The 72,089-nt window shown below is 43.4% G+C and overlaps 1 protein-coding gene across 1 annotated transcript; it reads left to right on the forward strand.

Annotated features, from left to right (window-relative positions):
- Nucleotides 1–3,978: 3,978 nt before the first annotated feature.
- On the forward strand, nt 3,979–51,285 carry DNAJC8 (DnaJ heat shock protein family (Hsp40) member C8). The gene is made up of 9 exons (XM_083173413.1): nt 3,979–4,314; nt 8,223–8,324; nt 15,506–15,562; nt 17,205–17,271; nt 18,427–18,521; nt 22,957–23,028; nt 39,159–39,250; nt 41,739–41,814; nt 50,454–51,285. Exons 1-9 carry the CDS (start codon nt 4,246–4,248, stop codon nt 50,574–50,576), a joined length of 753 nt encoding a protein of 250 aa, XP_083029539.1. The 5' UTR covers nt 3,979–4,245; the 3' UTR covers nt 50,577–51,285.
- The last annotated feature ends 20,804 nt before the right edge of the window (nt 51,286–72,089 follow it).

Here is a 72,089-nt window from a genome sequence, read left to right on the forward strand (position 1 = left end):
AGAAAGTTTCACATCTACCGCAACAGGAAAGGAGTATAAAATTGATCATTTTGTTACATGCAGCAGCAGCAGCAACGTTATCTATTTAATCCAGTGTGCATGTAACAAACAGTACGTAGGGAGAACAAGTCGGCAGTTCAAGATTAGATTAAGAGAACACCTAAACAACATCAGAAAAGGGGTGGAGACACACTGTATGTCGGCCCATTTTAAACAAGTGCATGAATGTTCATTTTATAAAATTGTGAGTTTTAAAATAATAGACTCAGTGAAGGGAAATTGGAGAAGAGAGGACAAAAAAAGTGATTTGGCCCGCGCAGAAATGCGATGGATCTACGAGTTAGATACATTGCACCCAAACGGGCTAAATGGGGAGTTCGAAATAAAGTGGTTTCTATAACGTATCCCCAATACCTCACTCCAGATAAAACCCATGCCGACTTTGTATTCTAACTGCATTCCAAATAGAAATATCCCCATCTTGTTTTATATATTTGATTTATGTATCTGGTTTTATATATTTTATGTGTAAGAATTTTTCATGCTTTTTTATATGTGTATACAACTTTAAGAAAGCCGGGCAACATGTATGAGAAAGAACGAAAAAGTGGGTATACTCGAGATGGGGTACTCAGAGTAGGAATAGGCGCCCTGTGGGGTGTGTTGCTAAGCTGCTCCTGCTTGAGGGGTGTTAGCCCTCTGGGGTTATGGAATAGGAAAAAAAGGTGGTGGAGCGCTAAAAAATGGATCAATTGGATAGTACAAATTTAATAATATATAGGTTAAAATAACAACTGGAATGACATAGATATTAAAAAACAATATAATGTAAAATGACAATATAATAGGACAAGGAGGTGATACTTATGTCTCTGAAATGCTGCCGTGTGTGTCCCTGGAGTAGGAGGGTTTGGAATCCCTGGAGAGTGCCCAATATAGATGGTATTTGCACTGGGCCGTCCTGGATTGTGCAAAATGAACGCTGGAGGAAGATCTTGTTCCCAATGGGGGAGTCCTCACTAGAGTGCGTTGGTTACTGATGGTTTGTTGTGGTCGATATCACGCTGGAGGATGATCGAATTCCTTGTTTGTGGAAAGGTCCTCACAATGATGCGGATTATAGAACCACAGGTGTATGGTAGAAATGACTCCCCAATGGAGGGGGATATTGAGGGCAATCCGGACAGGGTGACAATGAAAGGGATAATTTCCAGAATTTGGCAGGGAGTATGGCAGCATAAACAGAGATCCTTCCCAGTCCAAGTTTAAAAGTAGCAAGTGCTGCCTAACATGTTTCGTCGTGATGTCACGACTTTATCAAAGGTATGCATTGCAAATGTATGAGAAAGAACATGAAGCCCAGGAACAGGCAAACCAGAACTCTCAGGGAGGATAAATAATCAGGAGCTACACTCTCCAGCTGCATCTTGAGAAAGACCCAAGAGGTTGAAACTAGTAGATGAGCAGCTGGAAATTGAAGCTTACAGAAAAGTAAAAAGCCGCCAGACACAAGGGAGCAGTACCGGGGTATATACAATCGTACCCCGAGAGGCTCACATACATTCAAGTGAAGCCTGGGAGAGGTATCCAGATAACATCGGAGCCCCACAGCATACATTTAAAGATCAGCGTCCCGGTGATCCTGCCAGACTGCGAGCGCAGGCAGGTGCTGGCTGGTGAAAGGAACGCAGGCTGTGTGTTCTTTTTGCTCTAAGGATTACCTGTCCCTATCTCCTACACACGAGGGAATACTTTATCCAAACACAGGGAAAACCCGAAGGGTCACCACAGTGGCAGTGTGGTGCCTGAAGGGAAGAGTACCAGTGACGGAGCAGCATTTCATCCTGCTAAAGAAATCCCACTGAGAAACATCTAAGTCAGGCATGCCCAAACTGTGGCCCTCCAGCTGTTGTGAAACTACACATCCCAGCATGCCTTGCCATAGTTTTAGCATTCCCTAATAACAAAACTGTGGCAAGGCATGATGGGACTTGCAGTTTCACAACAGCTGGAGGGCCATAGTTTGGACATGCCTGATCTAAAGGCCCCCATACACTAGCCGATTTTGGTCAGATTTCAGCCAGATCAGTCGGATCTGGCCGAAATCGGACCAAAATCGTCTAGTTTTGATGTTCCCTCAGATCCGATGCGCGGTCCCGTGCGCATCGGATCTGCGTCGGGTGGTCGGACCTGCTGCACGTCCGACCACCCGACTTGGGACCTAGTGGGGCGGTGGAGGGAGCAGGGGGGGCTGGGGACGCTGCGGGGGACACGTCTGTGTCCCCCGCTGCTGGGGACAGCGTCTGTGCGGCGAGAAGGTAGAGGGAGCAGGGGGGGCTGGAGACGCTGCGGGGGACACGTCTGTGTCCCCCGCTGCTGGGGACAGCGTCTGTGCGGCGATAAGGTAGAGGGAGCAGGGGGGGCTGGAGACGCTGCGGGCGGGGGACACAGGCTGCATAGAGCCGGGCAGGGGGAGCCGGCCGGGAGCTGTCAGTAATGAATAAAAAAAAAGCCCATACAATGAATGGGCGGCCTGTGATTGGCTGAGCGCTCTCTCAGCCAGTCAGCAATTGGCTGAGAGAGCGCTCAGCAGCCAATCACAGGCTGCCCATTCATTGTATGGGCTTTTTTTTTTATTCATTACTGACAGCTCCCGGCCGGCTCCCCCTGCCCGGCTCTATGCAGCCTGTGTCCCCCGCAGCGTCTCCAGCCCCCCCTGCTCCCTCTACCTTATCGCCGCACAGACGCTGTCCCCAGCAGCGGGGGACACAGACGTGTCCCCCGCAGCGTCTCCAGCCCCCCCTGCTCCCTCTACCTTATCGCCGCACAGACGCTGTGTCCCCAGCAGCGGGGGACACAGATGTGTCCCCCGCAGCGTCCCCAGCCCCCCTGCTCCCACCTCTTAGCCCCCACCCCCCCTGCTCCCCGGGTTTTTTACATGTGATAAATCGAGACGATTTATCACATGTAAAAAATGGCACATCAAGTGCCAATCTAATCAAGCTCCCCCGGGGAGCAGCCGGGGAAGCTCAGGGGGAAGTCGGGGGCGACTTGTCCTAAGGACAAGTCGCCCTAGTGTATGGGGGCCTTTAGTGGTAGGATATTCTAGGATATCCCGAGAGGTGTGGTGAGCCTATTTTAAAACTTTTTTCTGCAAGGAACGAGACTGTATACTGTGTTTTATATTTTGTATTTTTTGCAATTTTTTATTCATATCTTTGGGAAAAGTTTTTTACTTATTTCTTTGGCAAAAGTTTTTTTGCATATATATTGGCTTCATAAATAAAAGTTTTTTTAAGTAAAAGAAGAAAAAACTTCTGGAATAATCTGTTATTTTTGAAAACCTGCGAACCCCATATAAGAATTGCACATTAACCCAGCGCTGCAGATAATCCCTGTTTCTGCATAGAAAGGGATGGATGTGTTTACAGGATAGGTGTATAGTAGGTGGTGGTGTTATGGAGGAATATAAACATATGGTCATCTTTTGACCATAGGTCAGGGTTGCCGACTTTCTATTCTCCTCTCCGGGAGAAGCCCGGAGAGGAGAGTTTCAGTAGCCGCTCAGGGGGCGGGGCTTAAGCATGAAATCACTTAGCCCCGCCCCATGCTGGTAAATCAGCGAATTCAGGGATCGCCGTGGAGGGGGCGGGGCTAAAATGACGCGATTGTGTCATTTTAGCCTGGCCCCCTCCTCTGAGACCCGAGGATTGCAGCATTTTAATGCCGCGATCCGGGGGACAGCGGGGGTCCCCCCTGAATCCGGGAGGGTTGCCCACCCTTCCGGGGGGCCGGGAGGAGGACCCGATTTTCGGGAGACTCCCGGAAATTCCGGGAGGGTCGGCAACCCTGCCATAGGTATCAACGTTTCACCGTTGTTTTTGAATCATCAATGGTTTATGACTGACGTTGCACGCTTTTGCCATCAATAGGAGATAGCTCTCACATAACATACTGTAATAGTTGGTGACCATCGATGGCCACTATCACACTTGCATCATAGATGGCAATTATCGATTTGTGAGACGGGGATGGCTATCAAATCGGTGTTAAACTGTCTAGGATGCTCTGTGAGGGTGAAACACGCCTAGTAGGCAGCATATTAAAGAGTGAGGGCTCACACTTGAAGAAACTTCCAGGAGTGAAGTGGTTACTTGAGCACGTGACGTCAATACGTAGCGGGCCCGCACACAGTACGCGTTTGGTCACGTGTTAACGTAAGTGCGAGCTGCGCTCGGCGGCAAGATGGCGGCTCCCGGGGCTGAAGGACCGTCTGGAGCGGTGGATGACGCCTTCTCAACGTACTACACTGAGGTGACGCATTTGTGATGTTGGGCAGGAGCTCACCAGGGGGTAGCGCGCCGATACGATGGGAGTGTGTGGTCAGCAGCAACACTGAGGGTCTTTTTCGGGCACTATCTTGTCCCCGGATACGTAGCTACTACAGTGTATTGGTTCCCTGCCTCTGTGCCACCGGCTGCAGCGACCATGTGCAAGTAGTGTGCAGCGCGGAGGGCATTTGAGATCGACTGGCCGGGCTGGGATTGTGACAGCTCTGCACCAGCCTTGGCGCTCTGCAGGCTGAGGAAGGTTGTGGTGCTTACGGTGCGCTACAGGAGTTTGGGCATTTAGATTAACCTGTGCAAGTGCAGGGATGCCCTATTGGCTGTCACCTAGACCACTCTCACATCCTCTGCAGCTGTTATTCGCCTTTATTTAGAGTTAATGAAGTTACAGCCACAGACGTCAGATTGATTATAGTAAATTAATAAAAGAATAGTGTCCGGTAGTATATGTGCTGGCCTCCCTAAGGGGAGTTGTATAAAACCTCCTAAAGAGATCAAGTTTTCCTAAAGCAAACAGTGGGTAGCCATTAGTTTATAGCAATTGGTAATTATCTACATTTGGAGATAGAGTCTGAGGTGAAACACCTTTGATCACATAAGCTTGTATATTTGAACCGGAGTAGGAAAACATAACAGCCTTAACAGTGCTGTTAAAAAAAAATTTGGAACTCCTGCCTTAATGTTTTTTTCTAACCTCTTAATTGATGTTTTTCTTACTTGAGGCTCCTATCTCACCAGCAGCACTCAGGGACCCAATAAATGTTTATACGTGGTGAAACATTTTAATGTATGTTTACGTTAATTAAAATGTTTCACCACGTATAATCGTTACTTGGGTCCATGAATGCCACCGGTGAGATAGGAGATATATTGCTAATGTAACAGCATTTCTGGAAGGCACCTGGGCAAGTTACCCCAGTTTGGGGCCACGGAGTGCCGTGCATCTGCTAAACTCTGCTGCACATTTTAGCTCTGCTTGTTACCCTCAAATGCTCCTTGATAAAGGTCCATATGTAGGACCGAAACGTTGGGGCTTTATTGTTATGGTAACATACTTGGATATCTGCATTGGAAATAAAGTCTTTGTTTGATTTTATCAAAGTGGTTGTTCGGTTTTGAAGTGGCGAGTGCACATATCTCTCCCTAGGTTTTCGATGATGGCTGGACCCGCCCCCTTTCATGACGGTGGCAGCCCAGGCACGCCCCCCTGCCCGAAGCCAAACCTAGAGTGAACACTAAAATGATTGATGATCTAGGTAGATTAGCGGAATGGTCAAGAGCATGGGTTTAATGGCAAATCATGCACTTGGGTCTCAAAAATCAAAAGACTAAATATAGTATAAATGGCAATATAATGGAAACTACTGAGGAGGAGAGGGATCTAGGTGTCACTTTCAGGTGACTTAAAGGAAGGTAGGCAATGTAATAAAGCAACAAAGAAGGCAAGTCAGAGGTTTGGTTGCATAGGAAGAGGAATCTGCAGTAGAAAGATGCCACTGTATAGTCATTGGTACAACCTCATTTAGGGCCTTATGCTGATTGACTGTGATGTCAGCTGGTATAACCAGCAGATGAACGACTTTCCCGGCTTTGATGCGTGAGCACGCAGCAGCGATCACCGCTCATCGCCGGGGCATACACACTGGGCGGCTTTGAGCTGAAAGCCGCTCAAACTCGGTGTTTTGAGCGACTTTCAGCTCAAAGTCTTCCAGTGTGTATGGGCCTTAAGATTCAGAGGACATTTGAGGGAAAATTACTTAACATAAAGGATAGTGGATAAGTGGAATGGCCTCCCATCAGAGGTGGTAGAGGCATATACAGTAGCGCAATTTAAACATGCTTGGGATAGGCATATTGATATCCTTAGAAAGCAATAAGAATATGGTTTGAGGTAACATGTTTAAAAAGGGGCAGACTAGATGGGCCAAGTGGTTCTGATCTGCCATCAAATTCTATGATTCTGTGTAAAAACATTGATAAAAAAAAAGATATTGGAAACCTATTTTGTACAAGAATATATGAATTTTGAACAGTTTATAATATTAGTGGCTGCAAATGCACAGTAGTATATTCCTTTAATTAACAATTAATAACATACTTTAAAAGCCAACTAAAGTCAATCACAGTGTATTTGTATATATCACAAGTGAAAAGTGTTTGTAAAATGTGTGTTTCCTGGAAAAAAAAAAATTGATACACCATATCTATATACATAAACTGGCCGATTCAGTTGCTGGCAGAAAAGGTACCACTGTGAGGGGTTTTGCTATTCAATTGCAGCAATGAAAATGGTGATGAGTCTCTCGCACCTGTATTCTTGCACCTCCAGAGCAAGTCTAATTTCAAAAATCATTGGGGCTTCCTCTGGGACTCCGAATCTCCCCCCTGAAGACTTATTGATTGGAATCAATTAGCTTATTAATCACCTTCTAAAGCAGGCATGGGGAACCTTTGGCCCTCCAGCTGTTGTTGTACTACCCTGCTACAGTTTTGCTATTTGGCCATGCTAAAAGTGTTGCATAGGATGCATAGTTCAACATCTGGAGGGTCAAAGGTTCCCTGTTCTAAAGTGATGTTTTCTGAAAATGTGGGGAGTATGTAGTGTGTGTATGGCCGAGTTGTACTAAGCCTTGAAAAGTGATAAAAATTAGTGTTAAACAACCAGCAAATCAGCTCCTACCTGTCATTTTTCAAACCCAGCCTCTGATGTGGCAGATACGAGCTGAGAGGCTGGTGGTTTATCGCTCTCCATTTTATCACTTTTCAAGCTTAGTACATCTGACCCTATATGAGAGATTTTGTGTGTGTGCAAGCATGACTGGGTCATCCTCAGTGTGTATGATTACCCCCTCCCTCACCCATGTAGTGTATCCCACTCCAGAACCTGCCATCTCCCAGTAGCCCATCCCCAGTGGAGGGAGACCACTGGAGATCCCAGAAAAAGAATACATTTTTATTTATGTATAGTGGCAGATGCTCAATTTAGTGGCAACTACGGTGCATGACAGGATGGGGTAATACTGAGTAATAGAAAAACACATGGTTTTTTCCAAGTACACTGAATGATATCGGTTACTAGATTTAACACTATATTGTAATATAATTCAGAGATCTTAGTTACATATGTATGCACAAATGTATGAATACCATATATACTCGAGTATAAGCCTACTTTTTCAGAACATTTTTTATGCTGAAAAAGCCCCCCTCGGCTTATACTCGAGTGAGGGTCCCACCTGAGGCAATACGTTTTCCCAGGTTTTTGTTGTAAAATTAGGTGCCTCAGCTTATATTGGGGTTGACTTATACTCGAGTATATACGGTAGGTTCCCAAGCTGCCATCAATGCATCTGTGTATTGGGGTATTTCTATATCTAGGTGAGGGGTGTGGCACCCCAATAAATCTGCACAAGCCAGAAAGCACAAAGCAGCGCACCAGGGAAAAGTCTAAAGTGTTAATAAATATTAGTGTTAAGAAGCCAGAGCTATACACAGAAAATGATCCAACAAAAAATATTAAAATATTAAAGAAGGTTAATGAAAAGATTAGTGTTACATGGGATTTTTATTTAGTCATTCATTTTACACACTGCATGGATTTCAGCCCTTTTGTGGGGGAATACCATGGGTATCGGGAGGGCGCATACCTGTGGTAATCCAAAATTGGGCTGATGTTACGCAATAATTGTAACCTATCTGCCAATTCAATCATCCCCCAAGTAGACTATTGCATAGGAAAGTTGCAATCAACATGCAGGTTTATTAAATGTAATGGGGTTCTCTTTTCTGAAAGATAATTCTGTTTTGTACATTTGAAACTAAGAACTTTTGCAGGATATATTTTTATCATAATGTTTGCTGTTTTTGTATGCACAGGTTAAACAGATTGAGAAGAGGGACTCTGTTCTTACGCCAAAGCAGCAAATTGAGAGGTTGACGAGACCTGGAGCCTCCTATTTCAACTTGAATCCTTATGAGGTACACTAAAAATGTGTGTATGCAAGAGTGGATATCTCTATATCTGACTGCGAGGGTCCAAATATACACAGTTAAATACAGAAGTAAATTTCGGTATTTATTGTTCTTTCGTCATCAGGGTAACCCTGTTGACGATATTACAATAAATATCAAATCGTTGGCATTGGCGGCACTAACCATAATGAACTAAGCAGAGAAAGATTTGTCTGGTCAGTTTGGTTCATAGGTTTGTCAGGTCGGTTCCTGCAGCCCATAGGTAAAATCTTCCACCCACCCGTACAGAAGAAATGCCCCTTGCAAGATTGAGAGATCCCATATCCATACACACTTCCTGAACCATCAAAAGGATATTGCAGTCTATGCAAATGTGAGTAGCTCTGTGACTTCCACTAATGTGCAAATGGGACAGGCTGATTGAGGTCAGCGCTAAGACCTTGCAGACCCTCCCTTAAAACGTTTGGGTAAGCATGCGTTTTTTTTCTTCTTGACACTACAAGAAAACAGCAGGTTGCAACCCACAAATGCCAGGTTCCTGTCAGGCTACTTCCGGCTGCTTTTTTTTTTTTTTTTTTATTCAGTTATTTTTTATCAATTTTCAAGAAACAAAGTGCCCAAGCAGGCAGACACATCGATACATGAACATTTTGCATCAAGAAAAATATATAATACAACATAGGTAGCAAAGAGTACATTTCAAGGACCACATTTCCTGCGGAATAGGTGTCCAATATTTTGAGACCGGAATGCGCATGATGTCTTATCTTAATAGGATATTTAGAATTACTTAGCATAAATTCCCAACAAAATAGCCATATAACAAGTAGAATCAAATGTCAAAATAGGTTATTAGTATCGACGTGTCAAACAAAAAACAAAATACCTCCCTATAAGCCCCAAAGCAACCCTACCACAAAACCCCCACCCTGTACAACCCACCCCCAACTTTAGGCGTACCTGGATCCCAGAAAAATTCCTACCCCTCCAACTACTATAGATTATAGGAGAAGGCAAATTAGTGACCTTATCTATGGTAGCTAATCTATGCCAAAACAAAGAGCTAACCTACCTCTGCCGTCTTACCCAACCACCCAGCTACGCACTAACCTTTCCAAGATTTCCAGGAGTGTCCCATCCATCCAGAGATATGGAAAATGATGTATGAAGTGGGTGAAAAAGGATTGTCATAGCTGTAATACCATCACCAGATCCGTATAACGGAGTTTCGGAGTGGCCTTATTAGCCGGTGCAGTAGCAGTAACAAGAGTAGTTTTGTGAAGTGACTATTTGCCAGGATGGATCCAAATAATCCATTGATGTAGACGGTATAGGAATCACAGAAGCAGGGTTGGAAGGCACAATCTCCAATTCTCCAAGTATAACAAGTATCCTCTGTGTAGAGGCTTTTAATGGCTTCAAGTATTTGGTGCATATAGCCAGACATCACTGGTAACTTCCTAAAATCAACAGAGTCCCAGTATGGTAAGTAAAGGAGCAGGAGGCTGGGCTAGTGTGGGCAGGAGGTGGGTGGTGTCGCATTTTTATATATATATATATATGTGCCAGCAGTCCAGGATGGCCACGCCCTCTCCCCTACCACAGCGCCGCACAGATGGTCTATACACCCAACCCCCCCCCCAAAAAAAAAAAAAAAACGGCTGGGCTGTACTGAGGCCAGGTGTCAGGATGTGGTGGATCCCTGTAGAAGAGGGAGTCGGCAGCTCAGGGAGCCAACAGAATGAAGGGCAGGGCAGAGTGGAAACCCGGGAGCTCCGACGGTCGGCGCCTCTTGAAGCGGGAGCAGCTGCAATATGGCGCTGGCGCCCGACCCTCTCCCCGAAGTAGCGCTGCGGCAGGCTGGATTTCACAGCAGCGGGTGGCTCTGTCTTGCCTCCGAGGTATCCGGAGTGCGCCAGGAGTCCTGCGGCGGTCAGGCTGTGATTAGACACAGGATGGTTACAGTGGGGAGCAGCGTGTGAGAGCGTCTACTCAGATGTCTGCCACGCCCCCCCCCCCCCCCCCCCGGCTGCTTTGTTTTTACGTTCCGTACTCCTTTTTTTTTTTTTTAATCTGTTTATTCAAATTTTCATTGCTTAACACAAAATAGTGAACAAATTGTGTCCATGCAATATCAAACAATTTGGACAAGCGATTGTAACATATCCTCTTACAAATCTTTGTATCTTACTTTTAATAATAAACATTTAACAAGGAAGGATTATGTCTGAATTGCTCTGTGACTGTAAACACCACAATTAGTACTTGTTACCAGCCATGGTTTGATAGACACATTTTAACTGTGTCATTACACCTGACCTTTAGTATTCCTATATCAATTGAACATGAATTACATGGAACAACAGAAGACCCAGACACGACAAGACATGACAATACATGGGAAAACACCTAGGAAAGTACCAGTGGGGGGGGGGGGGGGGGGGGGGTAGGAAGGAATAATATTGTTAGTAAGAATTGTTGGAGGTTGGGAAGCCGTACTCCTTTTTACTTGCTATTCACCCATGTGCAAGCATGATGCCTGATGATATGTATGCACAGTCATTCGATAATCACTCAATTTGCAAGTTTGCTGTATAGTGGTCCATGCTGAATTAGGCCCTATATATCATTTTAGGAGTTCCTTTTCTATCATACTTTAGTACTCTTACTATCTATACACACACCTAGGCAGTGAACTTAACATACATTATTAAATAAATAATGGGGTTTTGGTTCATGGGTTGAGCTGCCTTCAAACTTTGAACCAATTGTCACGGGACCCCCATTTCTACTAATGGTGTGTACACACGGTGAGATTCCCTTGCTATTCAACTTCAGATTCGAGTGCTATGCGATCTTTGCTAACTCTGTACTATTTGCATACAGTTCATACTATCTACATTCGATTTGCACCATATAGTCATTGCTGCCCTGTCTATCTGGGTTTCAATTTGTGCTGTCACGGGAGAGCGCATCGGGATCGCAAGGTAAAAGCCTGTGCGATCTGCATGCAATCCCGGTGAGATTTTGACAAATATATAGTCAAAATCTCATGCTGATTGTACCATAAGTCCTACACCCAAAGTCTTAAGAACCTGACAACTGCTGCCACATTATTACCAAACTGAATATCTGCTTGTTACCTGATTTAGAGCTTACCTGCTAATGAAGTCATGGCTTGTAACGGTGAGACAGTCCGCAACAGAGCTCCTAAATTACCGCTAAGGAAGCAGATGTCGCAGGTTTAAGATAAATGAGCTTACATCATGGTAAAAGCTGTGATCACAGAATGGTTAATTAAAAAATTAACCCAAATATACACACCGGATTCCAGGGTGTAGTGGCGTATAAAGTGGCAAAACTCATCTAAAGCAGGGCATCCCCATGGGTGGCTGTGCTGATGTCATAGCATTATATGCTGATGACATGTTACTCTTCTTGAAAGATGTGGGTCCCTCCTTAACTGCAATGCTTGAAACAGTCATTTATTTGGCACCTTCTCGGGACTATCCAGTATTTTTCCTTTAACGAGGAGTATTCCTGCTAGCTTACCCACTGCATCTTTGCTCCAATGGACCCTCCGGTTTAAATACTTGGGAATTTGGATCGTACCAGATATCAAAGACTATGTAAATCAAAACATAGACCCAGTTACAGCAAATCTCCAGAAGAGAATTCATGTTTGAAAGAAGCTTCCCCTTACTGTGACTCGCAGAATTAACCTCCTTTAAAATAGTAGTGCAGCCCAAGTATCTATATCTTCTGCAGCATTCACCTACCTACAGTATATTCCAAGAAAAGTTTTTACTAAGATTAATAGCATATTCTCTTCTCTGGCCTTATGAACTCTAATGTGAGCTAAGTGTGATTGAGGTCTGAGCCTATCTGATTTACGTATGTACTATCTAGCTCAGTGGTAGCCAACCCTAGCCCTCGAGAGCTACCAACAGTTCACATTTTCCAGACAACCTAGCTGCTGCACAGCTGCACTCATTAATCACTGACACATTTTAAAAGATCCACAGATGGAGCTAATTAGCTCACTTGTGATTCTGTGAGGAGACCTGCAAAACATGCACTGTTGGTAGCTCTCGAGGACTAGGGTTGGCTACCCCAGGTCTAGCTGCTCAGTTAATGCACATAGCCAACTGGGTTCAGGGACAGGATAGCCCATTCGTTTTCAGTTGTTTTTTTTGTTGAAAGGGTAGGTCCTTCGTTGTCACCGCAGCATTTTCTCTTAAAAGGGTGTCTCACATGGGGGCCTCCCACCTACACTTAGGCAAACCCTGACTGTGGAAACAATCCCATTCCTATTTTACATGGAAAGACATTGACGATGATACCCCTCTGTGGTTAATACTACATTCAAGGAATTATTGCCTTTATCTGAGGACAACATCTGGTTAAAGGCGAGACTTACTTCAGTTGCACAGCTGTATACAGAAAATACCCTTAAGTCCTTTCGACAGTTGTGAGATTAGTTCTATGTCTCTAATAAAGCTTTTTTTTAATATTTCCAGTTACGCCATGCAATACAATCACAGTTTCGTCCTCCCCGATTAAAAAAAAAAAATGTCCTGAACCTAGGTCAGACTTAGCAGGTCTTCAACATATATGCTACGCTTAACTCAAGTATATCCTCTCATACTCTAGATCAGGGATGGGGAACCTCAGGCCCTGGGGCTGTATGCGGCCCCCCGTAGCCAGTCTGAGTGGCCCGGCCACCCGACAGGTGGCATTGCTGGGAGTCAAGTACAGGGGAATTCTTGCGAGAGGTTGTTATTTCTCACAAGATTCCTCTTAATCAACAGAAGCCAGAGCCACCGGAGCGTGGGACGGCTGCAGCAGGACAATTTGTAAGAAATTTTACATATGGCCCCTGAAGGATTTTTTTCCCCCCATACAAACGGCCCTTGGCACAAAGGCTCCGGGCGTATCGAACGCCGGTGATTCTTAATAGGGCAGGTCTGAGACTAGATACTAACTGCCCTAGATGTGGAGCATGCGATGCAGAATTGTGGCACATGCTGTGGGTGTGACCCACAGTATTTGCTTTTTGGAGGGAGGTATGGGCTGAAGTGGTTTTGATGGAGCCTACCCTCCCACCTTTGTCGTCTGCCATTTGTATGTTCGGGCTTGACAATGAAAAAAAAACATTCCCTTACAGTATATAAATATGCCATGTGCCTCACTACATTAGCTAAAGTTATTATAGCATGCAACTGGTTTGCTGTAACATCCCCTAATACAGGGCCAGAAAAAAAATAGTGACAGTGTGCGACAAAGTAACACAATAATGCCTATTACACATGTCACATACCTAGTGTTCCCGCTGGGCTGTTTTAGCGGGGCTCTGTGCCCGGAAAAATGCGCCCTGCCCCTCTAGCAGCATCCCGCTAAAACAGCCTGGTGTCTGCCCGACACCGCATGGGGAAGCCCCCTTTGATGCTGGTGGCTGGGCCCGCCCCCTCTGATGAGGGCGTGGCCCGGGCATGCCCCTTTTGTGACGTCGGCAGCCCGGGACCGCCCACAGCTGTGACATCGGTGGGCCTGGTCCACCCCCCGGTGCTCTGCCCGCACAAAATCCTAGAGGGAACACTACATACCCATTACATATACCCGCATGCCATAATACCCATTACGCCACACACTAGAAAATCGTTTGGTATACTATACCACACACAATAATGCCCATTACATATACCACACACACCGTAATGCCCATTACACGGTAAACCAAACATATAATACCACACGCCGTAATTCCCATGGCATATGCCACAGTGCTATTTACCTACATGCACACTGCTATGGGTTTCTGGCTTGATGCCAGGCAGGGGCAGACTGAGAAAAAAATGACAGGGGGAGCCTCTGGTCTCGCTGCCTAAGCAGCGGGTCCTCATGGCTGGTTATACTATCAGCACTTACAACAGCCTTGGGTGCCCCTATTAAAACAGACACATAAGCAGATGGCCCCGCGGTGGGTTATAATGTTCAATACAACAGCCAGCATAGTGGCAGCCTGGTGCACAGCTCTCCCGGCTGCCACTGTATCAGAGCAAGTCAGCAGCGCCCCTATTTCAAAACTCAAGCACGGAGCTGCATTGGTAGCTCCTGATTAGCTCGTGAGCCGCCTTGACTTAGGTAATAGGTGTGCTGCGGACCTGCTCTGATGCAGCGGCAGCTGGGAGAGTTGTGCACCGGGCTGCCTCCCTGCTGGCTGTTATATTGAACATAATAACCCACCTCGGCACCATCTGTTTGTGTCCGAAACGGGCACGCAAGGCTGCTGTAAGTGCTGATAGGATAACCAGCCACGAGGACCCACTGCTTACCCTGCCTCTCCCTGTGCATCTCCCAGCAGCCGGGAGAGTTGTGAACTGCTCTGCCCGCTTCTGTCAAGCCATCACTCTGCCCGGGGGTTCTGCTTCCTGACAAATGTGGTCACCAGGAAGCAGAATCCGTTCGCCATGGCGACCTGGTCCCCGGGTTTTCTCGAGCCCTGCCCTAATATCCATCACTGGCGAGCCCTGGTCAATGAAGTATTGGGGCATGAGAAATTTTTTTTATCACTCACAATGTACCCTCATACAATACCATGCCAAATAGGATAGGTGGAATAGTTCAATTTTAGCAACTAGCCCTTCCACATAGTGATCTTATTAGGCTTCTTTATTTCACAGTTGTGTTAACCCCTATACCGACATGCTCTTGTCAATGTCATTACTGCACCCCTTTAACTATTGTGTTGTTTGTGTACTCTTGTTGTGATTACGAAGCGTACTTACATTGTAAAGAACACAATGCAACTGTATTTATACATGTTTTCGCTCTTTATTATTGCTGTACACAATGTATGTAGATTAGAGATACCTGCCATTGTTATTTGCCAATATAATCAATAAAAAAATTACACAATTAAAACTCATCTAAAGCACTTTTTATATATATTTGAGCACATTACTATTAGCCTCCTCAGGAGGCTGCATGTGGAAATGTAGATACCCGTGGCTTTCATGCTCATTCGGTGATAACCATTTCAATAACTGGTCAATCATGAATAAGCACCATATAAAAAAATCAACTCACTGCAAATCTTTTATGTTCTGTAAAGTGTTATGGTATTTAAAAAAAAAAAAAATTCTATTCATAGTTTGTGTGTTATCTTGTTTGTTTGTATTTTTTAGGTTTTGCAACTTGATCCAGAGGCTACAGATGAGGAAATAAAGAAAAGGTTTAGACAGGTAACTTAATTGCTGTAATTAGGTAAATTTTTTTGCATATTATTGAAAACCAAGCATTGCCGTGAAAATAAATCAAATATATTTTTATGAAAGTAAGTACTGAAGCTGGTATATTGGATAATATTGTAATGAGCAGTGTAAAACAATTTAAGTAGTGTTCCCGCTAGGCTGTTTTAGCGGGGCGCTGCGCCCTGCCCGATTTTCTAAAGGGCAAAATGCGCCCTGCCCCTCCAGCAGCGCCCCGCTAAAAGAGCCTGCTGCCTGACTAATGTTGTGCCCGGGGAAGCTCCAGGCACCGCAATCACGGCGGCGCGAGGCTTCCCCGGCAGCTCACGGACTTCGGCGGGGCCAGGTCCGCCCCCTTGTAGGACGGAGGAAGCCCGGGCACGCCCGCTTTGGTGACGCGGCGGCCCGGGCATGCCTCCTTTGATGCGGCGGCCTGGGCACGCCTACAACGATGAGGTTGGCGGGCCCGGTCCGCCCCCATCCCATACAGCGGCGCCCTTCCCCAAAAAATTCCTAGGGGGAACACTATTAAGGTAGTCTTTAATGAGGTTAAAGGCCCCCCATATACTGAGCCGATTTGGTCCGATTTTGGGCAGTTGCGAAAATTACATGTGACTTGTTGCATGTAACTCCTGGGGAGCTGCGGGCGGGGGGAAGCAGAGATCCAGGCTGCAGGAGATACAAAAAAAACCATACACATGAATGGGCAGCAATTCATTTGGATAGGATGCTCAGCATCCCTTGACTCCAGTTTCTCAATCTATCCAACAGCACTTGTGAGTCTCTACATTGCTTGCTGGTTTCCAATAATCTACTCAAGGGATGATCCTTGGTTATTTCAGATTGGGCCATTGTAACCTTGGATACAAGTGTCGAGTTTTTGGGTTACCAATGGGGATTCCAGATGCCTGATCATCATCAGTCCCAATGAGCCTAAATGGTACACTAGTTCCAAAGGGCCAAAAACAAGATGGCTGAATATAGCTATTCTTCATAGAATTAGTATGTTGTTACTAAAAATTGGCCTGGATTAAAGTGAGAAACTGTAACTGATATTGAAAATGGGCTGAGAGTGACAATAATATGTATAGTGGCCAGTGACCCGCTGCTGAAATTGGACTGGAACCGGTAATGCTGTCACACCAGGCAGGGGAGGATTTAGTGCCTAATGAACCTGGAGCTGATAACGTTCAAGGGCCTTTTTTATAAGGAGTGAAGGAGGGGAGGCCAATGCATGTAGTACCAATACACTATTACCACCAGTGTCTCCCTAAATATATCAAAGTACAAAAATTGCATAATTATGTGTAAAATAGAAATGCAATCTTAATGCTTCTGATTTATGGCCAGCTGGTGTCTGTCTGGTGAGTGTCATAGACATCCCTCTGCAGCAGGCCTGGTTTACGTGGGTTTTATGTTCTGTTTTGTTTACTCTCCATTTATATTTTCACTTCTCAAAACAGAGTTTTAATAGATTTTGTTTGTCAAAGCACCCAAACATCGGGTAACCCAGCTGAGTGATGGATCTGTTAAATGTATAGGAGTTTACTTTTAGTCACAGTTAGCCCTTACATGTCTTTCCATTATGTTTTCATTTCGTATAAACTGAAGCATTCAAAGTTGTTGTTTTTTTCAGTTGTCAATACTTGTTCATCCAGATAAAAACCAAGATGATCCTGAAAGAGCACAGAAAGCTTTTGAAGGTAAATTGGTAGTGTAAAATACTTTTATAAATTTTTTTTTTTTAAATGCAATAGTGTTAAGCTGGGTACACATATACAATTGTCGGGCCGTTCTTCAGTTCTGGGTCGGACGGCCGTTCAATTGTATAGGTGTGTACGCTGTCCCGACCCTCTGTACGAGCGATAAACGGCCAAAAACGGTCTTGTCCATCCATACTCGGTCGGTTGAAGGTTCAGTGCTGTTTAATATTAATCCGACAGGACGGGCCCATATCGGAACAAAAGTGCAGTGTGTACGGACGCTTGATCGATATGCTGGCCGTTCTTGCGACTATACTGCCAAAGCTGGAACGCCCATGTTGGCATTCCATAGCTGCATGATCTCTCCTACAGCACAGCATGTAGTCACTCCGTCTCCCTGCCGGCTGACTACATCTAGATGGCCAGATACACCGTTCTTCAGAGCGGTTTGCCAGACTTAACTTTTTACGTGGCACTATAAGTACCTGTGCAACACTGATTGTTAACCATCGTACAATGACAATCGAGAGAATGTGTACAGTGATACAATCTCTTTCTTGCGACTGTTTGGACGGGAGTACATCGGACGTCGCAAGTAAAATTGTACAGGTGTACATCGGCTGTTTGTGGACGTTCCGATGCGTCTACAGTCGGTCGAACGGTCGCAAGAAAACAGGGATTGTATAGATTTCTACCAAGCTTAAGTTCTAACCATGGCATACTGGGTCTAAATTTCTGCAATATTTAAAAGATGTTTTTTTTCTGTTATGATATACCTGCCATCTTCCACGTAGTGATAAACAGCCATGCCATCCAGAAAGTTAAACAAATAAAATGAAGTTAAATGCAATAAAAGGAATTGCAAAATAATGCATGTATTTGGTGTATAGCTGCTATTGTAGTTGGCATAATAATCAAGGGATTCCTTGTATTGTCTACATAGGTCATGTATTATATTGCAGTTATCAAATCCCTTTTACAGTAATCTTCTGCCTTTTGAAAAAGTTTTCTTTTATTTTTGTGGTACATGTTGCATTCCATGTAATCCATTGTTCATGGTGGAAGAAATATTGGAAATATAGAGGAATGTTAATATTGGTATATGAATTGGCATCTACTGATATTCTTAACCCGGTTTCCCTTTGCTTGCCACAGCGGTAGACAAGGCATATAAGCGTCTGTTGGACACTGAGCAGAAGAAGCGTGCACTTGATGTCATCCAGGCTGGACTTGAGTACATTGAACATATTGTAAGTTGTTAAAGCTGATTCTAACCATCCTTTAATTAGTGAGGAGTTACAACAAAGCCATCAAACCTAAGGCCCACTTAGCCCTAAAATCTGATTACTCAGATATACACCATGAATGTAAAATACATTGTTCAGTAACCTGATATTGCACTGCAGCTCTGTTAAGTAGTAAAGTATTACCTCCCCTCCCCACTCCATTACAGACAGCTGAAGTTCTCCCTGCATCTTCAGGACAGTGTCCTGATGGGATCTCATACAGGTCAAAAAGCTGAGACTACAATCCTTTGCCTTGCTGTGACATCACTGGCCCAACCTCTGTGTATGAATCCACCAATCCACACAGTGCATTTCTGCAGCACAAGCCCGTTAAGTTGTCACTCTCTCTGTCTGCTCTGTTGGAGAAGTACCTCCCTCCTTACATGGCAGTCTGTTGCAGAGGAGTTAAAGACAACATGGTGAACATATTTAGTTAAGTATAAATAATCTAGCTATTTTATGTATAATATTCATCTTCATAATTCACAACCAATTGCTTTATATTTTGGTCAAATAGCTTCTTTACTAGCTCTTTTTTTGTTTGCTATATTAGTGAGTGCTATTTTTCTATTTGGCTATTTTACACTAATGCTGTGTACACACGGTGAGATTTGACATTAGATATTGACTATATAGTCAAAATCGCATGCAGATCGCACAGGTTTTTTACCTTTTGATCCCGATGTGCGCTCCGGTGACAGCACAAATCGAAACCCATATAGACAGGGCAGCAATGACCATATAGTGCAAATCTAATGCTATTTGTATGAATTGTATGTTAAAAGTACAGAGATAGCAAAAATTGCATAGTACTCGAATCTTAATGGTGTGTACACACTTGTACAATTTAGACTATATTACAATTTAGACTATCTGCATACAATATATACAATTTAGACTATATAGTGCAGATCTGCACTATATAGTCTATGCAGCCAAGACTTTCTGGCTGCGATACGGGAGTGCGCATCGGGATCGCAAGGGTTAAAACCTGTGCGATCTGCTTGCGATCCAGATGAGATTTTGACTATATAGTCAAAATCTTATGCACATTGTACAAGTGTGTACACACCATAAGTCGAATAGCAAGGTAATCTCACCGTGTGTACACACCATTAATGTATTTATTTAAAAGATCAATGGTAAATATTTTAGAAAGTCTACTTTTTGTTAAAAAAACAACAACAAACAAACAAAACAGAATTTGCAGTTTTCCATTGCTTAGAACTGAGATGAGACACTACCATTGTTACAAGTTCAGGGCAATAATAGGGGGGTGTTCAATCACAGGAAACATTTTCGCTAGGCCAGAAAATCAGCAATTTTTGGGGCGGTTTTTTGCATAGGCGAAAACTGCATGGATTGCCACATTTGCCACAAATCCACGTGGTTTTGGGAAATTCGCAGTCGTTTTTTGCCCATGCCGATTCACCCCACAAAACAGGGACTCTGAATAAACTGGCCCCAAAAAAAAAAAAACGGGTGAAACCGCCCGTAATTGAATACTGATCAGTGTATTATAGATTCTTTTTTGCTTGGAAATTTATCTGGGTTTGAATACCTCCCCATATCATTCAAAAGTACTTTTGCTCTGATAATTGGACAAAGAGCTACATGCAGCCATATAGCTTGCTCACTCTCTCACTTTGCTTCCTGGTTAAGATTTGAACAGCCTATAGTGCACGTGTCTGTGGATCCAATGGTGCAGCCAGGGTATATAATTTTTGGATATGTAAACTAAAATCCTACTAATCCATCTTTTTTTTTTTTTTTTTTTTTTTTTTATGGTCAATATTAACTCAAATCCTTCTGGTAAAGACAAAAAACACTATACTAGCACTATTAAAAAATTCCCTTTACAATCAAACTGATGGTCTCCTGCAGCTTTTTAAAAGGAATGCTCAATCCTTGAGAATAGCAAATTTAACAGACAACCTATAAGAACTGCGCTGAGGACAACCTTTTATAAAATTAAATGTATTATCTATATGTATATCACTGGCCAGTGAACATTTAAAAATTATTATTAATGATGCATAGACATACACACAAAAATTGACATAAAAAACAATCAATAATTTGCAACTATGGTGTTAAAGTGCCTTCTAGGTGTTTCCTTTTATATCTTGTTTTTAGTAAATAGCATGCATGTTAGAAAAAATGAAAATTAAAAAAGATTTGTAACGTTACCAGTTCTGATGTGTCTGGCCAGACAAAACAAGGTCCCTCTCTCAGGTCCTGTTTATTAGCATCCCCCTGTTTGATGTATTCAGGTGCAAACTGCACAGGACTGCTTTGCAGGCTGGGGGGGGACGGGCTGTGAATAGCTCCTTTTGGTGTGTAGCCAGGTAATTATGAGAGCCTCCTTTTTATTCCAGATGGATGTTTAATAAAAGTGTTCCACGATACGATGACTCATTTCCCCGCCTCCTTTCCGGTGTCAGCGGCTTCCTCAGATCGTTATTAGGTGTGAATGAAGGCTAGTGGTTGAAATGGCGTTTTTTGCGGCGGTTTGCGCATGCGCAGTTGATCATATGTCGCATACTTCCGGTATTTTTATGGGATGTGTCCTTTGCACTCCAACCCTCCTTATCAGTGTTCAGCCATATGCTATTGGACTCACAGCGCTTCAAGCCTCTCATTGGTGCTGCTACCTTATAGCAACCAGAGAGAGTTTTCTCTCACTCGGTGGTGTCCACTATTTCAGATAGTTATCCTTGATCAATGGTCATCCTTTCCTTTTATATTTGAAAGGTCTGGAGTTTTGGGTTAGTAATGTTCAAAACACTTAAGGATGTTTTATAATTCACCATTTGGCGGCGCTCATCTCGCCATTCTGTTTAAGGGCAGTTTGCCCATCAGTGTATTTTTTTCTAATTTTTTACTGCTATAGGGTACTTAAAAGCCTTATTTATTGGACTTATGTATGAAATTATGTTTTCTCATTATTGTTTATTATTATTATTGTATATTTGTTTATCTTTATGTCCATTTCACACCTTTTTATTGGCACTGATTACTAGTCGTTCTATTAGTTACATTGCTTACATATAAAGTTACCTTAATTTCCAAAAAAACGAATATTTGTATCCAGTATCACTAAAAACAAGACATGATATTTAAATAAATTATTAATTTAGGCCTTCTGGTAAAGTGCAGATTAATAAAAATATTATTATTGTGTGGCTCTCAGGGACTCGGACTAAAGGGTTATAATAGACCTGTACACACATTGATGTCAAGGTCTGTGCTTGAATAAAATTATGCTGATATTTTTCCAGGAAGTGTTCTCTTTGCATAATCAATCTTTGGATATCCTTTATAAATTTAAGTCACCTCATGTTAGTATGACCCAGTCTTCTCCAGTCTCCTCCATGGCCAGGAGATGGCACCATAGAATTTTTGTTATGACCATTCTAAATCTAATGGGAAACCATAAAATAGGAGCGTGAAACTTCATAAATGCCTCAACCATAAAGAAGGTGTTTTTTTTTTTGTTGTTGTTTTTTTTAATATATATAACCATTGCAGGTAGCTGAAGATTTTTGAAGTTTAACGGTGTGATTTGGTGGGTTCTATGACAGATCAGAAAGCTTGTTTTGCAGGCAATAGTGTAACTACAGTATATCCTTACTGGCATTGTCCTAGTATTTGAACAAACTAGTTGGCACCATTTTGGCACAGTAAATCTGCCCCTCTATATCACTCAAGCTCTGCATTTTCAGTTAGATAAACGCATCTTTCCTAAAAAGGGTGTACTTTCCTAATGTAGGGTACACGCCAGAACAATCATGATCGTGAGACGATCATACGATCTGCATCAGAATCTGAACCTGATTTGTACACAGTTGAAGGGGTCTTTTTCAAATCCTGACTGCAGCAGGTAGGATCTGCAAAATTACCAAACGTCTATCGGATCAGAATTGGATCTAAAACAGCCCAAAACATACCCATTTTACATACAATTGGTCAAGATTGTATCAAAATTGGAAGAATTGAGGTCAAATCCTTCTGGTGTGTACCCAGCATTACAGTAATATAAAAGTAAGTATGGGGGGACATATTGATTATAAAGATGCCCTCTATTTTATTGCAGTTATTCAGCTCTAATACACATTAGTTCTAGTACATCAGTACTTTATTTGCTCTCCAACAGGTGCTTGTAAAGTTTTTGACTGATACATATTTGTTCGAAGGGCTGTTGTAATGTGGCTGCACACATCTCTGGAATTGTAATTTATGTAAACGTACATTTTCATAAGAATTTAATTAAATTGCAGGGATATTTTGAGTTTACGACCTTCAATTTTACACAATAGCTATTCATCAGAAGTCAGTAATTATGCCCTGGAGCTTGACGTGATCCATAAAAAAAACTCATACTTTTTTTTATTTTTAGGTAAAAGAAAAAAAAAAGCAATTGAAAAAAGAAGGGAAATCATTAGATGTTGAAGAAGATGACCCTGACACAGTAAGTAATGACTTAAGAAAACTGCTTATTTATTTTTCCTCCGCCTATGGCAGCACAGATTTCTGGGTATGTTCATCACATTGGGCAGTAGACTGTATAGAGAAAAGATGCTGGTAATCGTCATGCACTGAATCCTGTGTCTTTTTTTTTTGTTTTTTTTTTTTGGGCAGTTAGGCAGCAGCATGCACACATGACAAGGCTTAAGGCCCCCATACATTAGGCCGACTTGTCCTAGGGACAAGTCGGACCCAATTTACCTGCGAGCCGCCCGGCAGCTCCCCGGGAGGCTCACATACAATTTGGCACTTGATGTGCCATTTTGTACATGGGATAAATCGCATGCGATTTATCCCATGTTAAAAAAACCCCGGGGAGCTGCAGGGCGGTGAGGAGTAGTGGGGGGCGGGCAGCGGCAGTAGTGGGGGCGGGCAGCGGCGGCTGTGGGGGCGGGCGGCCAGCGGTGGTGGGGGCGGGCGGCCAGCGGCGGTGCGGGCGGGCGGCGGGTGCGGTGATCGCTGCTGACCTGGCCGGGCAGTGTACTTACACATAGCAGCAGCGGGGACGGGACGCGTAGTGGCTGCTATTAGATTTTTAAAATACTTGTCAAATGACCGGCCGCGCTCTGATTGGCCGGAGAGCTCTCAGCCAATCAAAGAGCGGCCGGTCATTTGACAAGTATTTTAAAAATATAATAGCCGCCACTGCGCTGCCCGTCCCCGCTGCTGCAAGTACACTGCCCGGCCAGGTCAGCAGCGATCACCGCACCCGCCGCCCGCCCCCACCACCGCCGCTGCCCGCCCAGTGTCTGCATGCATATGCCTGTCAGGTGGCAGGCATATGCATACAGGGAGGTCGGACGTGATCGTATGTACAGACCGTCCGACCTCCCTGATCCGGTCCGATGCGCACGGGACCGCTCATCGGATCAGATATCACACACATACGATTTTGGACCGATCTCACCCGATTATCGGCACAAAGTGCCGAAATCGGATGAAATCGGACCAAAATCGCATAGTGTATGGGGGCCTTTACCGCAGGATTGTTTCCCCACTGCTGCTGTGGTATTTTCGGCAGGGTGCAGGAGGTGTTTGTCTGGCCTAATGGCGCTGGGGGCAGCAGCGTCAGCAGCAGGTCTGCAAAGGCACTAAGGGTGGTGCAGCCATTGTCCAGGTTAAGCCACAGGGTAAAGCAGATGTGACGTCATCAGCAGGCGCCCATGAAAAGCATGTGTCTTCCTGTTCCTCTCAGTGTGGATCTGACCCTTCCTGTATAGAGGATATATGGACACTTCCTGTTTGTTCTGTGCCTGCTGAATTATGAACAGTGAAGAAAAACCGCCTCAAACTAAAAAAAAGAAAATCATACTAAAGGTGCCCATACAGGGTGCATTTGCACCCTGCGATGCGCGCTCCCACAGGCATCTCATCGCATAGTACATACTTTTTGTAATGCCCTCGGATCGCATCACATGCAAATCGCATGTGTTGCGATCCAGCCCATTACGGATACGATCATCGCACCATGTATAGACACCTTAAGCCTCTGCTAATTTTTTGTGTGTACTGAGGAATTCATAAGTATGCTTAAAACAGCATTATCGGATATATTTGTAACTAAGGAGGATTTTTTTTTTTTTTTTAAACACATTTTATTGGGTGAATCACGAGCAATTGACAAGTGTAACAAACTACCTTGTCATTTACAAAAACAACATTGAATGGGCTTACAGTAAGGTGATTCAAGATTTTTCTATTTAAGAAAGAGAACCTCGCGATGGCGGTGTGGCCGACCGCCCGAAAGACATTTCCGCGAGGCGAGTATAGGAACCAAAGAACTAAGCAGGATTTTAGTAAAGTTTCCACAAAAAAACTAGATCCGTTCTAAGTGAAAAGTCGGATGATTCTGACAGAGGAGACAATGGCAGTGTCTGACAAACCTATGTCAGAGGAAGAATCTGTACCATCACAAACCGGGGATGTTAATCCAGACCTAGGGAATAACCTACTTAAGCTGATTCATCATTCATTGAATACTGAAGAGTCACAACAAGAGATGAAATTGCAAAATGTCACATGCCCTGAAGGATCTGGTTACTGAGGAATGGAAACATCCTGAGAAAAGGGTATTGGTTCCTAATAGAATTAATAGACTATATTCCTTCCAGCAGGATGAAAAAAGAGGAGCCTCCAAGGGTCTGTGGCAATAGCAAGGATCTCCAGAGAAACAACACTGAAATTAGAATACGTTAACATTTTTAGAGACCCAATGCAAAAGTGCATGGAAATGGGTCTCAAAAAACAGCGTTCTGTATTAGGTGCTGCAATGAAGCCAGCAACAGCAATAACATCTAGGGTTCTAAGAGGTTAGTGTCAGCCCGCAGGCTGACCTACTTGATGGTGGCAAGAGAGTGGAACTATTGTGGTACAAGACATAGTTGTTGGTTACATACAGTTGTTGGTTGAGTTAATTTGTGACTCCTTCATGGACTTGGTCAGCTAACAGCTAGGGCAGGCGAAATGGCTGCAGCCACTAGAATAGCATTAAGACCGTAGATTGCCGATGCACAATCAAAAGGCAAGTTGCTGTCTTTGTCTTTTCAATGAGACTGTCTTTTCGACCAGAAATTTTAATAATTTTATCAGCAAGATTTCAGGCGGAAAGTACAGTATATGTGGTTGCTGCAAGATTGGGTATCCAGAAGGTTTATTAATCATTTAGGACAGTCTCAAGAAAACAGACCAGGAAGAGGCTATAGAAGGGGTCAATGGTTCTCTTCCCAGGCTAATTTTCATGGTCAAAGAGGTAAGTACAAGTCCTCTTTTTGCCAATTTTCCCAGTGATGTCCATTGCAGGAACCTGGAAGCAGTAAGCGGAAGGGTTACAGGATTCACAGGCAAATGGATGTACTCACGTAGAAGAGTGTGTTATACTGCGCTCACTTAAGTGTTCCTATGGTAGATTGGCGCTGCTTTAGCCGAATAGGGTTTCCCAATCCCTTTTGATATATGGTGAGCGTTCCTTTTGGGTGGGCTAAAGCGCTGCCTGTGGAATAGGGTTTTTTTGCACTTGCGCTGCTGAGATCAAGTAAATTTACTAGTGAACCGTACTGAACAGAAGGACACCAAGGCACAATTGAATTTTCACTGATAATTTTTTATCTATAAAAGATTTTTACTTTATCTTTAAAAAAGGGGTTTGGGTACTTGTGTATTTTGGCGGCGCCCGTCGTGGGCATCGTGTGCCTTAACTTTAAGGCACAGGACGCGACGCGATGGACGCGATTTCTCCATAGGCTTCAATGTTAAAATATTTTTAACATTGAACCCGATGGAGAAATCGGGTCCATCGCGTCGCGTCCTGTGCCTTAAAGTTAAGGCACACGACGCGACCGACACGATTTCTCCATAGGCTTCAATGTTAAAATATTTTTAACATTGAAATACTGTCGGTCGCGTCGGACTTGTGCCATTATAATGGCACAAGATCAAATGTAGTTGATAAAGTCCATCTAACATAGAAAACAATGGGAAATGGGCCAATATGGCCCATTTCTCATTGTATATGGTCCCGTCATGTCCAAATAAAAATGCCCCCCATTGTTAGCGGCACCCCAGTATTGACGCCAACCCGAAGCGTGGCGAGCCCGCGAGGGGCGGCGGTACGCGTCCTACGACCTTTTCATACCCCTACTATCCACGTCGGCGTGGAGTTGAGAATAGAATAGTGTGGCGAGCGCAGCGAGCCACCGAGCCCGAAGCGTGGCGAGCGGACGCGGATACCTTCACAGGTAAACGCGTCCCTTCGCGGGCTTCACAGGTGTCCGCGTCGCCATGGACACCTGTGAAGCCCGCGAGGGGACGCGTATAGCTGTGAAGGTATCCGCGTCCCCTCGCGGGGCTCGCTGCGCTCGCCACGCTTCGGGCTCGGTGGCTCGCTGCGCTCGCCACACTATTCTATTCTCAACTCCACGCCGACGTGGATAGTAGGGGTATGAAAAGGTCGGAGGACGCGCACCGCCGCCCCTCGCGGGCTCGCTGCGCTCGCCACGCTTCGGGTTGACGTCAATACTGGGGTGCCGCTCACAATGGGGGAGTCAGTTATATTTGGACATGACGGGGACATATACAATGAAAAATAGGCCATATTGGCCCATTTCCCATTTTATTACATGTAAAATGGACTTTATCAAGTCCATCTTATCTTGTGCCATTATAATGGCACAAGACCGACGCAACCGACATGATTTCAATGTTAAAATATTTTAACATTGAAGCCTATGGAGAAATCGGGTCCATCGCGTCGTGTGCCATGTTAATGCACACGACGCGACGCGATGGACCCGATTTTTCACACACGATGGACGCGATCCTCATCGTGGGCGCCGCCAAAATACATAAGTACCGGGGTTTGTACACAAATTCAAAAAACAATACAAAAACACATAAAGTACATAAATAAAATCACAGGCAGATACCATATAATTTCATAAAAAAAGAACACATGAATGTGTTAGTAACGAGTATCCAGCTCCGAGACTGGTCACGTGATAATTGGATGGATAAAGAAATACTTTTAGTAGCAATGTTAGTATAGCGCTACAACAGCCAGAATATTAGTCATGGGATGAATGGGTTAGGGTGATGGTAGAGGTGAACGCCAAAGCACTGTGTATTAGGAGTAAATTGAAGGTAACCTGTTAGCGCTTCAAAACGCAGAATTTAAGAGAGTCAGGTAGCGTGATTTCTCCTCACAGTATGCTCACCCTCCTTGATGGATGCTTGTGGAGGGGCGGGGATCCAGATGGCACAGTGGCTCAACCCGCTGCACAGATTGTGCTGGCGTCCGTGCTTCTCTCCAATGGGGGACGGCAGGTGGAGACGCTGCGAATGCAGCTAATATAGACGGCTGGAAGCGCTGGAGGCGCTAGCTGTAGTATCCGTAAAAAACAGCAGTAGTAAGTGTAGTTTGCCGGCCCCGTGTACGTGACCTCAGGAGTTGGATGTCTAAGCGGAAGTGACGTCGACGCGTTTCGTTCACTTGGCAACCGTGAACTTTTTCAAGACGATCAAAAAAAACGCTGCCTGTGTCTGCAGTGAGTAATGTAGGGTACATACCACGACGACCCGCTCACGATGCACATTGTGAGCGGGTCGTCAGTGTTTCTTCAGACCCGCTCACGATGATGCAGGGGGGCACGACCCGCTCACGATGTGCACCGTGAGCGGGTCCGATCCAATGGCGACCCGCACCCGGCAGTATGGTCGTTATTCAGATCCTACCTGCAGCAGGTAGGATCTGAATACCGACCGACCCGCGGGACCGCGCATCGGATCAGTATCGGTCCACACCAGGACAGAAAAGGGCCCAATCACCACACAATCTACATCCAATTGGTCGGAATTGGATCTAGATTGAGGGGATTGGGCCCTAGTCGTCCTGGTGTGTACCAGGCATAACTGTTTTGTGTGAGGAAAAATTAGAAGAGAGGATTGTCTGTATAAATTACTTTATTTAATTATGATATCCTATATGGGGTTGATAAAGAGTTAGTAATCGGATGTTGGTTTAAATGTTTTTTTTGGTGTACACATATTGGGGCCCCCTGTACCAGGGAATTTTGTTCAGAGCCGTGTCACCCGAGGGAGATCCCCGACAGGGGTTCAGGTAATCCCTTTGGGGGGGGGGGGGGGGGGGGGTGGTTCCTTTATCCTCCGTAGGTCCCATTTGTGTCTGTGCATATGTGTCAAAAAGGAGCCTGTGTGGGCTTCAGGCAATTCATGGAACTCCTTTACAATCTCATAGTATGTCTCCACTGGATTGTGCTATAAGTGTTTTTCTGTTTTGCTGTTTTTGTGCTGGGTTGGAGGGAGCCTCAAATGGACTTCAGGCGATCCTTAGGACCCCTTTACAATCTCATAGGAATTGACCTATGTACCCTCCTCAGGTTAAGTACTTGTCAGTTATGCGGCTCAGCCTGTGTGACTGGGGTTACACTCACGCTTGGCTGTCTGCGGTGCTTGTCTGTCACAAGTGCTCGTCTCTAGGGAAGCTACGATTTTCCTGCCACCGGAGCTTCTGCGCCGCGGCGTTCAGACTGTCGGCGCGCGCTTCCTGATGACGTCACCCGGTGGTCAGAGCTTGCCGTGGAGCTCCGTGTCTGGCTAGTTCTGCCGTGGACCTTCTCCCTGTTGGTGCGGGAGGGGTCTGGTATGAGTGTGTGCGGTTCACCTACGCGTGTCGGCTTCTCTAAGCGTAAATTTGTGTTTAGCTGTGACATTAGAGAGGTAAGGTATAGAGCAGGGCTGGGCAATTGCGGCCCTCCAGATGTTGAGGAACTACACATCCCAGGATGCTTTGCATTAGTTTTGCTATGTGGCCATGCTGAAACTGATGCAAGGCATGCTGGGATGTGTAGTTCCTCAACATCTGGAGGGCCGCAATTGCCCAGCCCTGGTATAGAGAGAGAGAGAGAGGGTAGAGTTGGTCATTAAAGAGCTGATCTGTAGGGAGATTGGGTGGAAATAGACATAACTTGTTCTATTGGATAATGTATGTGTTATTGCAGTTTATGGGGCTTAATGTCTCAATCTGCTTGTTAATGTATTGCGTGGTTGGTAGTTGTGTTCTTGTGGGACTGCCTTATGGATTGGTTATTCTAATTTGCCTGATCTATTGTGTTTCTGATCTTGTGTTACGGTCAGAGGATTGCTGCTACATTGAAGTCAATGGGTTCCAGTGTTTTTAAAGTATATATCCATTTTAACTCTTCCTTGTCTAGGGTTTTCCCATAGTCTCCTCCCCTCCAGTTTAGTGTCACTTTACTTATTATGGTGAATGTCAGGCTCGTGGGGTCTTGTCCATGTGCTTGTTTGTAATGTGCGGATAAGCTGTGTTGCTCATATCCTTTACAGATATTCCTTGTGTGTTCCGCCAGTCTGATTTTTGTATGGTCTGACCGTGCGTACTACGTATTCTAGTCCGCACAGTCATGTTAAGTATATTATACCTTTTTGTGTGGCATGTTAAGTAGTCTTTTATGTTGACTGTCTAGTTGGTTACTGTGGATGTAAATGTTTTTGTTAATTTTGCTTATTTCTGTACAAACAATACTAATACGCAACTTAATGCTGATCTGACAAAGAACACACCGAGGAGCATATACAGAATACACACATAATTATACTATGCAGAAGACATGAACTAGATATCAGCATACAATACTGGAAGCCCGCTCCTAGAGTCCTGTCACAAAAAAACACAGAACAGGAGGCAGAGCTCCGAGACAACCTGATCGTGACCTCACCACCATGAGGGCCAATAGCAGCCCAGATAACAAACCAATCAAAAGGGAGGTGGTTAGTACGAAAACCCCACTGGGCCACTACAATCACAATCCTTGAAAAAGGCTTACATAAGCCGAAATGCGTAGGTGAACTGCACACACTCCAGACCCCTCCCTCACCAACATTGAGAAGGTCCACGGCAGAACTATCCAGACACGGAGCTCCACAGCAAGTTCGTAAGCTCGTAGCTCCCCTAGAGACGAGCACTTGTGACAGACAAGCACCGCAGACAGCCAAGTGTGAGTGTAACCCCAGTCACACAGGCTGAGCCCCATAACTGACAAGTACTTAACCTGAGGAGAAGGGTACATAGGTCTATTCCTATGAGATTGTAAAGGGGTCCTGAGGATCGCCTGAAGCCCGTTTAAGGCTTCCTCCAACCCAGCACAAAAACAGCAAAACCAAAGAATACCACAATCCAGTGGAGACATACTATGAGATTGTAAAGGAGTTCCATGAATTGCCTGAAGCCCACACAGGCTCCTTTCTGACACATATGCACAGACTCATTTGTCCATTGCACATCATTCAGTGAGACCGTAGGTCCCACACAAAGGGACCCACGGAGGATGAAGGAGCCCCCACCCCCCAAAGGATTACCTGAACCCCTGTCGGGAATCTCCCTAGGGTGACATGGCTCTGAACAAAATTCCTTGGTACAGGGAACCCCAATAGGTGTACACCAAAACACTATCAACACAAACCCATATGGGATCATAATTAAATAAAGTAATTTTATACACACAATCCTCTTCTAATTTTTCCTCACACCAAACAGTTACTCACTGCAGACACAGGCAGCGCTTGAGCCCACCCAAAAGTAACACTCTCCAAATGGATGTACTCAGACCAATGGGTGTTGGAGGTAATTAGGAGTGGTTAGAAGCTGTAATTCTTAAATCTACCAGGGGATTTTTTTTCATCACTCCACTAGAACCGCAAGAGCGAAGTGCGTTGATGCTTAGACTACAGAATATGATCAGCATGTTGTAGTGGAAATCCCATCATCCCATAAAAATCAGGGGTTGTGCTGAAGGTTCGTCAAACTTCCAGGGGGTTATATGACCATACTGGACCTGAGGCGTTTCAACAAATATAGGGCAATATCGTTCAAAATAGAATCTCTAAAGTAAATGAACCTGGCCTATGTATTTCCTGTAACAGCGATACTTCATACTGGCCAAGAAGGGCCTGGTTTCCAAAGGTCCTGCAACTATCAGGCGACAGGCCCAGGAAATTGGCAGCAGTTCCTGACCACCTAAGACAAAGGTAATCTGTGTCAGCCTCAACAGAGGTCATGGAACCTGATGGTATGGCGGCTGAAGTCCAGAATCTAGAGCTGGGGTAGCCAACCCTAGTCCTCGAGAGCTACCAACAGTGCATGTTTTGCAGGTCTCCTCACAGAATCACAAGTGAGCTAATTAGCTCCATCTGTGGATCTTTTAAAATGTGTCAGTGATTAACCCCTTCCCACCGCAGCCTGTTTTTGCCTTCCTGACAGAGCCCTTTTATTCAAATCTGACATGTATCACTTAAGTGGGGATAACTTTTTTTTGCTTATCCCAGTGATTTTGAGATTGTTTTCTTATGGCACATTGTACTTCAAGTTAGTGGTAAATTTGGGTCGATACAGTCTGTGTTTTTTTGTGAAAAATACCAAAATGTCGTAAAAAATTGGAAAATTTAGCAATTTTCAAAATGTTAAATTTTCTGCTTGTGAGACGAATAATCATACCACTCAAAATAGTTAATAACTAACATAGACCATATGTCTACTTTATGTTTCCATCATTATTTCAACCTCCTTTTATTTTTTTTGGACACTAGGAGGCTTAAAATATGAATAGCAAATTCTCAAATTTTCAAGAAAATTTCAGACACTGATTTTTTTAGGGACCAGTTAAGTTCTGATGTGACTTTGAGGGACTTGTATGTGAGACACCCCCATAAATGATGCCATTTCAAAAACTGCACCCCTCACAGTATTCAAAACAGCATTTTGGAAGTTTGTTAACCCTTTAGGGGTTTCACAGGAATTAAAACAAAGTGTAGGGGAAATTTCAAAATTTCATTTTTTTTTGCAGATTTTCAATTTTAACACATTTTTCTAAGGAACACAGTAGATTTTACTAGAGAAATGTGGCTAAAAATTGATTCCCCCAATTCTTTTGTTTTCATAAATATCCTATATGTGGCCCTAGTGTGCACGTTGACCAAACCACAGGCTTCATAATAGAAGGAGCACCTACTTGATTTTGGAGCCTCCTTTTTATGAGAATATTTTTTAGGCACCATGTAGGTTTCTAGGCACCATAAGATGCTAAAAGTTAGGAACCCCCCCACAAGTGACCCCATTTTGCAAACTACACCCCTCAGGGAATTCATCTAGGGGTATAGTGTACATTTCAAACCCCCAGGGGTTTCACCAATTGTGGTACAACTGGGCAGTGAAAATGAAAAATTACATTTTTTACACAAAAATGCAGTTCTGGCTCAAAATTTTTCATTTTCACAAGGAATGAAGGAGACAAAGCACCCCAAAATCTGTGCCCCAATTTCTCCCGAGTACGGCAATGCCTCACATGTGACCAAAAATACCATTTGGGTGCATGGCAGGACTCAGAAGGGAAGGAGTGATATTTGGATTTTGCAGCACAGATTCTGGTGGAATGTTGGTGGGTGCTATGTCGCATTAGCAAGACCCCCGAAGCACCAATACAGTGGAACCCCCCCACAAGTGACCCCATTTTGCAAACTACACCCCTCAGGGAATTCATCTAGGGCTATAGTGTACATTTCAAACCCCCAGGGATTTCACCAATTTTGATACAACTGGGCTGTGCAAATGAAAAATTACATTTTTTTACACAAAAATGCAGTTCTGGCTCAATTTTTCATTTTCATAAGGTATGAAGGAGAAAAAGCACCCCAAAATCTGTGCCCCAATTTCTCCCGAGTATGGCAATGCCTCATATGTGACCAAAAAATACCAGTTGGGTGCATGGCAGGACTCAGAAGGGAAGGAGTGATTTTTGGATTTTGCAGCACAGATTCTGGTGGAATGAATGGTGGGTGCTATGTGGCATTAGCAAGACCCCCAAAGCACGGTGAAATGATGAACCTAATAATCCATAGATGTGTGGTATATTTTAAAACACTCCTTTATACATAGGCCGGGTTTGTCGGCAAGTTTCACAGTGGAAAATAGTATCCTTTCTTATTCCCTTTTTATAGCAAACTTTGCACCTTTTTTGTGTCATGCCCTTTTTTGCAGTGGAGGGGATTTCGTTAGGAAAATGCTGCCCTGGTACAATACGGGGGCCAGTACTAGAAGTACTGGGGCCCTCTGCCTGCTGGTTCCCAAATATTAGGCCCTTTATGACTTCCTCTTGAAAGTGCATAAATGTCCCCCTCTGGCTGGTAGAACGGAATAGCACGTAAGCGTTATACAGTGCCATCTGGATGATATACACGGCCAGCTTCTTGTACCAGATTTTTGTTTTCCGCAGGGCACTGTACGGCTTCAGTACCTGATCTGAAAGATCCACTCCGCCCATGTACTTATTGTAATCTAGGATACAATTCGGTTTTGAGGTGTGGGTACTGGTACCTCGTACAGGGACGGAGGTGGTACTGTCTCCGTGAATTGTTGTCAGTATAAGGAAATCCCTCTTGTCCTTATATTTGACCAACAACATATTTTCGGTGCATATTCCCCTGCTTTCACCCCTTCTCAGTACTTGGGCAATGTGCGTTTTTGGGAGGCCTCTTTGGTTCTTGCGCACAGTACCGCAAGCTGCTGTACCTCTTGAACCAAGGGCCTTAAACAGGGGGATGCTAGTGTAAAAGTTATCCACATAGAGGTGATAACCTTTATCCAGGAAGGGGTGCACTAAATCCCAGACAATTTTTCCACTAACACCTACGAGGGAGGGGGGGCATTCTGGCGGTTCAATTCTTGAATCCTTCCCTTCATATACCCTAAACCTGTGGGTGTACCCTGAGGTGCTTTCACACAGTTTATACATTTTTATGCCATACCTTGCCCTCTTACTGGGAAGGTACTGGCGGAATTTAACCCTTCCTTTAAAATGTATAAGGGACTCGTCGATACAAATAAATTTTTCAGGGATGTACAACTCTGCAAATTTGGCACTGAAATGATCAATGACCGGCCTGACTTTGAATAGCCGGTCAAAGGTGGGATCATCTCTGGGTGGGCACTGTGCCTTATCGGTGTAATGTAAAAATTTAAGGATTATCTCAAAACGAGTCCGAGTCATGGCCATACGGTAAAGTGGGGTGCTGTACAGAACATCTGTACTCCAATATTGCCTAATTTCTGGCTTTTTTACTATGCCCATATGTAACACCAGACCCCAAAACGTCATCATCTCTACTGCATCTACAGGGGTCCACCTAGCAAATGATGACGTGGGGTTTTGAGCAATAAACTGCTGGGCATATAAATTACTTTGGTCCACCATTAAATTTATAAAATCATCAGAGAAAAATAATTTGAAAAAGTCAATTTCTCTGAGAACTGTTGAATCAAATTGGATTCCTGGGATGGCCAAAAACTCAGGAACCTGGGGCTCAAAATTGTCTGGTGGTGGGGTCCATACGGGATCAATCATTTGGGGGGGGGGGGGTCTCAGCTGCTCTACGGGGGCGTCGTTGAGGGGGTCCCTCATCACTAGAGGAGGAAGATGAGGTTAAGACGAATCCTTCAAATTCCCCGCTTGCATCACTGGCTGTGTCAGAGTCAGAGGCAAGCATGGCATATGCCTCCTCCGCTGAATACATTCTTCTGGATGACTGGGATGACATTTGGGATGCCATTTTTATTTTTGTGTTTCTGTAAGTGTAATGTTTCAACACGTGTATAGTGTAGGGGGGGTACAAACTTTATTTCAACATGGGGGGTATGTAGTGTGTAGTGTGTATGTAGTGCAGAAAAAAAAATACTTTATACAGGAATTTGATCCCAATAAAAAAAAAAAAATTATATCAACCCTGTGCCAAAAATGCTGTTCAGTGATGTACGTCACTGATCAGCGCTCAGCGGCCACAGGACACCCACAAAAGCAACGTGGGTGTAAAAACAATAAAAAAAAAATAAACCACAGCACTCTCCAAAAAAAAAAAAAAAAAATTTAAAAAAACTGCAGAAAAAAATTATATCAACCCTGTGCCAAAAATGCTGTTCAGTGATGTATGTCACTGATCAGCGCTCAGCGGCCACAGGACACCCACAAATCAACGTGGGTGTAAAAACAAAACCCCACTGCACTCTCCAAAAAAACAACTGCAGATCAGTGATGCAGTGATGCAACACTGATTAGCAGTGAGGGGCAGCAGGCACACAACTGTGGGTGCAACCTGACAGGGTATATATAAAAAAACAAAAAAAAACCTGGACCCCAAAAAAGGTGCTGATCACTTAGTTTATACTGATCAGCACAAAAGGGGGGGGCAGCAGTCAGTTGCACAGGCAGCAGAACCTTTGGTGCAACTGACAGGTGTATATATATAAAAAAAAAAACCCTGCACCCCCAAAAAGTTGCTGATCAGCACAGATATACTGATCAGCACAAAAGGGGGGGCAGCAGACACAAAATATAGCACTCTCTATCACTCTCTGTCACTATCTCTCACTATCTGTGACTCTATGACACTGCAGCAGCAGCACACAGGAAGTCACAAGATCCAGGAAGCATCCAGCTGCTGGCAGCACGCTACCAGCGGTGATCAGGTAAGTATCAGGCAAGGATCAGGTCAGTATATCACGACAGATTGGCACGGTGACCGCTCTGCACGCAATTCCAGACCGGAATGGCGTCTGCAGCGCAGTCACCGTTAGTTTAAATCACGCGTCTTGGCTGTGATTGGTCCGTCGGTCCGACAGACCAATCACAGCCTTGGGGGCAGGTGGGGTGAGGTGTGGTCATCACCGGTGACCCCTTCACGCCCCCTCCCACCCGGCGGTGATTGATCCCTGTGTTACTGAGCGTCTGATTCGCCGGTAACACAGGAAAACGCTGCGACTGGCTGTTCACATTGAACAGCCAATCACAGCGATCGCCGACGGGGGGGAGGCATCGCCGCCCCCCCTGGGCATGCAGGGACATGTCTGCTGTCAGGGACAGCAGAAATCGTCCCTCTGTCACCGCGTCCCTAGACGCGGTGACAGTTTAAAGTCATGACGTATATATACGTCATGTGTCGGGAAGTACATCCCGGCCATGACGTATATATACGTCAAATGTCGGGAAGGGGTTAATGAGTGCAGCTGTGCAGCAGCTAGGTTGTCTGGAAAATGTGAACTGTTGGTAGCTCTCGAGGGCTAAGGTTGGCTACCTCTGCTCTAGAGGGATTATGCTCTAAGCGTGTAATTACAACCTTGCTCACAGCCAGGAAATCTACTTGTGCCACTTATTATAGAATTTGAAAAAAAGTATATGTATTGGTGTCATGATGAGAAGAAAAATGTAAAACTCATTCCCACTAGATTTCTTCAAAGCAGGGTTGGAAAAGGGTTGATCTTCCATTTTCCTAAAAGTTTAAAGATCCATACACACTGGGCGATTATGCCCAACGTTTATGGGCAGCGATGACCGCTGTCATCGCTGGGGGGGGGGGGGAAGACACTCAGTGCATGCACATGGAGTGGCTTTCCCCCTGCCCAGAGCAGTCAGCGCGGGGGGGGGGGGGTGGCTTTGCATAACGCAAATAATATCAGCAGATGAGTGGCCGTTCACACTGGGTGGCTTTGAGCTGAAAGCTGCTCAAACTTGCTGTTTTGAGAGACTTTCAGCTCATTCGCCAAGTTTGTATGGGCCTTTAATCTCTTTACTAAGTGCAATAATGGGCAAGAAGATTGCCACTAACAAATATATGATGAGGTTCCTTCAGGCATCCCCCCCAAAAAAGTAAGGCTAGTTTTTCGGTCGTCCATAGCACCTGAATCTGGAATTAAATGTCCTGGCTAGACCACCGTTTGAACCTTTGCAAGATGTAAGTTTTAAATATTTTTTCACTTGAAAAGTAATATTCCTGGTGGCTATCGCCTCAGAAAGAAGTATCAGAACTTCACGCTCTGTGGGTGGAACAGCTGTTTCTCAATTTTTTTGAGGACAAGGTGGTAATGTGGACAAATCCAATATCTTACCAAGTTGGTTTCGAGTTTTCCTATAAATCAAGTAATTACCTTGCTGTTCTATAATTTTTTTTTTATATATATACTTTCTTTTGACTGCTTGCGTATAACCCAGTCAGTGCTGCCATAGGTGGAGGAGAAGGAAATTACAGATCGCTTCGAAAATAGTCAGATATCACAACTTGCCCCATAAGTGTACTTCTCCTGAATTAGGCCTTTAAGGTGCCCATACACTAGGACTAATTTGGTATATTTTCATCCGATTCCATTGGAGAAATTTGATGAAAAGCGGTATTGTGAGCATCTCATCAGAGCTTGAAGATCGCACGGGCTGCACTATAGATGTATCCGAATCGCATGCAGTATGGTGCACATTGCGAGTGTTTTTAGTATCTGCCATATATCACAAGCTTGACTGTCATTAGAGCCCAATACAGCCCATCAGATAAATTGTATGGTATGTGTATGCCGTAAGATAAATTGCATGCAATTTTTGTTGCGGTTTGATAAATAAGCTCTCAAGTACAAATCTAAGCTGCCGAGGAGTTCAAAGGAAATTGGACGTGGATTGGAGCCTCAGATAAGTCGCCCTAGTTCAGGGGTCCTCAAACTATTTTGCTCTGGGACCCCATCAGACAATAAAAATAATTACAGGCCCCCAGCAAGTTACATCAGAAGGTCATCACATCACATGTGTAGTCAGCAGACGGCACATACATGGCAGCATTGAGGAGTCTAAAATAAGACAATTCAACAGATTTTTCAGACTCCTTGAATCGCTGACTGAGATTAGAAAAGTCATCAGCTTGATGGTCACAAAATGTAGTCGCGACCCCATGCTGAGCAGATGGAGACCCACTTTGGGGTCAGGACCCACCGCTTTAGAACAGCTGCCCTAGTGTATGAGCACCTTTTAGTCGCAATGCATTGTGGCTAGGATGCACTAGCAATGGGATTCATTTGATATGCAATATCTGTGTTCAAGTCTGAATCTGCATATGAAGTTCTACAATGTAGCAGATGCTTATTTTTTTTTCAATACAAGTTCTGTTCTGTCGTATAGACTGTCACATACTATATACAAGTGTTACATATCCGATTTACTCCGCACAGTGGACTAATGGATTATTTTGGATTTACAGGATAGTTTAACACCACCTAAACAACCTCACCACCTAAACATATTAAGTTGACACAAGCATTAGGTCCACAATGGCTAGGTCAAAAGGTCGACAGTTTTTTTCACTTTTTTTTTTTGTCCCAAATGTCAACCTGGACATCATCAGAGTATCCTGTCCCATGTTGGCTCAAAAACAGTGGAAAACTTAGGTTGACATGGCTAATGTCAACACATTTCATGTGTCGACCTAAGCCATGTCTACCTTCAGTGGTCGACCCAATGCATGTTGACCTAACGACCGTATACCCTTGCGGGAATGTGTAAATCTTTTGTTGGCCTGTTGTTGTGTAGCCTATTTTCACGGCTCAAATGATTGGTGAGAGGTATTGTGGGTTGCTATTGATCTTCAGGTTCTGCATCTTGTCCATTTTTTTTGAGAGCTCACATTCTGTGTGACAAATGCTGGAACTATATTTTGTATAAGTAACATCTTTCTTTCTTTCAGTTTAAACAGGCTGTATACAAACAGACTATGAAGCTTTTTGCAGAACTGGAAATTAAAAGGAAAGAGCGAGAAACAAAGGACATGCATGAAAGGTTTGCATCTAACCTGTTGTAACTCATTTACTGAAGTTTTGTCATTTTTAGAATGTTAAACTAAGTGCTTCACATAGTTTTAATTCATTATTCCCAGCATCTCAATCTCAAGGTATTTTGGTCAGTCATCCAGTTGGGGACACTGGGGTACCCTTTTAGATTATTGGGTGTAGAGGTTCAGCAGGAATGTTGGAATTAACATTTTGACTCGCCACATGACAGGAGAAAGAAGCAAGAAAGATGAGTGGTCTAAAATAACATGGAAAAAGTAGAGTTATATCTTAAAGGTTGAGCCCCCAGTTTTAGCAAAGGATTTCATTGCTAAGGCTTAGGTGATGGCATCAGCTACATTTAAGATCTATATTTTTTACCTTGTTGCCTTGGCACAGTCGAGCATGGATGCCTTCTTAGGAGCCTACTAGTCTGGAAAGTGCTGGCAGCTTGTACTAAGTCTTCAATCCAGTCCATGGCAGAGAGCTCTTCGTTACCTGCTTGCGTCACTGTCATTGTCCATGTGTAATTAGGGGCTGTACAATTAGCCCAGATTCCAGCGTCTGTATCTCATGATACTAGCACTTATCGGGGATTATGCACCCTATTGAAATGTGCGCTACAGATGTATAATGTTACTAGCAATAAACCACTATGAACAGACCCTGGAAAGATCTGTTTTGCACATGCATTATCTTTGTTACAGGGGTTCCTGGAGGCCCACAGTGTTTCCAGGTTACTACAACATGGCTTATTTTACCATAATGAGAAATTGAATTCTGATATCTTCTCACAGGAAGAGGTGATACTTCTGGGTGATTCTGACCTGTGTTATTTTGACAGGAACAGGATGTTGCAATGGTTATGGTAGTCTGAGGCATTGTATATGGTTGACTTTAATGACTCGGCGGCTTTGGTGGATAATTTTAAGAAGTATGTTATTTCCTTTATTTCTTCAGTCCAAGGGGTAGGACAATGTATTAGACTGGCAGCTTAGCTCTTCACACTGGATGAACTATAGTGGTCAGGTGGTAGTCGAGGCTAGGAAACTTGTGCAAAGGCCACCCATTTGCTAACTTTTGGTGAACCATTTTAATGACCAGACACAAGTCTGCTGGGGAGAAGTGACCTTGCATTTTTACTTCAATGGACAAGGTAGTATTCCAGGGCAGTTCTGAACACTTTGCTACAGATTTGGAAAAAGCCACAACGGGGATGTTTTATAAGTCAGTGGTACAAAGGAATGCTTGTCAATGTGTCTTTCCAGACTCTGTCTTGAATTTGTGCCTTCAATTTATGTGTACATCCAAGGTGTAGAGAATTGGGAGGAGATGTTACACCTCCAGCAACTATGTCCCTCCCAGGTTCTGGTTGATAGATTTGCAGTGTCTAGTTAAGACCTGCCCTGGTCAAAATGTTGACATTAAAAAGGTTTTAACCGCCTTGTTCTTAAGTTACCATCCATGTCGACATAGACGGAGAATATAAGTGTGAGCCTGAAGCATGGCGAGTGCAGTGAGCCATGTGAGGGTACGCGTTACACAAATTGAGAGGTCCAGTATTTTCTGGACCTCTCAATGGCTCTATATGGCTTAAAGGGAGACCAGGATACTTGCACTGCTGCCATTTTACAGCCAGCACCAATGGCCAAACAAATGAGAAGCTCCATCCTGTGAGAGTTAACGGTACTTGTGTAGTTTCATGGCGCTGTGCTACTTCCGGGTTCTACGCTCGCCATGAACTATGTTAAAAAAAAGTAACTTAACTCCATGCCAACATGGATAGTTCATACCCCCACTATCCATGTTGGCATGGAGTTGATTTTAAATAGCGTGGCGAGCCACCGAGCCCGCAAGGGGACTCGGACGCACGGCGCCATACTGGCGCCGTGAAACTACACAAGTACCGAGTTAACTTCCCCATCTGGCCTGAACACACCAAAATTCATACTGCCCAGGAGTGTGGACTTGATCAATATAATGCATCGATGCTAATTTTTATTTTTTTTAAAAGGTCCACCTCCTTGTTTTTTTGTGTGTGCACATAAATTGTACTACATAATATTTATCCACACATAATCATAAAACCGATAAGTAACATTGTTTGATTCGTCCAACAAAAATTTTAAAGAAAAATGAGTTGTATGGTGCACACAGGGTTCTAACTAGGGTGGCCAATCCTGGGATCGGCGGGATCCTGGGATTTAGCCCAAAAATTCTCGGTATTTCTGGATTAATGCCGGGCAGCGTCTGAGCATCCTGATATTCTTTGATTTTATTTTTTGATATTATAAGACCGGTACCACCATTCAGATCATTAAGGGAAAAGATTACTGCGGATCACCAAAACCTTTATTTTTAGATTCATCCATGTCAACCTTATTCTAGATTGTATATTGTATTTAATATTTTTGTTTCTATATTTTTGTTTCTATATCACAAACAGCGGTTTTTACTTTTTGTGTACTTGCTAACTAAATTGCTCATTTTGGTTTTAGGAAAAGACAGAGAGAAGAGGAAATAGAAGCAATAGAAAAAGCTAAGCGGGAGAGGGAGTGGCAGAAAAACTTTGAGGTACCAGTGGCTGTATATACTTATACTGCGTATTCTCATTCATTGCCTTGAATTTGTCTTTAATAAAAAATGAGTTTTAGATTTTTATTTTTTAGTAGTGTAGATATTTTCCATTCCATTTTGTAGACCTTACAATCTAAATTTTATGAATTAATCAATTGAAAGAAAAAATATATACAATATTTAGAGAGCGCACGTGACACTAGATTCTTACCAATTTGAAAATTGTATTAATATACATCACACGCAAAAAAATGACAAAAACAGAATATATGCATATAACCTCAGCTATTACTGATAATAAAAGAGCATAAAAAACAGTGGACAAATTGTCAGTAGCTCATTAGCCCAATTAACCATAAATTTCATAAGTTAAAAGCTTTAACTTGCATACACACTCTCCACTGTCCAATATGACATTATGTAGTTTTGTTTAACATCCAGACTCCACTCATTTTGATGGTAAAAAAGTTACCTTTTTTACCATCAAAACGAGTAGTCTGAATGTTTTAGTATTATTGAGGAGCACAGAGGTCCTCATTTGAGAGCTGCAAGTGACGTTTTTTGTTATTAATAATAACATAATTATACCAGTTACTGTGAACCCGATTTTTTTGGCCCTCTTTCTTTCCCTCTTTCAAAAATGCGCCACAAGATAAAGTGTGATCTATTTAAACACACTGCCTCGGGGCAGTGTGTTTAAATAGATCACACTTTGGGCGGTATTCAATGAGCCTGATTCGCCATGTTTTTATGGCGAATTTGTGCTGTTTGGCGAATTTTTGACTAAAACGGTGAATCGCCCTATTCAATGACCACATGGCGAATACATTTGAAGGTTTTTTTCGCCATGATTCACCGAGTAACAATCGCTATCTTTTTATGGAGAAGTGGAATGTGAACTTTTAAAATAAAGTGTTTTGTTTTTTACATTTGGTGTCAAAAAATCAGGAATTTTATTCTGAGGAGGGGCATGCTACTTTTATTCATGTGCTGTAAGCACATGAATATATATTTAATTTAATTTTTTTTTTTTTTTACACAGCAGCCAGCAGGGGGCGCCGGAGCCGAGCCGCTCATTACATATTCATATATTCACTGCACCCGATCGTTACGATCGGGTATAGTGAATATAGGTCCCCTGCTGGCACCCGGGGAGCCCACCTAACCCCCACAAACGTTCTGGGCTAGGCAGAGAGACTTCCATCTCTCTGCCTGCCACCGTCCTAAGGCTCCCTGCGGCATACGCCGCAGGAGCTCATATTCGCCAGTCAGGGGCAGCGAGCCCCTGACACGTTGAATACCGGAGCCTGCCGGCTCCGGAACGTGGCGAATGTGCAGCGAATCCTAAAAAGGATTCGCTGCATCTCGCAGGTATTCTCATTGAATACCGCCCTTTTATCTTGTGGCGCATTTTGGGGAGGGTGGTTGAGGCTGATTCTTGTGGTTTTTGTGTTTCAAATTAATCAAATGCCTGTCATATTAGGTGTAAGTTTTAGGGTCTGTCATCCATTGTCTAAATGAATTACTTCATTGTATTGTGCACTTTTTACACTATACTGGGCCCGAGAAGTCTCGGCTACTGGATCCTGCCCTGAGGAAGCAGTATCTGCGAAGCGCGTGTCGGCACCTTCAGCCATACGAGTGTTCTCAGGGTGTCCTCCCTTGATTGATTATACTCACTCTTCTGAACGCTATAGCCCTTTATAAGAGCTTCCGTGTGCATACGCTACACTGGGAGTTTACTCCGTGAGGAGTATGGTGTGTATCCGCACAACCTTGTCAAATGATTGATCACTGATTGGTTTCAGGATGGGGAGACTCCAGAGAAATTATTTAGATTTTTGTTGTCCCTACAGCGTGGGTATATGCATTTTACAAAGAGAACCCCTAAAACTTTTGCAATTTACGTGAATTCCCTAGGAATGTCAATATAAATATGACCAGATGGATAACAAGTGAAGTGCACAGTTTACGTACTTAGTCCGTAAACCACTAACCCTTTATTCCTAGCTACGTGCGAACAAAGCGTACCACAGCGTAGCGAACCTTGTCCGTGTATGATGCACGCTACAGTAGGAGCAAGTTTCATCTTTGCTCCTTTGGTCATGGCTAGCCATGGCTATTCTATTGTTCTCAGCTGCAATACAATACGTATTGCAGCTGAGAACAATAGAATAGCCATGGCTAGCCATGGCCGAAGGAGCAAAGATGAAACTTGCTCCTACTGTATACCGAAACCTATAAAACAGTATCTGTTCGCAGTACTTAGTACCCAATTTGAGTACACCTTTAAAGGATAATATCTGTATTAAACCTTTGTCGCTAAATGCGAATAAAAGTCAAGACTCAAGTATGACTCAAGAAATAAGGAGATAGTCTCCAAATGTATTTAGACCCTAGCGGACATCAGGGGGTTACAGAAAGAGAGAAACAGTATAACACAGTGTACAGTTTGTCATACAATACAAAGTATGCTTTAAACTACTAGGGGGAAAATAATCAGATACAAAATACAATCAGCCACACTATAGAAAATACACACAGGAATGCAAACCGTTAGTCTCATCTAAAGCGTTGGCGCTACCCGGTGGAGCTCGCTATATTCTGTCATAGCCTAGGGAAATGGAGGGAAGAACAGACTGAGTTTGGGCTGTGCTCCCACTCTTATAGTGTCCAGAGAGGGGGGGCAGTGAGGGTCATCATTGGTCAAGGGATCAGATGTCGCTTCTTGCAGATTGGTGCAGGGGAGTGAACTTCAGTGTCCCTTGTCTTCAGGCATCGTCATAGGGGTCGTAAATCAACACTGAAACCAGCTGCAAACCTGATTTCCTAAGGTTTCTCAGAGCACATGGCAAAATGACCATTGATTATGGAATTGATCCATAACTGTTGGCCGTTAGGACTTTTAACAAGGACCGGAGTGCTGCGCATGAGAGACGGAACATATAGATGCAAAATATGTTCAGGAAAGATCGTGTATTACCAATATAAACGATGTGCTGTGAACTAAAACCATATGAAATATATTTTATTACGTGTGAGTGTGGGATATGAATTTATGTGTATTAATATGGCAGCGCACTGGGTTCGCCTTATTACAAAACTTTGTTATTATACTTTATTTGCGTAACTCTGCAAACAAAGATGGCGGCCATACCATTCTAAAATGGCGTGTATGTAATTCGACTTTGACATCCCTAATCCTGATATAGGGAATATTAAAAACTAATATCAATAAAGGTTATATTTTAAAATATCAGTGTGGTCCCCCAAACAGCCCTTTTCTTCTCCTCTTTGTAAAATGCATACGCTGCACTGCTTGTCTCACTGTGTGCTGTATATCTAACGGGCGTCTGTGTGTCTGCGCTAACACCACAGTGAACAAACAGCGTCCGCGATGGGGGCATACCTGACTGGGGAGGCTATGATACATAGGGGGAGGGGCCCTAAACCGCACACCCTGGACATATGAGGTGCTACCTGCTGAGACCTGTAGTGCAGCAAGCAGGAGGAGGAGTTTGCAGGTGCACACTAAATATGACACCACAGTGTGAACAAACAGCGTCCGCGGTGGGGGCTTACCTGTCTGGGGAGGCTATGACCCTGATCTCCCTGCAGATAATATACTGCGGTGTGTATTACGCTTGAATGCTGCACTTCTATATAAATCAAAGCAGAGCCGTTTAAGCTGCCAACACAGCCCCTATTAACAGGTCCTTACAAACACCAGTGCTTCCCTGATTACAAAAGGTAAACAGACTGCTCCCTGCAGAGAAATAATAAGGCGTACACTATCCCCCTGAACATTACATGATTACACTAATAAAGTTGCATCTTTAATTGCATCTTGAAGATGCAATCTTAATCCATTACTGACTCATTAAAAATGCCAGACTCCTGCAGGATTCCTATGAGTCCAGGATTATGACTGAGTGTATCATATACTGTACTGTTGATTGACCATTATATATACCAACCCATCTAAGAAATTGGCATTTGTTATCAGGATTAACAGAAAGGCACCAAAATCATAGATGCATGCTTTTGTGTGTTACATTTGTATCAATAGTTTGCAATATTAAATACTTTGTTTCACAAGAGTTATTTGGTATGAAAACTCCACTGATCTAATTGAGAGACTAATTAGTTTATTATGACAGGGGAACCTGAATAATCTCTCCATATGTTTAAAGAGTCATACTATTATAGCCATAGGAACAAAAAAACACAGGTGGTATAAAAAAAATACGCTGAACACTAATAACATATTGGGGGAATACTATGGTACACATGGTGGCGCTGTACGTGCTGTTTTAACATGCACAAAACTAACTTTTGTCTCGTTTATGTGTTTTAATATAATTTGCAGTTTAAAAATACTCCTTAAAAGTTACATTTCATTGTAATTGTCTTTTGCTAATGGTGCACCACACCAAGACAAATTATTTTCTTTCCCTGTAAATCTTTCAATTTAACTTTGTCTGTGATAGCACACCCCTAAAACCATTGAGTAGAATGTATCCAATAGGAATATAGGGGCCTCACCTCACTTCTAAAATTGTATATGTTGCAGTCTTGTGCGATTGACCGCCATACAGAAAAATCTCAGTGGTTAGATATTAGGCACCTTTCTTTAATTCATACTTTTTGGCTGTACCGTTTTTATATATAAAAAAAATGTCTGAAGTAATTTTGATCTGAAATTCTGTACTTTCAGATTAAATGAAATAAAGTTTTTATATATATATATATATATATATATATATTTTTTTCAACTGATGAAAAACTCAGCCAAGATTGAATACCCCAATGTGGTATTAATGTCCTATGTGACATTAGACCTAAGAATTTAAATATCAAATGTTTGAATACAAATTCAATTAGCCGCAGTTAATCATTGTGGGTTTATTGACCTGCCAGGACTATTCAGTCAGAGCCATAATCAACCTGCACGCTGCAATTAACTTGGATGGTACAGTATCCCTAATGGACCAGTGCAGTGGTTCCCAACCCTGGTCCTCAAGTACCCCCAACAGTGCACGTTTTCCAGGTCACCCAGCAGGTGCACTCATTATTCAGGCACATTTGAAAAGCTCCACAGGTGGAGCTAATTCTGTCACTTGTGATTCTGTGTGGAGACCTGCAAAACATGCACTGTTGGGGGTACTTGAGGAGCAGGGTTGGGAACCACTGGACTAGTGGTTAAGCCCACAGCATGCTATGGTCAGTGTCTGCTATACAGATCCCGGCCAGCAACAGCTAATTTATTTATTTTATTTCCACTGTTTTAATTGTACATTAAAATGTGTATATATTGTATTTAGTCTTTGCTTCCAGTTGTGCACATAATTTGGTGTGTGAAAAAAAACAAAAAACAACCACCCTGTCTGTTTCCCATCTGCATCTTGCTACAATACATTGAAAGTGTCGCGAAACCTAATTTTGTTGAAAGAGAAGCTAACAAGACACTTTCCCCCACCTCCTAGACAATGCTGCTTTCTATACACTATAGACAGATTTTACCGGTTTAGTGTTTTGTTTGATGTATTCGGTTTCTATATATGCTTTCCTGCCTTTAAGTGACTTGAAATAGTGACTCCTAGATCTTTCCTCCTCAGTAGTTTCCATTATAGTACCCTTGATACTATATTGAGCCTTTGGGTTTTTGAGTCCCAAGTGCATAATTTTGCATTTTTTAGCATTAAACTGTAGTTGCCATACTCTTGACCAATTCTCAAGTTTACATAGATCATCAATCATTTGATTTACCCCTCCTGGTGTGTCTACTCTGTTGCATATCTTTGTGTCATCTGCAAAAAGGCATACTTTCCCTTCAATGTCATTTGCAATGTCACTAACAAATATATTAAAAAGCACTGGTCCAAGTACAGATCCCTGGGGTACTCCATTGGTAATATGTCCCTCCATATAATGCACTCCATTTACTACAACTGTCTGTTTCCTATCCTGCAACCAGGTTCTTATCCATTTAATTGTTTTATAATCCAATCCCACACTTTAGAGTTTATTTAGCAGTCTGCGATGTGGGACAGTGTCAAATATCTTACTAAAGTCTAGATATGCCACATCTACAGCCCCCCCTTCATCTAGTATTTTGGTCACGGAGTCAAAAGTCAATGAGACTTGTTTAGCATGATCTCCCTGCAGTAAAACCATGCTGTTTTTTTTTATCCTGTAAATTGTTTAATTTAAGAGATCCCACTATTCTTTCTTTTAATAGTATTTCCATTAATTTCCCTACTACTGATGTAAGGCTCACTGGTTTGTAGTTACTTGCTTTTTCTTTGCTTTCTTCTTTGCTTCCGCTTTTGTGCAGTGGAACTACGTTTGCTCTTCTCCAGTCCTCTGGAACTGCACCTGTATCTAGTCACTGGTTGAATAAATCTGTTAATGGCGCTACCAACACACCTTTTAGTTATTTTAATATCCTTGGATGAACTCCGACTGGCCACATTGATTTACCCAACACCTTAGTTTTTGTGTGACTGGAGTTGGACCCTGCCTTGATACTAAACCATACTGCTAATATTGAGTCTTTGCGAGTAGGCTCCCTCACCAATTGTTTGACATATTCCCTGTAGGGAATTTAGAAATTTGCCACTTGTAGTTGATCTTGCAAAAGACTCCTCCCAATTAACATCAGGTAGATTAGTCTCCCATGATTATGACTTCTCCCTTTAAAGCCATTTTAGTGACATCAAGCAATAGGCTCCTGTCCAAATCCTGCCCCTGGCCTTGTGACCTATAGATGACCCCAGTACGAATAATGTCCTTCTCCCCCATTTCTATTCTCACCCAAAGGGCCTCAGTTTTTTCTTCAATGTTTTCTATTAAAGTATCATTTATGCCTTTCTTTACATACATTGCTACCCCTCCTCCGATTCTTCTTGGGCTGGAATTCTTTAAAATGAACTCCCTTCCTAGGATCCTGTATCTTCTGTAAACCATACCCATAAAAATACCACAGCGCTGATTTATGGACGTTTAGGCCCTTATCAAGGACTTTGTGTGGGGAGGAGAAAGAGACAATGTCTAAAGCTAAATTTTAATGTATAGGACGACACCCAGAGAAGGTCTCCGGCTCCCCCATATTCAGGGTTCCTACCACACACACTTGCTTACTAGAGTTCTTGAGTGGTCATGGAATGATATATCGAAGCAGTGGGTCCAGATTGAACAGCAGCACTATCTTTACTTATCTACTTGGCCTGTGGCTCCCCTCTCCTTTCAGTCTCCCACACACTACTATAGGGCCTACCTTACATTGCTGAAAGTCTCTCTTGGGAAGTCACCCTCTATTTTGTCTGTCCTCACCCTATGAATCCTTTTTGACACATAATCACTTCCCTCCTGAGTTAGACCTTAGGCTTAGAGCCTTTAGCTGTTGGTTAGATAGGGGCCGATTTTTCAAGTTGAGCAGCTGGTGAGTGGAGGAAAAATGCTGTCCTTTGAAGATAGACCAAATGGAACTTGCCTAGCAGGGAATACTGGCGGGTACCTACAAGTCCGCCACTATCTCCAATCCCACGGTTCTTCAGGCACACTCATAACAACTCTAACACCTTTCGAGCTCCTCTGTGCTGCTAGTAAGTCCCCTCCCTCCAACAGTATCTCTAATATATAATCTCCTTCTTGAAGATACGAGCCTCCTATTCCTGTACTTTACTAAAACTTGGGATCAAGAATTGGATGAGGAGGTTGGAGAAACCAATTTGGTTACAATTTTCCGTTTAGCACATGCTTGTTCCCCTAGTGTTGGGGTCCGGGAGACCCAATACAAATTACTGTCCCAATGGTACAGATGCTATATCTAGGATGTGCATCAGTGTTCCCAATATATGCTGGTGGTGCTCTATGGCACCTGGCAATCCATTCCACATATGGTGGCAATGCCCACGCATACTTCTGTTTTGGTTTGAGATCTTAAACTGTCTGTGATTATTGTGGAGGAACCGGTGCTTACCGACCCAATATTTTGGCTGTTCTACCTATCCCCTGCACCCATCTCACGATATAAAAAATCCCTGCTATGCTATCTGAATAATGCCGCTAAATCAGTCATCCCGATAAGGTGGAGCTCTCCCTCTCCTCCAACGGTTAAAGACTGATTTAATAAAATTGATTATATGGAAATCATATACCCCCCCCCCCCCCCCCCCCCAATACCGTTACTTTTCACTTTTCTTTTACATTCTGCTTGTATACTTTGGTTTTGTTTTTTTGTCTGTTGATAAGTGAATTGTGATAAATGTAAACCAATAAAATTAGTTTGCATCAAAAATGTTGGTGATTTTATTCCATATATTCCTTGCCTGTAAATGTACCAACCTTTCAAGCATAGTTTCAGCCTCCCTCTGGTGAAGTCTTAGGGCAGGGGTAGCCAACTCCAGTCCTCAAGAGCTACCAACAGTGCATGTTTTCCATGTCTCCTCAGTCACAAGTGAAGTAATAAGCTCCACCTGTGGATCTTTTAAATGTGTTAGTCATGAGTGTACCTGTGAGGTGAGTTGGAAAACATGAATTGTTGATAGCTCTCGAGGACTGGTGTTGGCTACCCCTGTCTTAGGGTGTCCTAATTATAGATGAATAAAGTCTCCTGTTTTTCGTTTTTCTAGGAGAGTCGAGATGGACGTGTTGATAGTTGGAGAAATTTCCAAGCCAACACAAAAGGCAAAAAGGAAAAGAAGTCACGGACATTTTTAAAACCACCCAAAGTGAAGATGGAGCAGAGAGAGTGACCTCCCCCGTTTGTGATTACTCACTTCTTCAGTTTTATAAACTGCATTTCCATCTTTTCCTTTTGTAGTGTCCTGTTTGTTGACGGATGGTTACTTACTCATCTGCCTATTACTTTACCTTCTTGTTTTGTACAGTTACCTCCTATATACCTTTAAAAAATAAAATATTGTGGGGGAAATGACTATAATGTAATGTTTTGTACCTAGATTGTGACTTTTGATGTAAGCCATTCATTCATTTTAGTGGACGTGTGACAAATGGAAAGCACAGTTGGTTAACTTCCATTTTCAGAATACACTGAATAGCATTTAACATTATGCTGGTCTGATCAGGCGTTAGTGACAATGAATCAACAGTTCATTGATGTAGCTGTGTTCAAGCAGGTATATTGTACTAACAGTAAGACTGCCATTGGCTGTTTAATGGCATGGCTTGCCACTGATTATATATTACAAATATATATATGTGCGTGTTACTGGTTTCAGACCCAAGGAGCACCAATTTTCCTTATCCAGTGTGAAATCAAGCCTAGCTTTTACATGGTTCTTACCTCTGCTCTCTGCCTTCACCAAAAATGGGCCAATGAATATTCAGTTACCAGCCCTTTACATGTTAACATAAGTGATATTCTAACTGTAGCCGTAATCAAGGAATTGTTATAATAAAATACATTTGAGCATTGTACTAATAAATAATGAAATGACACAATGTTGTGTATGTTGCGTGTCAATATATGGTTAAGAGTAAACAAGATAATTGTGATCCCAATGCACAGAAACTAGAACTACACAATGTTCTTACTTTATGCTGCTGGATTAAACCCCAAACCAAAAACTTCCATTGTAGCAAGGGTTTCATACAGCACTTATACTTGAAATATATTTTGTACAGAGAACTGTGGAGGGTTACCATTATAAAGAGGGAGCCACTGTACTCCTACATCAAGTTTATTTCATGATGTATTTTAGAAACTTAAAGTTGAAAAAAAAAAGGGAACTTGTGTAATATCACGGCACCTGGCTGCGCTACGTTTTCAGCGTAGACTAAGCAGCGTAGCCCAACGGCTGCCTAGCGTAGTGACTCCGCGGCAGCCCTGCGTAGTCAGCATTCACAGCACCCCTGCCAGCTCTTCTGGGGGAGGCAGCTTGTGCTGCCTGTGTCCCGGGAGCCCTCCTACCCCCCCACACAGACTCTGGCGCAGACAGGGAGGCTTCCATCTCCCTGCCTGCCGCTGGCTCCCTGCGGCATGCAAATTTATACCAAGGTTTGTGTACTAATTATACCTGGTGTATTTATGTTTAAGTACTTAGTACTGAGAAAGGATACCACTTTACGGACACAGGGGCAGATTTATTTAGCTTGGAGAAGAGATAAACTGGAGATAAAGCGGAGAAAAGGTATAAGGAGATAAAGCACCAGCCAATCAACTCCCAACTGTCGTCTTCAAACACAGCTGATTGGCTGTGCTTTATCTCCTTTTACCTTTTCTCCGCTTTATCTCCAGTTATCTCTTCTCCAAGCTAAATAAATCTGCCCCTGTGTCTGTAAAGCGGTATCCTTTCTCAGTACTAAGTACTTAAACATAAATACACCAGGTATAATTAGTACAGTTATCTCTTCTCCAAGCTTAATAAATCTGCCCCTCAGTACCTAAACTGCGAAATTCACTTATTGTCTGACGGTTTTGGATTAATCTGGCAAATGCCTCCATTTCAGACCCCCACTACACATGCCAGCCCGAACCGTGGTGCGTGCATGAGTTACGCGTCCTCCCGACCTGCCTTATGCAGGCTTTATTTTACTTTGAGTGTGCAGCGCTGAGTGTCCCATAGGACACCTGTGCTGGTGGCCGCAGCACCACGACTGGGCATGTCACGCCGAGACCACAGCCAGACACCGGGGATCAGGAAAGTGGCTCCCTATTTGCAGGTAGCCAATTGCAGCTCACAGTCTCTGGTGTAGGGACCGCTGTGTTGCACTAGCTAGCGGGTGACCGTGTTGCTCACACCCCAGCTGGACCACCAGGGTGCAGGCATCGGGGACAATGGTGCCAGCAGCAGGGATGCTTGGTAGGGGGTCCCTGGCACAATATTGATGCTGTGGTCAGCCCATTCCCTGGGGTATCTTTAGTTGGTATGGGGGAGGTAGGTTCTTCCCAAGCTAGTGGCACAATCCCTTCCATTACTTATTTATCTTTTTTTTTTTCTTCAATAGAAAAATTATAAAAACAGATAATGTATCATAAATCTGTATGTCGTCATATATACATATTTAATGCCTGTACGCAGACATGTCTTGAGTAAATTGACCTTAGTATGCACACTCGGACCTTCTTTAATCCACCATGGCTTAAAGCAGCCCCAGGCCCCTACGCCCCAAAAATTTGTCAAAAAAAAATAACCAACTGTTGCAATATTATACTTAATGACTTAATTGTTCAATTGCTCTTTAATTTATAATGTGAATTCCTTTTCATTGTGAGTTTTGCAATGTATTTCCGCTCTTTGAGCATTCTACTACAACGAAGTGATTTATTATATATTATCCATAATTTCTTACTTATAATTCGTGCCCTTCCCAATACAGTCTCCACCAGTCTCCAGACCTTAACAACCTGTCTTGCAATCGGGGACCACTTTTTTTTCTTCATGTTACCAGATAATATTTATAAAATTTGTAAAGGGATGTGTCATTGGGACACATAGTGCTTTGTTCATGTCGCTCTCCACCCCCCCCCTTTTTTTTTTTTTTTTAAATCAAGATTTTTTTTATACATGAGTGAACAAAAAACGGTACTTATGTAGTATCTGGGCTGCCGATTTTTTGATTGTATGCCTTAAGTTAAGGCATACAATCAGATGCGATATCGCATCGCATACGATGCGATGCGATGACCCGATTTTTCCATAGGATTCAATTTTAAAATGGACTGAGTCCATTTTAACATGGAATTCAATGGGAAAAAGGGGTCCTTTTCATACCCCTACTATCCAAGTGGGCATGGAGTTGGATATAAACCTGTGGCGAGCGTAGCGAGCCACCGAGCCCGAAGCGTGGCGAGCGGACGGTATTCTGTGTCCCCTCGCGGGGCTCGCTACGCTCGCCACGCTTCGGGCTCGGTGGCTCGCTACGCTCGCCACAGGTTTATATCCAACTCCATGCCCACTTGGATAGTAGGGGTATGAAAAGGACCCCTTTTTCCCATTGAATTCCATGTTAAAATGGACTCAGTCCATTTTAACATTGAATCCTATGGAAAAATCGGGTCCATCGCATCGCATCGCATGCGATTTGGTCGGGTGCGATGCGATGGACCCGATTTCAAAATCGGCAGCCCAGTTACTACATAAGTACCCAAAAAACAAATAGTGCATTGTCAATCATTTAGCGTAAATCTGTCATTCAGTCATATAAGCATAACAAAGTGACATACAGTAACAGTAGTTTGTGGAATGAGTAGTGGAAGGCAGTGAATGGAGGCGAATGGCGCCCAGGAAAGGCACAAACAACCAGGGCTACAGAGTAAATCAGGGGGTATGGCCTTAGGTATACAGCGAATAATTCTGCCAGAGGCCCCAGACCTTGTCATATTTATGTTCACATCCACGTTTAGAATACATGAAATGCTCATGCGAGAGGGTGACATTAACAAGCGCAACCCACATAGCATGAGACGGGGGGTTCGGGCTCATCCAGGTTCTAGCTATACAGACACGGGCCAGAGTGAGAAGGTTGTTAACATTAACCGGAGATGAGTAGGAAGGAGCTCCTCCAAATCAAGACCAAAAATACAAATATGAGGGGTACTGTGGGGGACCTGAACTCCCGTGTCCCGAATACTAAGAGTAGTTGCCTACCAAAAATAGTATATTTGTGGCCACAGCAGATGCCAGAAACCAGCCCCAGTTGCCAAACATTTCGGACAGGCATCTGTAGCAGTTCCGCCCAGTCGCATCAGTCTACTTGGAGTCCAGTAAACTCGGTGCAGAATATATAGATGGATTTGCTGGAACTTGGCATATGCTGTGGCACCCCTCGGGGAGCCAACCATAGAAGTCCAATCATCATCCTCAATGGGCCCCAAGTCAAACACCCAGTTATTACGTAGGGCATTTAATTTATCAGTACCAGAAAAGGAGAGGAGTACAGAGCAGAGATTCGTTTTCGGCTTGGCACCGTACGGATCATCGCATGAACGGAGCTCTCAGAAATTTGTGGAGTGGTACCCCCCCTCGTGCATTCACCGCATACCTGAGTTGTTAGTATTTGTAAAAGTAATAACAGGGGACTGCATATGTAGCTACTAAATATTCGAAGGAATATAATGTCCCATCCTGGTATAGCTGGCCAATCGCAGAGACTCCAAAGGATACCCAACCCGAAAAGTCTTTCTATTTACAAAGTTCTGGAAAAATTTTATTTCTCCAAATGGGGAAGCAAGCATCAAGTTTGGGGTTTCCCAGTACAACATCCACTGCTGCCCACACCCTCCGGACCTGTTGTAGCAGGAAGGGGGGAGAGAGATCAGAGGCGTACGAGCCAATAGGAATTGTAATGGCGAAAAGGGAAAAGCCACCTTACTCAAGAGCGTAACAGGTACTCCACCCCCCTTTTTTACCCACATTTTTATATATGCCATTTGTAAGGAGAGATAGTAAATCCAGAAATCGGGCAATGCCAAACCTCCATTATCCTTATCCCTTGATAGTATATTTTGTCTAACTCTTTTATTGACCCATAGAATAGAAGAAATCAGTCCCTCCACCACTTTAAATATACGCTGAGGCAAATAGAGAGGGGAATGCTGTATTATGTACAGAAGTTTGTGTTGAATAATAATTTTTACCAGGTTAACCCGACCTGTTAAAGATATTGGCAATCTACCCCATGGATTAATTTTAGATTTGATATAATCAATTTGAGAAGTTATATTGAAGGCTTCAAATTTCCAGATATCCCTAGAGACCCATATCAGAGCCGTAACTGGGGGGGGGGGGGGTCTTGCGCCGCAGGCGCTGCATGGGGTGAACTGTCAGGGACGGGCAGCGGGGGTCCAATGACGGGAGTAGCAGCAGCTGGAAGCAAGCTACGCTATTTGCCAGGCGGGAAGCAGATTTTGAAAAGACTTGCCGGATGCTGATTGGCTGAATTCTCTCAGCCAATCAGCATCCTGCAAGTCTTTTCAAATTCAGCAGCGCTTCCCGCTGCCAGGCGAATAGCGTAGCTTGTTACAAGTGAAAGGAAAAATGCCGCTGCCCATCCCCGGACCTCCGTTGCCCATCCCCGGATCCCCGCTGCACATAGGTATGTCTGTGCGGGAGGTCGCGACCCCCGCTGCCAGTCCCAGGATCCCCGCTGCACATAGTTAGGTCTGCAGGGGGTCACTCAGCCTCCGGCGCCAGGGCCAAGGCTCAGGGGGAAGGGTGGGGGGACGACCAAATGACTGCCTGGCACCGGAAAACCTAGTTTTGGCCCTGCCCATATTCCCAGGTATTTGAATTCATTTATCCATTTCAATGGTGTGGACGAATCAGGGACTATATGGAAATTGCCTCGCAATGTTAAAATATGACTTACTCCAGTTTATCCGTAAACCTGAGTTTATGCCAAAGACATTAATCATTTCCATCACCCGAGGCATTGACTCAGCATGGTCCTGTAAAAATAACAGAATGTTGTCGGCGTATAGGGCGATTCGGTCTTCTCTAGTGCCTATTTTTAACCCCTGGATTAGTATGCTCACTCTAATCATACATGCCAACGGCTCTATTGCTACAGCAAATAGGGCTGGTGACATTAGGCAGCCTTGGCGAGTACCTCTCTCCATTCTAAAACTAGGGGATATATATTTATTGACAGACATTCTTGCTGATGGAGAAACATACAACAACTTCACCCAATTAATAAAAACGGGGCCAATTCCTACCCAATCCAATCCTTAACGGCATCGAGGAAGATCACCACTGGGTCTCCCCCTCTTCCTGTGGGTTTGAAGTTGACCATATAATCGCCTCAGATTGGATGTGGTCGACCTCCCAGGCATAAAGCCTGTTTGGTCTGAGTGGATGATTTCTCATATTACTCTATTTAATCTAGTTGAAAGGACTTTGGCAAGTATTTTAATAAAAAAAAAAAATATATATTATATAAAAATTTCATGTTAATAAAGATATGGGTCTGTAAGAATCCATATTTTTGGGGTCTTTATCTTTTTTCAGCGAAATTATGATTAGGGCTTCTGTCATACTAGCTGGTAATATCTTTTTTTGCATATGCTGTGTTAAATAAGTCAAGACATTTCTGTGAGAAGAATTTACTATGCTTTTTTTTTATAAAGCTCCTGAGGGATACCGTCAAGTCCCTATGCCTTACCACCGGGAAGCGACGATATAGCCTCTTTTATTTCAAGAAGGGACAATGGACTATCCAACGTTTCCCTAGCGTTCCCTGATAGCTTGGTTGTTGTTTTTTATCCCTAAGAGAAATGTATGGATATCCTCAGACTACTGACCCTGTTGAGAAGTATATAAATTATAATAGTACTGCCTAAAGCTCTCCGCTATTTCTGGAGTCTGGTAAACCATATCCCACCCCAGATTTTGGATTCCAGTAACAGTATTCCCCGGTTGATTTGATCGTGAAAGGTATGCCAAGAAGCTTCCAGGCCTATCTCCATTAAAATACCTGGTATGGTCCCTGTATATTATCTTATCGGAAATGCATTTTTGCCAGGTATCTTGCCACTTCCGTTTATTTTCATCTGTACTATTACTCAAATATTTTTGTTATAAACTGTTACAACCTAGTTTCAGATTCTGTTCTTCCCTTCTATATAAGGCTTTCAGCTCAGCTATTTCTTTTATCAGGGAACCTCTGAGATAGCCTTAAATGCTCCCATACATTTTCCACCGACCCTGTATCTCTATATTTCTCAAAGAATTCCTGCCAAGAAGTTTCTAATTTGTCCCCGGATTCTAAGAGTGTCAGCCAGAAGGCATTCAATTTCCAAAAGGAAAAGCCCTTTTTGTCCCCTGTATCTACTATGATCTCTAGTGGAAAATGATCAGAAATTCCCCCATGTTCTGTCATTTATTCCCTGAATTCGAGGGAGCCAATCCTCTGATACCAAGGCCAGGTTGATTCTTGAGACAGAATCGTACGAACTCGAAAAACATGAGAACTTTTGTTCTCCTGGGTGTCGCTCCCTCCATGCATCCCTCAAACCCATTTCCTTAATTATGGATGCGAAGCAAGTTTTATGCACTCCAAAGGATGCTTTTGTGAGCCTATCAAGTAAAGGGTCTAAAATGTTATTGAAGTAAAAGGGTTGATGAGATTCTTTTTTTTTTTTTTTGCACAACCAAGCAGCAATTCTAGGTAAGGGCTTGGAGGAAACACCACACCTCCAAAGAAAAATAGAATACAACAGCTACAAGGTACAATACTGAATTCATCGCATTCGAGATGAACCGCCACAACAGCCATGACTTATGGAAAGACACGAGGGGCTGTGGAGATAACAAAAGGAAGTGCCTGAAACTGATCGTGATGCTCCCGAAGAGCAAAGTGAAGAAAACGCTGATACTCCAGCCGAATGGGTACATGCAGATAGGCTTCCTAGATGTCCACAGAGGCCCTGAAATCCCCTGGTTCCAGCTATAAAATTATATAACTAACAGTTGCCATGCAGATCCTTGGGATTCGAAGATACCTGTTCAGGGACCTAAGATTGCGGATTGAATTAAACACCTCACTGCCAGAAAAAGGTTGGTATATAAAAGCTGCCTCCAGGGGATAAGAGTATAAACGAATCCTCCCAACATGACACTCTTCAAGAGGGACACATTGCTCTGCTCCTGCACTTCCCTCTTAATTTATAAATGTTGGGAGGATTCGTTTTTACTCCTATACTGGTGGAATTCTGTTACTGCACAGAGTGACAGGACTCAGCAGCATATATGATACGCCATATTCAAGTTACAAAAGAGTGAGTACCTGGAAAGGGGGAATCCCCGACTTCATTTGAATATCCCTACATAATAAGGATCTTCATTGTTTCTGATGTGCTTTCCTATTTCTAAAATAGTGTGAGTGTTTTGAGAGGGGGAATCCCACGATAACAATGTCCATTTAGACCATATGTTGATTACCCATATGCTTGCACAGTATTGTTTGAAGTAGCGGTATTATACGAGGGCGGAGCCCTTCTGTGTTTTTGTCTTTTATATTCTACGACCACTACCCTAGAAGATCCAATCCAGTTGTGTCTACTTAAACAGGGGAGTTACATTTATCTTTTTAGCGCTATTCTGAGGTGGAGGGCAACCCTATATTCTGTTGTATTCTAAAATGTTATTAAAATCTCCCAGAATCATCACCGGGGTATTGGGAATGATGCCATAAATTCTGTTGCTTTCGTTAAGATCTCATATGTAAATGGTGGAGGTATATATACTGACAGCAGTAAGAAGGCTAATGGAGGGGGCGTGGTCTGGCCGGCAATGTGAGCGGGTGCGGGGACTGAGAGCTCCGGCAATATCCTTTTAATATATCCTGCCCCGGGCCCCCGCGGAAGCTCTCTACTTACCTCTCCTGTGCTTCCTGCATCACTCGTGACCCTCCCTGGTGGCTTGTGGAGACCTGGGCCTTCTAGGATCCGTGTGTCCTCTCCCTTGGATGCGGGCACCATTTTAGATCTTCCGGTGGCTCTTTCTGGGTGCCGGCATTCTCGGAGCGCGATCACATGGGTCTGGGACTTAGTGGGTGCCTCCTGCCGGGTGTGCGGGCGGGTGGAGGCATCTGGTGACTCTGGGGGATTGGCGGTGAGAAGCGGGAGCCGTCTCCGCTGAGGCGCGCTGCTTGGCCACACAGAGGGGCCGGCACCATCTTGCCTGATCGTCTCCTGGGCCGCGGCACCTGCGACGATCTACTTCTGCTGGAGGGAACTGCTGGCGTGGACTCCACCACATCCTTCCTCTCCTGTGCTCCATTCCTGTAGCTCCCTCTCCCCTGAGTTAAGAGATGCATATTGAAGCTACAACCTGCAGGATTCCTCCCTCCTGAGGCGGCGACGCCATTAAAAGGTCTCCTGTGGCACATGATTACCTGGGTAAGGTATATCTGGTTATACAGCCTGTGACATATGTCTCCTTCATCTATTGAAATGTCTCTGCTTCCTCTACTATTTGAAGGGGTGATGCCTGTTGTGGCCGGGACTTCCTGCAAGCAGTCAGACTAACTGATCCTTTTGTATATTTGGTTGCATGAGTTCCCCTGGATTATAATATATTAATAGTGCACTATTACTGCTTGCTCCTAAAGTGGTCAATCTCCTCTATACAGTTGGCAGTGTGCTAGCCACTGCCATCTACATCTGAGGCCATTTTTCAGCTAAGGAACCATGGAATCTGCTGTCCAACAAATACTGCACGCAATTTCTGCCTCCACTACTAGACTTCTGCACCAGATTGACAACATGCGGGGAGGCGTCCTGTCCTCTACCTGCAGTCCTGCACCTCTTGTACATGCAGCTCTTATCATCACTACTATACCGGTTAATACTCGCGATGTATACCCATCTAAGGATCTGTCTGAAGCTGGGACTGTTTGCTGTTCTATAATTGACTATGTAGTGCCTGGGAGTGAGGTTATCCGATGTCCTACTCCTGTGGGCATTGGTGATGACACGGTTTCCCTCCAAACTCCTCTCGGGCTTCCAATGATTATGAAGAGACCCTGGACTTCGTCTTATACATGCTCTAGGTCTTGTTTTGTACATCCTTGTGAAACTGGAGCCTTGTGCTTTCGGGGGATGGAGTACTGGCCTGATTAGTGCTCTATTCTAACTTGGAATGATATCTCTTCTCATTTTTGCCATTTTCTAATTTTTATAAATATTTTTTTTCTAAATGCTTTGTATGCATATATCCTGTGATATTTATGTTCTTTTTGCTTGTGCGCTATCTTATGATAGGTGGGTGCATACTCTATAGCCACTGGGTTAACATCCTATTCTTTCCACTACTTGTGTATGGCGGGAGGGTTACAGTTCCATACTGCTGCTTCACTCTACTCTGATGATATTCAATTAGCGGCCAATGGGTCACTACCCCCAACAGTCCATATGTCCTCTATCCGTTTTAGGTTGGGTGGGAGGGTTGGGTTTTTATGGTAGGCTTAGATAGTTAGTATTGCTAGTTGGGGGGAGATAGGTTATTCGGGATCCAGGTATACCTAGAGTTGGGGATAGGTCATACAGGGTGGGGGGATATGGGGAGGTTTATTTTGGGCTTAGTGGGTTGTAGGGAGGTTTGTTTTCATATTTGGGATAATGTTCGTGGCAAGACAGATTTTCAATATGACGTAAATCTACTACCTTCTTTTTATATACATATATGTAGTGGAGAGGCTACACTTATACCTTTTACTGTTATACTATATCATTTGAACGATACCCCTGCCAACTTTTTTTTTTTGGGATGGTTCACTCGAATGGCGCCTTCGGGTTTTACTAATTGGTTTATCCTGTGTGCGGGTTATTATATCATATTACTTTCTCTGTTGTCTATTTGTAGATGATACCTACTAGAGCAGCGGTTGCCAACCCGCGGCTCGCCACGCTGTAATGTGCGGCTCCCGTCCCATCGGCGAAGCGGGGTTTTGAATTTGGCGCCAATTCGGCTGCCAATTCAAAACGCCGCATCGGCGGCCAATAGGAAAGTTTCCGTTTCCGCCCCTTCGTTTCCGCCCCGCCCCCCGGCGTCTGACATCAGACGCCAGCGGGAGGGCGAAAAGTCGTCTCTACGCCGGCGGAGCGCAGGAGTGCTCCTGAAGACGCGAGAAGCCGCTGGAGGACGGCGCAGAAGACGGCGGCGGGGAGAAGAGTTCCGGCGCCGCTGAAGAGGCCAGAAGACGCCGGGATCAAGACAGAAGATCTCCGGCGCCTTCTGCAAGAAGAAAGAAGATGGCTCCCGGAGAGGCCAGCGGGGGTGGGACGCAAAAGAGCTGACGAAGCTCCCACCAGCGGCCTCTCCCAACACCAGGTAGGGGCCTTTGGCCTCCTACCCCCCATCCACCCTAGACCACGGGTGTCGGGCACTAGGCCCATGGGCACATTCAGGCCCTTCCGGCCTGTGGGCGCATTAGTCGGGCCCTCTTGGCCCGTGGCTCATTTGTTTGTTGGGCCCTCCTGACCCTCTAGGTGGGCCCTTTAGTTAGGAAGCTGGGCCCTCCAGCATAGGTGGGCAACACCTGTGCTGGAAGGCCCAGCTTCCTAACTGTGGGGGCATATGATGTTTGGCACTGTGGGGGGCATATGATGTTTGGCACTGTGGGGGGGGGGCATATGATGTTTGGCACTGTGGGGGGCATATGATGTTTGGCACTGTGGGGGCATATGATGTTTGGCACTGTGGGGGGCATATGAAGTTTGGCACTGTGGGGGGGGGCATATGATTTTTGGCACTGTGGGGGGGCATATGATGTTTGGCACTGTGGGGGGCATATGATGTTTGGCACTGTGGGGGGGCATATGATGTTTGGCACTGTGGGGGGCATATGATGTTTGGAGCTGTGGGGGGGGCATATGTTTGGCACTGTGGGGGGGGCATATGATGTTTGGCACTGTGGGGGGGCATATCTGGCACTGGGGGCATAAAGTTTTGTCATGTGGCCACTCCCCTTATGTCATATGACCATGCCCCTGACCACTCCCCCGATCACACCCCTTTTTGGCGCGCGCGTGATGTTGACTCTTTGGCTTGACCGACGATATTTTTCGGCTCTTTACCTCTGACCGGTTGGCCACCCCTGTAATAGAGTATTATCATATACTCAATGTGTGCTATCTTCACTCACTATATTACTTATGTATCATTATATATGCGCTGTCTTGCTACTAAGGGTTTCGTGTTTTCTAAAAATTCAATAAAAACTACCTAATTTATAAAAAAAAAAGGCTAATGGAACCACTTTACACTTCATGAACACATACCTTGCTGCTGTATCTGTCTGCACTTGTTCTTTAATGAAGGGAATTCCCTTTCGGATCAGTACAGATACTCCCCGGCAATTGGATGTAAAAGAGGAATGGTAAGCCCAACCTATCCAGGCCTTTTTAAGGGATAGCAAGTTATTACCCACCAGGTCTGTTTCTTGCAGGCATATTAAGTCTGCAGCATACTGTCGTATCTGTAGCATTACTAGCGCTCTTTTAATTTTTTTTCATCCCCCTTACATTCCATGTAAGGAGGGAATATTTCACTGACACCATATTAGGAGATATTTAAGTGGACCAATTACAGATCTTCCCACATTGAGCATAGATCCTTAGGTTCAGTACTGTTATACTTTTTAGCCTCCCCCCCAGGTTTTACTCATTTGTTTTCTCTTTTCTCTTCTTTTTTTTATGGGGACAATAAATATAATGACCATGAGCTGGGGGTCCTCCCCTGCTCCTGTTTTTACATAATTGACCCGAGTGAACCCCCCACTACCCCTATCTTGGCTTCTTTTTTTTTCTTATGAACTCCTCTTACTGACAAGCGTATAATCAGATAATTGACATATCATATACGGTTAACGGGGGGGAAAACAAAGGGAAAGGGAAAATCAAATAATTATCCATATCAATAATAGTGCTCTATTTGGTGTAACTCCATCCCTGGGGAGTCCATATTTTCTATATCCTTATTTTCAGCTAGAGTTCATTGTGCGCTGTGCTGGAAAGTTACCATCAAGCCAGGTTGCGGCCTGTTTTGGCAAATTAAAAAACTTTGTTGCGCCGTCATGTAGAATGCAAAATTTTGCTGGAAAAATCATCGAGTATTGTAGTTCCAGCTCCCTTAAGCGTTTTTTAATGGAATAGAACTGAGACCTTTCCCGTTGGACTTCTCCAGCATAATTAGGTAAGATGGAGACCTTTATATTATCCCAGGTAGGATGACCTTTGATTCTGGCCAACCTCAGTATTGTGTCCCGGTCTGCGTAGTGCAGTAGTTTGATAATAAATGTATGGGGCGGCGCCCCTGGGGGGAGAGCTCTCATAGGTATTCTGTGGGCTCTTTCCACCATAAAATATTCTTCTTGTTACCCATAAGTTTCAGTTAACCATTTTTGAATGAACTGTTCAGGGCTTAGTCCTTCTACTTTTTCTGGCAGTCCCACAAATCTCAAATAATTTCTACAGAAGCACCCCTCCATATTAATCACTTTTGCATTAACAGCTTTTATTTGATTGGCCATTTCTTCTATACTCCCTTTCATAGGTGTAATCTCGTCCTCTAAAGCTGAGGTGTGAGTTTCAACCTCCTTTACCCTTTCTTTAACTTGATGTACTTGATTATTAGACAGGCGGCCCTCGTTGGCTGCTAGGTCATCAAGGACTTTTTGTATGGAGGCATCGCTGTGCTCTGTGGGTTTTTCACCTTTAGGTGGGGAATCGGGGGGGGGGGGGGGGCAGAGAGGTTTCCCCTCTGGGTGCAGATGTTGGGGTTACTGGAGGCCTTGCATATTTTACAAGGTGATTTGCAGCCTGCGCCGTTTTGTGTTTTCCTCATATTTTTTTTTCTTCTTTTTCCCCTTTGGGGGGGAATAGTACGCAGTGAGGAAGGGGGGGGGGGGCTGGTGCAGAAGTTTAGGGTCTCAGTGCAGGGTAATTTAAATGGCAATGTCCCCAAAGTTCATCACCCAAATCACTTGCCCCAAACAGTCTCTCTCCAGGGATATACACAGCCAATGTCCAGATGAGAAACACAGGAAGGTAATAAAGTTTCTGTACTCACTCAGCCTGTCATTTATCTGCTTTCTTCCCCAGACTGCTCTGTGTGAGCTTCCAACCTCTGCAGCCACAGTTGGGTATCAGCTTGTGCTGGCAGCGGCTCTCCCCTCTCTCCTGCCACCTTTCTCGGATCCAGCGGTCAAGCTTCTCAACGTCATAGTCCCTCGCCTGGCCCTGTTAGTTTCTCCTCCTCGCGGCTGTATTGGAGCAGCGGCGCCGGTTCTTTCACAGCCGCGCTTTCACTCAGACCCACCGCAGCCTCTTCCGGCTTCCTTCTCTCGTGTCTCCGGACGTCCCTCTCCGGCGCCCCGGCACCTCCACACTCCACTGTCTCCGGGCTTCTGTCTCCGGGGACCTCCTCACTCCAGCAAGCGCACCTCAGGTACCCGGCATTCACTTTTAGCACTGTGGCAGCGTCTAGGGTATTCACTGGGGGCAACCTGTGTTGATTACTATACAGGATAGTTGAGCAGGAGAGAAAGCCGCCCTGCAACCTAGCCACTTGCTGCTGTCGCTGGGTCTGTGGTCCCGACACTCCTCTTAGCTCATACTGCCAATACAAATGACCCTTACATAATGGCTGCCCCTAACAGACCGTTTTTAAGGTTGCTAGAGGAGGCGCCGCCTTAACCATGAGTTTCACCTAATTGTAATTTTACCCACTCCCCCCAGAGGATTGTACCGAATGTGAATCCCTCATCTGGTGGACGCACATGTGATTTGGCTGGTTAGGAGCTCAACCCACTACAGTCATTGTGAGACCAGCTTTGTCCTCAGCCTGGGTGACTAAAGCTCTTTTGTGAATGGACGGAAACTCTAGGGAGAGGCTTATGCAGAGGCATTTCAGGCTTCTTCGGTTTACCAATAGGAGAGTCCTCTGGCTTGGTTCCTGCCAGACGGACTGTGATTCCAGGATGGCACTGGAGACTCTACCTTATACAGGAGCTGTTCTTTTCGGACTAGCATTTGACCTGATTGTCGCAAGGCTGCTTTTCTCTCTTCCGCTGTAACTCCCAGGTCACAAGCTTCCTTGGTTTGGTCCTTTTGTCAGCGGAGAATAGCCAGGGGCCAGGTCTTCTCTAGACCTCCATCTTAGGCTCCATCTTAGAAGACTACCTGGTTTACAAGACTCCCCCTAAGACGCATCCTCTGCCTGACCTGACTGGCCACCAACTAGGACTCCCCAGAGTTGGAGGTCTGCTTTTTAAAAAAAATCTGTCCGGAGACCATGATGAATGCCTGGATGCACAACTTGATTTCCAGAAGCTACGCCCTCACCTTCTGATGTAGCCTACCGGTTTACCTACAAATCTGACAAAATTGCAATTTTTATGAGATCCATTCAGTTTCTCCTGGGTTCCAGATTCATATTTACAATCCCCTGGAGGCAGCTTTTATATACCAACCTATTTCTGGCAGTAAGGTGTTTAATTCAATCCACAATCTTAGGTCCCTGAACAGGTATCTTCGAATCCCAAGGATCTGTATGGCATCTGTTATATATATATATATATAGAGAGAGAGAGAAAAAACAGGAACCCCAACCGCGCACACCTATAGGGTTGCAGCACTTCTGAAGGTCCCCTGTTAGACAGGACCTGAAGTTTTAGAGATAGAGAAAATGTGTGGTTCAGAGTGCGCTACCAGAAATTAATCCACAATTATAAAAGACATATAGTAAAATTTAATAACACAATGCCAACATTGGGCAGCATATAATGCATAAAAACGTTTACAGCGTATGTTTGTCAATTTCATAAATTGATGATATTTCTGTGATGAAACAAAGGCCCAACGCGTTTCGTCAAAAAATGTTGACTTCATCAGGGGCTTACAGGCAGAGTTTGACAGTCGAATGACACTGTAAATTTAATATAAACAGTCACAAATCAATTTTATGACAAAAAAAGGCTCAACATTTAAGCTAATGAAGGAATGAGAGGAGGAGAGAAGGATGAAAAAAGAGGATAATGGTGGAAATTGGAAGGCCATAGGTTGTATTCTAAAAGGCCAAGGTTTTTGTGAAGTTATAGTGATATACATATCATTACTGAACATGCGGTAAGACATATAAATTGTGAACTTGAATTTTAATTACGTTGACCACCTTTAGAGGTGGGGAAAAGATTATTAATCTTAAGTATATAAGTGCTCCACCAAGAAAGAGAACAGAGACCCATTTATTTTCTCCTAAGATAGAGTAAGATTTTCTTTAGAAAGAAGTGATTTCAATAAACATATAAGTCTATACCTTCATATGGAACAACAATTGTATATAAATTTTTCGGAAGGCATCCGTCATTCAAAAAGCGGAACAGTATAAAACCAAAAACCTCTGGAGGAAACAAATATATACAGGTATAGTAACCATATTTAAACTCCCATTTTTAATTACACCGTGAGTGAGGAAGGGATGCTAATTTTTTACTTACAAGTGCAGCCAGAAGAGCACTCTGAGCTGGTGATAATAATCGATTAAATTCAGTGGGTAGGGGTCATATCTTCCCCTGCGATAAATATAACCTCAGTCCGATATTTTCAATAGCATAGAGCCAACTATAAAATAAGCCAGAATTGCCAGCTATCAAAATAGTCCAGTCATTTGTGTAAAGTAGTGAAAAAAAAAAAAAAAAATTTATTTTGCTAAATTTTCCTACTTACAAAGAACAGCCAAAATCAAACACAATTTTAAACTGAAGATGATAATCGGTTTGGACTTGATAGATCAGGGTAGTGTCCTTTTCCCAGTCCAATATTTCTCCAATAACATAGACTTTTCTAAAAAAAAGCCAAAAATGGCTGGTTTTCAATACATTCACATTATTAGTATATGACAGTGATTAAAACCACAAAGAGAATGTGGGGTAGTACTTACATAGATCTGGATTACCGCATGTGTGCTCCTTGGATCCCAAAAGCTGAATGATAGCCTGTGTACTCTGATGGCTATATATGGGAAACCTCCGATTACATCACTTCCTGTGTGGTTTTTATACCTTGTTAATTTAACTGTTTGAATGTGCCTATTTAACTCATATTGAGTGGACAATATTGGGTAAGGACTGTTAACCGCTTTATGTTTTTTGTTCCTGTGAATTTCAGAATAAAAAAAGTGCATTGTACCACAAAATAAGCTTAATTTATAGTTGGAACGCAGGGTGGTCACGCCGTGCGTTCCATACGGCGGCCATCTTTTTTAATTCAGATGCCGGAAAATGAAAAAGTCTGCATTAGAAATTGCGTTTATTCAGTACTATGTGTATGTGTTCGTGCGTCCCACATAAGGCGCACTGTTTGCTGGGATTAATCTGTGGATTAAACGGTGTTTTCTTTTCTAATGCAGAAATGTCATAAATTCGGGCGAGACTGTACCGGAAATGACGTATCGCTACCTGTGCCCTTACTTACAAACTGGCGGAAGTTCGCTGGAGGGTTGGACTAAAGATTCCTCCTTGTGAACATTCTACTTGACCCGAGAAGATTGAGGGTGGTACCATAGTTATCTGCGGGGGAAAAATTTAGCCTGATGTACTGTTATCCGCATATATTAGACTACAGATCTTTCTAAATTAATTAAAGGGGAATCACAACTTTAATCCGTAAGCGAATTTCCTATTACGGTTTTTATACTATTCTACCAATTACTGGAGTGAGATTTGATTTGGTGCCGGAGAGTCTTTAAAATTCTCTCCATATTTATTAGTATAGGTGCGTGCATTCAGTGCTCCCTATAAGGACCTGCTATAGGAGATTAATTAGCTCGGTTCCAATGAGTGGTAATTGACTAGTTTATGGAGAAAAACTTATAATGGACTGTAATATATCAAATGAGACTGATATAAGTCTATGGTTTTATTAAATCTGTGGTTTTTATTAAATTTAAACTTTTTGTGGGTCTTCGGGTTAATAATATCAATTCTAATTCATCTAACCCGGATAAATCCCATTTCCTTGGATCATTTAATCACTGTCATATTTACATCGAGATCATATCAACAACATACAGTTCTTTTACTGATTCAAGCAAGCAGTGTATAGAACGACAATTTTTGAAATATTATTCTATATACGGGCATGAAGAGTAACTCCATTAGTGTGTATAACCAGTTAGAACGAAGAGGGTAAAGAAAGGGGTGAATAAAAGTGGTTGAATTCAGAGAAATGCCACTATATCTATCCCTTCATTAAGCCCCTTAGGGCTGAGTGTATCCAGGGTGTATATCCAAAAGCTTTCCTTTCTTATTAGCTCTTGATCTCTGTTTCCTCCTCTTGGATTGACTGGTACCCGTTCAATGATGGTAAAGCTAAAATTTTCTTTAGTCACGATGGAGTTGTGCTTCTCTAAATAATGTTTGGGTAAGCTGTGAACCTTTACTTTGTTTCTGATGTTACGCATGTGTTCTTGTATGCGTATCTTGGCTTGTCTTATGGTCTTGCCTATATAGACCAAATTACAGCTACAGGTAATTTTGTACACTATATGATCTGAATTGCAAGTGACAGCTTCCGCAATTCTGTATTCCTTGCCATTCTTGAAGGTATGGTGGAATTGAGGTTTTTCCAAGAAAGGGCAGCAAATGCATTTGTTGCAGGGTAAAGTACCCGGTTTCTTACTTAGAAAGTGAGTATTTTTAGAAGAGCCTGGGATTGTTGATTTTAGTCTACTTGGTGTCAAAATAGATTTCAAGTTCTTCGCCCGACGATATACGAGATTAGGTTTGGAGGGAAGATGTTGTCCTAATATCGGATCCCGCAACAGTGTGGTCCAGTGCTTTTCTAAGATTCTTTTGATTTGGAAATTTTCGCAGTTGTACTGTGTCACGAAGGGTCTACACTTAAACTCCTTTTTTGGTCTGGTGGATTCTATAAGTAGATCATCTCTTTCTTGAGAGAAAGCTTTTAGTCTTGCTTCTTCTACAAATTTCAACTTGTAGCCTCTTTCAATAAAGCGATCAAACAATATCTGTGATTGACGCCAGAAATCAGTTTCATCGCTGCAATTTCTTCTTAGTCGTAAAAATTGGGCGTATGGTACACCATTCTTCCAAGGCGGGAAATGACAGCTGGTGGCCGGGATGAAGCTGTTAGCATCTACCGTTTTGAAGTGGGTTCGTGTGAGAATTTCTTCCCCCGGTTTCCCTTCTAGTTCTAAATCGAGGTACTCAATTGTTGTGGGGTTGGTCTTGTAGGTAAACTTCAAATTCAACTCATTGGAATGGATATACGATATAAATTCTTGAATGCTTCTCTCATCTCCCTGCCATATGAGGAGCAAATCGTCAATATAGCGTTTATACACTATTATGTTGTCTTTGAATTATGAGTCAAAAATGAATTGTTCCTCCCATGCCCTCATGTGGAGGTTGGCATATGCCGGGGCAAATTTTGTACCCATGGCCGTCCCTTGTTCTTGGAGGAAATGGTCTCCATTAAACTCAAAGAAATTGTGGTTTAAAATGAATTTGATACTATCGGTCAAGAATGAGATTTCTGACTCAGTTTTATCTGGATCGTTGCGCAGAATGTTTTCCACAGATTGTAGGCCTTTATCATGGGGAATAGAGGAGTAGAGCCCCTGCACATCTATTGTTAGCCAGCAATAATTGGCAGACCAGATCTTTCCCTTTAATAATTTCAGGACCGAAGAACTGTCCTTCAGATGTGAAATATTTTGCAGGACATACGGCTGTAATTTGAGGTCGAGGTAATGGGAAAGATTAGACGTGAGCGAATTGATGCCTGCTATAATAGGGCGTCCTGGGGGTTCAGCTTGGTCCTTGTGGACTTTCGGAATATGATAAAAGTTTGCCAGGGTGGGATGTTTATTATTAATATAATCATATTCCTCTTTACAAATAGCATTATTTTGTAGACCTGATTTTAGGAGGATCTCAAATTCTGCTTTGAATTCCATCGTTGGATTTGATGGGAGTTTTTTGTAAGTGGTTTGGTCATCCAGGATTTTTCTGGCTTCCTTCAGATAATTAGCTTTCTCTTGTAAAACTACCGCTCCCCCTTTGTCGGCTATTTTTATAACGGTGTTTTCATCTTTTTTTATGATTTTTATTGCTTTGTTCTCCTGTGAGTTAAGGTTTTTTACTGAGTGTTTTTTGGGCTTAATTGTCCTGAAGTCTTCTCTAACAGCTTCGAAGAAGATCTCAAGATGGCTTCCTCTCGATTCGACAGGATAGAATCGTGATGTTGGGGTCACAATAGGTTTGGGCTCAGTTTCTTTTAACTGTTGGGTTGGGTTTTTCAAAAAATGCCTTTGCACAGTGAGATTTCTAATGAATTTATTTAAATCAATAAAAAGATCAAAATGATTAATGTGGCCGTCTGGTGCGAATTTTAGGCCTTTATTCAGTAGCGCACTCTCTGCTGAAGATAGTTCTTTCTTTGACAGGTTGATGATTCCTGTCCTTGGGGGGTAGAAATGTTGGGCCTTTTTTCTTTTTTGGCGACCCGTTTGCCCCCTCTGGATCCTCTATATCTCCATTTAGACGGCGTTTGAGGCCGTGTGGGGACTCCAACCGTATCCAACTATAAAATAAGCCAGAATTGCCAGCTATCAAAATAGTCCAGTCATTTGTGTAAAGTAGTGAAAAAAAAAAAAAAAATATTTTGCTAAATTTTCCTACTTACAAAGAACAGCCAAAATCAAACACAATTTTGAGCTGAAGATGATAATCGGTTTGGACTTGATAGATCAGGGTAGTGTCTTTGTAAGTAGGAAAATTTAGCAAAATAATTTTTTTTTCACTACTTTACACAAATGACTGGACTATTTTGATAGCTGGCAATTCTGGCTTATTTTATAGTTGGCTCTATGCTATTGAAAATATCGGACTGAGGTTATATTTATCGCAGGGGAAGATATGACCCCTACCCACTGAATTTAATCGATTATTATCACCAGCTCAGAGTGCTCTTCTGGCTGCACTTGTAAGTAAAAAATTAGCATCCCTTCCTCACTCACGGTGTAATTAAAAATGGGAGTTTAAATATGGTTACTATACCTGTATATATTTGTTTCCTCCAGAGGTTTTTGGTTTTATACTGTTCCGCTTTTTGAATGACGGATGCCTTCCGAAAAATTTATATACAATTGTTGTTCCATATGAAGGTATAGACTTATATGTTTATTGAAATCACTTCTTTCTAAAGAAAATCTTACTCTATCTTAGGAGAAAATAAATGGGTCTCTGTTCTCTTTCTTGGTGGAGCACTTATATACTTAAGATTAATAATCTTTTCCCCACCTCTAAAGGTGGTCAACGTAATTAAAATTCAAGTTCACAATTTATATGTCTTACCACATGTTCAGTAATGATATGTATATCACTATAACTTTACAAAAACCTTGGCCTTTTAGAATACAACCTATGGCCTTCCAATTTCCACCATTATCCTCTTTTTTCATCCTTCTCTCCTCCTCTCATTCCTTCATTAGCTTAAATGTTGAGCCTTTTTTGTCATAAAATTGATTTGTGACTGTTTATATTAAATTTACAGTGTCATTCGACTGTCAAACTCTGCCTGTAAGCCCCTGATGAAGTCAACATTTTTGACGAAACGCGTTGGGCCTTTGTTTCATCACAGAAATATCATCAATTTATGAAATTGACAAACATACGCTGTAAACGTTTTTATGCATTATATGCTGCCCAATGTTGGCATTGTGTTATTAAATTTTACTATATGTCTTTTATAATTGTGGATTAATTTCTGGTAGTGC

This window comes from Crinia signifera, chromosome 2 (genome assembly GCF_055691185.1).
Source record: "Crinia signifera chromosome 2, ASM5569118v1, whole genome shotgun sequence".
NCBI classification, from domain to species: domain Eukaryota; kingdom Metazoa; phylum Chordata; class Amphibia; order Anura; family Myobatrachidae; genus Crinia; species Crinia signifera.

What these genes read in the sequence shown, in the direction of transcription:
- DNAJC8 (XM_083173413.1), top strand. Translation starts at nt 4,246, where the DNA reads ATGGCGGCTCCCGGGGCTGAAGGACCGTCTGGAGCGGTGGATGACGCC. An exon ending in TCAACTTGAATCCTTATGAG is followed by an intron (nt 8,325 to 15,505) that starts GTACACTAAAAA and finishes TGTATTTTTTAG; the next exon opens with GTTTTGCAACTTGATCCAGA. An exon ending in TTGAGTACATTGAACATATT is followed by an intron (nt 18,522 to 22,956) that starts GTAAGTTGTTAA and finishes TTTTATTTTTAG; the next exon opens with GTAAAAGAAAAAAAAAAGCA.